Source organism: Canis lupus, chromosome 20, assembly GCF_011100685.1.
Source record: "Canis lupus familiaris isolate Mischka breed German Shepherd chromosome 20, alternate assembly UU_Cfam_GSD_1.0, whole genome shotgun sequence".
Lineage (NCBI taxonomy): Eukaryota > Metazoa > Chordata > Mammalia > Carnivora > Canidae > Canis > Canis lupus.
Window position 1 is genome coordinate 5,872,386 of NC_049241.1, and position 71,793 is coordinate 5,944,178.

Below are 71,793 nucleotides of genomic sequence, written 5' to 3' on the forward strand. Positions count from 1 at the left end.
CTCTGCCTGTGTCTCTGCCTCTCTCTGTGTGTCTCTCATGAATAAATAAATAAAATCTTTAAAAAAATAAGTTAATTAATACCTCTACTCACATCCTGAATAATACAAGTATCTTACAATATCTTAACTCCAATATCTCCAGGCTGCTGTGTATCATTGTTTATTATAAATTTGAATTCTACCTTGTATTTATACATCTCAAGTTATGTGCTATTTCAGAGAACACTTAGATTTACCCATGTTTACCAATTCTTTTTTTTTTTTTTTTTTTTTAAGATTTTATTTATTTATTTATGAGAGACAGGCCCTGGGCTGAAGGCGGCGCTAAACTGCTGAGCCACCCGGGCTGCCCACCAATTTCTTTACAACAATTTCTTCTTTGATTCTTTCCTTCCTTCTGTGTTCAATTTCTTTTTTCTCTTATTTTTTTAAAGATTTTATTTATTTATTCATGAGATACACACAGAGAAAGAGACAGAGAGAGAGGCAGAGGCAGAGGCAGAGGGAGAAGCAGGCTCCATGCAGGGAAAGGAGCCCGTCATCGCAGGACTCCATCCCAGGTCCCCAGGATCACTGTTTGGGCTGAAGGTGGCGCTAAACCACTGAGCCACCCAGGCTGCCTTTCTTTTTTTCTTGATATAGGAAATCATGAAGTTTTTTTTCAGCCAAAATCTGGGAATGATAAATGTATTCATTCTGTCTGACAACATCTTTGCCCTTAAATATTTAGATGGATTTAGAATTCTAAGTTGATAGTTACTTTCTTTCAGCACTTTGAAGATATGATTCATTATTTTTTGGTTTATATTGTCTCAATTTACATGTCTGCTCTCACTGTAACTAACCTTTCCATTAGTACCTCATGGTCAAATGTTGCTACTCTGACTCCTGCCATCACCTCCACATTCTAATTGGAGTATATACTTTCATTTACAATCTATTGGCCACACACAGGTATTAGAGGACTAGAAAATGTAGTCTATTCTGGCAGCCATGTGCCAGGTATTACTCTAGAATAGGGGTCAGAACTGGTTCATTCCTGAACTTTCCACCAACAGGTACCCCATAGGTATCTGAAGATGGGTTTCATCAACCAATCTTCCTCCTCATACGGGCCCATGGTCAGGGCTTAAAGTGTTGCCTGAGGAGAAGACCCAGGCAGCAGAACCAGCCTCTTCCCCCCAGACACAGCCCTCTGCCCAGAGGTTATTTCTCTTGGTCCTGTGAGGAGGTCAGGCTGCTCCCCCTAGGTCCCACTTCTGTTTGGATCTCAGCAGGGCTCTCTGCCCAGCTCCTGGCATTCCATGTTGTAAGATCCCAGGCCATTTCAGAGGGGACCTGGATGAATTCTTTCACCTTCTATTGCAGAATTAAAAAGAAACACTTATTGGAAATGCCTGGGTGGCTCAGTTGGTCAAATGTCTGCCTTTAGCTCAGGTCATGAGCTCAGAGTCCTGGCATTGAGTCTGGGCTCCCTGCTCAGCAGGGGAGTCTGCTTCTCCCTCGGCCTCTGCACCACCACCTCCTGCTTGTACTCCCCCCCTCCCCGCCCCGCAAATAAATAAAATCTTTTTAAAAATAAAATAAAAAACACTTATTGCACACTCCCACACACGTTGTCCTGTGGGTAGGTGACTTCTCCATTTGCCCTCTGAAGAAGATGAGGCTCAGAGAGGTTAAGCAATTTGACTAAAGTCACACAACCAGCACCAGAACTCAAATTGAGGTCTTCTAGCTCTCAGTTCTGGCCTATTTATAAGACTAAACTTCTTTCTGAGATGGAGAAAGGTGTTTGTGGCTTGAAGAAAACAAGATTGAATTCTTGTTCTCTCACATAATTGAGGAGTAAGTGAGGCAGGCAGGTTTCTGGGAAAGGGTGTCAGACTCCCAACCATGGCGGGGAAGCCAAGGACCAAAGGGAGTGTTCCTTGGAGTGTTTGCCAGGTAGTCAGGCCATCTGCAGGGCACAGGAGGTTATAAAGGCAAGCTGATTAGAGATACAGCTTAGAGCAACTACTTTGGGGGAAGAAAGAGCTAAGTTTGAGTACCCTCTAGCTGTGTGAGCTTGGGCAGGTGACTCAATCTCTCTGTGCCTCAGTTTCTACATTTATCAAATGGAAATAATAGCACCCACCTTGGGAGGTAAAGATTTTAGTAGAATACCTGGCGCATGGCAAGCCTGCACTAAATGGTAGCTGTTAGTTTTTGCTGTTTTATTATCATGACACCTAGTAGGGGAGACAGACACTGACGTGTGATGGCTGAGGGAAGTATTATGGGGACACAGGAGAGAGGGGTCGGACGTCTGAATCAGGCCTTAAGGAGCCAAGTACATCCTCCAGGCAGACCACCAGGCTGCCATTCCAGACACACAAGCTTGTATCTCCGCATCCTCAGACTTCATCATTGGCCATCCTGGGCCTACCCCTCAGGCCCACAGGACAGGTGCGTCGTGTGACATCCGAGCTTGAGCTCAGTCCAGACAGTATTTTCAAAAGAGTCAGTTTCCAGAGTTCTTAGAATTCCGTGGCTGAAGGCACTGTCTCCTCCAGCAGACACAAGCTATTTGCAAACTCTTGGTCTTAGATCTCAAGATGCTCTCAAAGCTTCCTTTTTAAAAATCTTCCTCCCATGGGCAGCCTGGGTGGCTCAGCGGCTTAGCACCGCCTTCAGCCCAGGGCCTGATCCTGGAGACCCAGGATCAAGTCCCACATCAGGCTCCCTGCATGGAGCCTGCTTCTCCCTCTGCCTGTGTCTCTGCCTCTCTCTCCCTCTCTGTGCTTCTCATTAATAAATAAATACAATTAAAAAAAAAAAGAACTAAAAATCTTCCTCCCTCCCTTCCTCTCTCCCTCCCTTTTCCTTTTCCTTCCTTTTGTCCTTTCTTCCCTTTCTTTCTCCCTTCTGCCTCTCTTCTTTACATTCTTTCTTTCTGTCATAGGGGTTAACAACTCACACTTCTCTATTTACAGAGATTGTTGAACCCCTCCTCGAGAACATGACTGTACTTGAGGGTCAGACAACACCGGGGTGGGTTCACAGTTCACAGCTGGAGGTTCCAGGATGGTGTCTCTAGCTAGCAGTCTCCCAGTATCTAACTGCTGAATGCCTCCACATGGGTTCAAACAAAGACATGGAAGCACAGTCCAGACACTATTGAAGAGCAGCATAGGGACGCCTGGGTGGCTCAGTGGTTGAGTGTCTGCCTTGGGCTCAGGTTGTAATCCAGAAGTCCTGGGATCAAGTCCTGTATCAGGCTCTCTGCAGGGAGCCTGCTTCTCCCTCTGCCTATGTCTCTGCCTCTCTCTGGGTCTCTCATGAATAAATAAAATCTTTAAAAATAAAATAAAATAAAAGAACAGGATAACCTCTCTGATACTGTGGAATGTGGGCCCAGTGACACACTGTATTCTTAAAGACTTATGATGGTGACTTCAAACACACACAGTAGAAAGGACTGTATAATGAACTCCCACCTACAAGTCACCCAGCTTCCACTCTTATCAATATTAGCTAATGGTGATTCCTCTCTCCCCCTCCCACATTTTACCCATTGCTGGAATGCTTTAAAGCACACCCCAGACACAGTGTCACATCACTGGTAATCATTCTGCATCACCAACAGATCACATTGTTTTTACATAACAGATGTGTTATCATCACACCTAACAAAAATAACAATGAATCTTTTTTTTAAATTTTGTTTATTTATTCATAGAGACACAGAGAGAGAGAGGCAGAGGCACAGGCAGAGACGCAGGCAGAGGGAGAAGCAGGCCCCCTACAGGAAGCCCGACGCGGGATTCGATCCCAGGCCTCCAGGATTACACCCCAGGCTGCAGGCGGCTCTAAACCGCGCGCCACTGGGGCTGCCCAAAATAACAATGAATCTTAAGTAATCGAATATTTAATTTGTATTCAAATTTCCCAGATTGTGTCAAAGATGTCCGTTTGCATTTAGTTTCTTAGAAAAGTATATTATCACTCTGCTGCTACAAATAGGGAAACTGAGGCTGCCCTCCCACAAAGTCACAGAGTTAGTAAATAACAGATCTATTTTATATGGAAGACACTGTCTTAGATTTTTACTCTGTACTGCTGACTCAAAGCTTCAAAAGCCCTAAGAAAGAGAGAGAGAAGGGATCCCTGGGTGGCTCAGCAGTTGAGCATCTGCCTTCAGCCCAGGGCGTGATCCTGGAGTCCTGGGATCGAGTCCCACATCAGGCTCCCTGCATGGAGCCTGCTTCTCCCTCTGCCTATGTCTCTGCCTCTCTCTCTCTCTCTCTGTCTCTCTGTGGCTCTCGTGAATAAATAAATAAATAAATTTAAAAATAATAAAAATAAAGAGAGAGTGAAAGGGAAGAGTGAGGGAGGGAAGGAAGGAGAGAAAAAAAGAAGGAAGGAAGGAGAAAGAGCAGCCACTGCCATCTGGAAGCTGGCCTGGTGCTCACAATTGGGCCATGCTATTCTCTGCCAGGACACAAGCAATTTCATGGAACACCAACCTTGTATAAGATCCCTCTGGGGCCATGATAGAGACAAAGCAAGGCCATTTCACAATTGTGTCTCAACCCAGACAAAACAAGGTCCCTGTGCCACCCACAAAATACTAAGAACCCTTCTGTTGGCTAAAATCACTGTGACTGCTACATCTTTATGGATCATAGCTCCCCTCCCTGTAGATGAGATTTATCAAGATGTCTCATCATGGAATTGCCCCACCTTTCTGGTAGCATTCAATCTAGTGAACCCTTCCTACCTTAGGCCCTCCCCTAAACCATCCAGCCAAAGCACCAATTTTACAATGGGTTCTTTCTAGTACCCTCTATGAGGACACCACATGGTCGCCAAAGGCATGTTCTCCCTTGCCTCCGTGAATAGCAGCAAACCCAACTTGTTTAACTACAGGTGGTTCCAGTAGCCTCTGGCTGGAACCCCAAATGGGGTTCCATTTGGCTCTGAATTCTGCAACTGATATTTCCATAAGTTTTGTCTGCCAGACCACCTGTAAGGCAGAGAGACAGGAAATGCATCATATCCCTTTGTAAAAGCTCCAGCTGATGGGGACTGGGTGGCTGAATGGTTGAGCATCTGCCTTCAACTTAGGACAAGATCCCAGGTCTGGGGATCGAGTCCCGCATCTGGCTCCCTGTGAGGAGCCTACTCCCTCTGCCTGTGTCTCTGCCTCTCTCTGTGTGTCTCTCATGAATAAATAAATAAAATCTTAGAAAAAAATAAAAAAGCTCCAGCTGAGTGCTGGTCAGAAACTAGCTCCCAGTAGGCCCTCAAGATGAGACCAGATTCACCCTAACCTCTGTACTGAATCCTGCCATCTTGGGTGGGGTCAGCCCCAGCTGTCCTGTTTCCCTGGAGGCCAGTTTCTGGGGCCCCTGCTCAGAGCAGCAGAGTTCCATTTTGCTTGTGTCCTTTCTATTCTGCAAATGAAGGGCATTGTTCTTTGGCCAGACCTGTGGGGACCCAGGGCTTGAATAAACCCCCATCTGATGGGAAGCTTTATTCATTTCTCTCGCTCCCCTGATTCTCTGACCTGCAGGAAAAACAAACCCTAAGGACCCCACGGCCCAAACTCAGCCAGAGGACCCAAGGGCCCAAATCACTTCTCTCCCTTCCTCCTCCTCCTCCCTCTCCTCCCCCCTCCTCCTCCTCCTCCTCCTCCTCCTTCTTCTTCTTCTTTCTTTCTTCTTTCTTCTTCTTTTTTTAAAGATTTTATTTATTTATTCATGAGAGATACACACACACACAGAGAGAGAGAGAGAGAGGCAGAGACACAGGCAGAGGGAGAAGCAGGCTCCACGCAGGGAGCCTGATGTGGGACACAGACCCGGGTCTCCAGCATCAGGCCCTGGGCCAAAGGTGGTGCTAAACTGCTGAGCAACCTGGGCTGCCCCTCTCCCTTTCTTCTAATGGCACCACAACCCCCCCAGGAAAGAGGAGTCCCCTACCCCATCCACGATTGTTACTGATCACTTTTCTCCAAAGGAGTGTTGCTTCTTTCCTTACCTGAGGGCGGAATGTTTATTCCTATGGGATCCATTGAATACACTGGATTTCTCTCTTCCTTCCCTACATAAAGCCAGACTCAGGGCTGAAAGGAAGGTGCTGCCAGGAGTTTGGTAACTGCGGTTCAACCCCAAATCTCATCATTTCATCACTGTGTGACCCGAAGCAAGTTACTTAACCCCTCAGGGCCTTAGCTTCTCCCATGAAGCTCACTACGTAGTAGCTGCTCCAGGGTCAGACCCTTCTCTTGCCTGGAGGAAGGAGTACATTTTCTGAACACAGGGTCCTTTTGGGAGACTGGCTCATCTTCAGGAGCAGACATCCCTCTTCTTTGACTGACAACCTCAACTAGGGCACCAGCCCTAGACCGTGCCGTGAGCACCTGAGATGACAGTGGAGGGAAGAGGGGTGTCTCTTTTTCTACAAAGTGGTGTGATCACTGGGCTGAGGGTCAGGAGGTCTAGGTTCTAGTCCCACCTCTGCCCCCAAACTCCCTGTGCATTGGTGGTCAGGTCCTTTTAATCTCTGGATCTCAATTTCCTCATCAGTAAAATGTGTTGGAGAATGCTTGTTCAGGGCGTACCTGGGTGGCTTAGTGGATTAAATGTCTTCCTTTGACTCAGGTCATGATCTCAGTGTCCTGGGATCCAGCCCCATGTTGGGCTTCCTGCTCAGCGGGGAGCTGGCTTCTCCCTTTCCCACTCCCCGAGCTTATGTTCACTCTCTCTCTGTCAAATAAATAAATTAAATCTTAAAAAACAAAACAAAACAAAACAAAAGAATGCTTGTTCAGTCTGCATCCTTGTTCAGCTAGGTCCTGAGAATTAGAAGAAAGACTGTTTGGCACTTTGAAGGGTAGTACTTGAATTGGGAAAAAAATATTTGCAAACACGTATCTGACAAAGGATTTGTATCCAGCATATGTAAAGAACTCTTACCACTCAACAGTAAAAATACAAACAATTGAATTAGAAAATGGGCAAAAGACTTGAATAAAAATTTCACCAAAGAGGGTATACACAGATAGAAAATGAAGCACACGAAAAGCTGTCCAATGTTATTAACCATTAGGGAAAAGCACAATGAGACTCATCAGAAGGATTCAGATAAAACATGGCAAGAGGGGCACATGGGTGGCTCAGTGGTTGAGCATCTGGCTTTGGCTTAGGTTGGGATCCTGGGGTCCTGGAATCGAGCCCCACATCAAGCTCCCTGCAGGGAACCTGCTTCTCCCTCTGCCTGTGTCTCTGCCTCTCTCTGGTCTCTCATGAATAAATAAAATGTTTAAATCTTAAAAAACAAAACAAAACAAAACACAGCAACAGCATCAAATGCTGGCAAGGATCTGGAGAAACTGAATCACTCATACATGACAGATGACAATGCAAAATGGTATGGCCACTCTAAAAAAGATTATGGCAATTTCTTAATATACTAAGTGTGTAATTACCATATAACTTAATAACTGCACTCATGGGCATTTATCCCCAGAGGAATGAAAATTTATTTTCATGCAAAAGCCTGTATATGAATGTTTGTAATAGCTTTCTTCATAATAGAACTGGAAACAACCAAGTGTCCTTCGGTGGGTGAATAACTAATGATCTGTGGCACATCTAAGCCATGGAATAGTTTCAGCAATAAAAAGGAATAAGCTATTGATACACATAATGACCTGAATGAATCTAGCAGAGAAGTATGCAGAATGAAAGAAGCTAATCCCCAAAGGTCACACACTATATGGTTCCCTTTATATAACTTTCTTGAAATAATGAAATTACAGAAATGGAAAAGAGATTAGTGGTTGCCAGGGATCAGAGAGGGGGAAAAGTGAGAAAAGTGGGGTGGTTCTCAAAAGGCAGCTTGAGGGATCCTTGTAGTAATAGAAATGTTCTGTTTTTTAACAGTATCAATTACAATATCCCTGTCGTGAAATTGTCCTGTAGTTTTTCATGTGTTTCCAGTGGGGGAAGCTAGATAAAGGGTAAATGGGATCTCTGTATTATTTCTTAAAACTGTGTGCAATTATCTCAAATAAATAATTATCTCAAGTATATTATAAAAAGTTTAATTAAAAAACAACAACAAAAAACATGGTCAGACCGAGGTAGTTTTTTCTAGAAATCAAAGGGACCATTTTCTGGATCTGTTTGTTCCCCTCAAAGAGATTTCTAGAGACGGTTGGTACTGTCACCCTCCAGTGTTTGTCAGACTGGGTTCCCTGGGGCCCTTGGGTTCTAGTGGGCACTCCAGGGGCTGCCTGCTAGGCCAACAGGGATGCCAAGCAGGTGTTCCCATCAACAGCCCCACAGCCCCTACTTCAACTAGAAAGAAATCCACCCTGGTCTGGTAGTTTGTGTTGAATTTTATTTGTTAAAAGGATATTTCAGCTTAAATGAAAAAAGAGAAAGTTTGAAAGCCACTTAAATTGAGTCCAAATCCTTCATTTTACATTTATCAGAAGGAGCTTGGGTTAACTCCCCATCACCCCCCAATACCACTCTCTCTTTATTAATTTTTAAAATTTAACTTTAGTCCTCATTCTTTAAAGCAGGCATAGGGACCCTGGAATCTGAGAGTTAAGAGTGCTGTCAGGGTCACCAGATCCAACCTCTGCCTTCAGGTGAGGCTGGTTTTCATCCTGCTCATTTTACTGGCGAAACAACTGAGGCCCAGAGGCTAGTGTGAATCATGCTTAATCTGGATTTAGGAATATTTTAAACTCCATCTCAAACAGCATCAGCTTCAGCTGTTTCTCAAAGAATATGGAGTTGCAAAGATTCCAGTCTAGGCCAGAGGCTGACTCTTCAAACATGGATTTCAATGACATATAGAGTGGCTTCTAAACCAGAAGTTTATTTTACTTTAATTTTTATTTATTTATGATAGTCAGAGAGAGAGAGAGAGAGAGAGAGGCAGAGACATAGGCAGAGGGAGAACCAGGCTCCATGCACCGGGAGCCCGACATGGGATTCAATCCCGGGTCTCCAGGATCGCGCCCTGGGCCAAAGGCAGGCGCCAAACCGCTGCGCCACCCAGGGATCCCTAAACCAGAAGTTTAGGTTGAGGTTTGTGCATGGAAGAGTGGGAAAAGTCTCAGCTTTGAAGTCAGGGAAACCTGGCTTTGAATCCTGACCCAGCCACTTTCTGGTTAGTTATGTGACTCAGAATAAACCATTTCAGTTCTCTGACCCTCCATTTTCTCATCTATGAAATGGGGCCAATGCTCCTCAATTTAGAGGATCCATTTAAAATGTTTCAAGGTGATCAAAACAGGCCCGTCCTCACAGACATCCATTTGGTGACTAAGCAAACACTCACGGAGAGAACCAGGTTCCTGAGTATTCCTAGTAGGAGCACATTCCTTCCCCCCTACGCCTGCATGGCATAACTCTCAGACCTAAGAAGTCACTGGGAAGTTGCCATCTGCTTGAGGGATCCCAGTGGCCTCATCATCGGAATGCTGAGGCATCCTGAAGACTGACTGTGTGTAGGCACTGCTCCAAGCACTTTATACAAATAATGTCACCAGTGATGGGGACTGCCATCTCCCCATGTTTATGGATGTGGAGAGGGAGGCTGAGCTTTCTGTTGCTCCCAGAGTCACGTGCTTTGCTGAGTCAGGTGGGCCCCCCAGCTGGCAGTTCTGGAATGTAGGGAAGCCTGATGCCACGCTCATCTGCTGAGCTGGCTTCCCTGGGGCTGTCAGCTGTGCCCACAGGACCGTGGGAGGTTGCCTTCTGAATCACCACCCCTCCCTACACACACATGGGGCAATGAGTTCACCTCAGGAGGGGGCTGAGCTGGGGCCTCCCTTCTGCCTCCAGCTGCCTTGTCTGCAGCCCTGGCGACCTGCCTGTGTCAGAGATAGGAAATGCCCTGAGATTGTGCCTCCATCCTGGGTCAGGTTCATACCACCTGGTGTTACAGGTGAGGCAGGAAGTAAACTCTTCATTTGCTCAGAGAGAAGAATCTTCCTCTGGGATTAGAAAGCAAACAGAAGGTGAAGACCCGGTTTTTTTTGAGCACTTACCATGTGCCAGTCATTGAAAACTTTAAATGATACAAAGTATTCTTCAGTCCAGTGATTCTTTTTTTTTTTAAAGATTTTATTTATTTATTCATGAGAGACACAGAGGGAGGCAGAGACATAGGCAGAGGGAGAAGCAGGCTCCCTCTGGGGAGCTTGATGTAGGATTCAATCCCAGGATCCTGGGATCACACCCTGAGCCAAAGGCACTCAACCACTGAGCTACCCAAGTGCCCCTGGTCCAGTGGTTCTTTTTATTTTTTTAAGATTATTTATTTATTTATTCATGAAAGACAGAGAAAGAGAGAGAGACAGAGACACAGGCCAAGAGAGAAGCAGGCTCCCCATAGGGAGCCCAATGCAGAACTTGATCCCAGGTCCCCGGGATCATGCCCTGAGCCAAAGGCAGACCCTCAACCACTGAGCCACCCAGGTGACCCTTGTTTTTGTTGTTGTTTTTTAAATATTATTTATTGATTGATTGAGAGAGCATGAGCTGGGGGGAGGGGTAGAGGCAGAAGTAGACTCCCCACTCAGCAGGGAGGTTGATGCAGGACTCCATGGCAGGACCCGGGATCATGACCTGAGCCAAAGACAGACACTCAACCGACTGAGCCACCCAGGAGACCAGGGACCCCATTTTGAAAGTAACTAATCAGTTCAACTTCCTTTCCCCTGCTTAATGGTGGTCTTCAACTTTCTTCTTACATACCTCGGGGTATGGAGGATCCATTGTCTATTCTGTCAACCTATTTCATTTCTGGGTAGTTCTTACTGTAAAGACAGGAATTTTTTTGTGTGTGCTTGTGTTGAGATGAAAACTAACTCTAGTCTCTCCCCTGCAGCCCATTCTTTCTGCCTCTGGACTACATGGTCTCATCAGACAGGAGCAGCTGGAAGGGAGAGGAGACCTGTAACTAGACTGAGGGTCTCCCTTACCCTCACAGTCCATCAACCTAGCCCCACCTGTTCTACCTTCTAAATCAGGGCTGTCCAACAGGAATATATTGTGAGTTCTATGTACCTACAAAAATTTTTAAATTTTCCAGTAACTATATCAAAAATAGCAAACAGAAGCAAGTGGAACTATTTTTTTTTTGGAACTAATTTTAATAACATATTTTCTTTAACCTAGTATATCCAAAATATCAACTTGTAACAGGTAACTAATATAAAAATTATTAGTGAACTATTATATATTCTGGTTTTTCATAGCAAGTCTTGGAAATCCAGTGTGTGTGTTACACTTAAAGCACATCTCAATTTTGACCAGCCACATTTCAAGGGCTCCATAGCCATACGTGGCTGGTGGCTACTGTTTGGGACAGTGCAGTGACCCTGTCCCTGGTCCTTATCTCTCCTGTTATGGCTCGTGCTCACCTGGATGCCTGCCCCTCACAGCTTCACCAATCTATAACACAGCAGCCAACTAGTTGCCTAAAATGTAGATTTGATCATATTCCTCTTTTATGGTTCCCCATCACTCTCGGGATAACATCCAGCCTCTTGGTCTAGCTCTCCAGGCCCTGCCTCTAGACGCTTTCCGTTCTCCCCTCCTCCAGCCCCTGACTCTCCTGCTGTTCTGAGTTATTTCCAGATCCTCAATACAAGCAGTGCCTCTTCCCTCTAAGCCTTTGCACATGTGGTTCCCTCTGCTTGGAATGCCCTTGCCTCGCTTCTTGGGCTTCCCTTTCAGATCATTCATTCAACAAAATTTATTGAGCACCTACCATGTGTCAGACACCATCCCTAGGTCCTGAAGCAAACAATACATAATGGGGAAATGCACATAACAAAAAACATATAGTATGTAAGATGGCGATCGATAAAGCAGGATGATGGGGAAAGGTGGTGCCACCCCTACTTTGTACAGGGTGGTCAGGGAAGGCCTCTCAGAGAAGGTGACATTTGAATCGAGACTTGAAGAAGTGAGGAAAGGAGCCAGGTGGCTATTTGGGAAACAGCATTCTAGGCAGAGGGAACAACCAGTGCAAAGGCCCTGAGGGTGGAACCTAACTGGAGTGTTTGGGGCATGTTCCTGGTCGTAGAGGGGCAGAGCGAGAAAGGGAGTCATTGAAATTCAGGCAGGTCATAGAGAACAAAAGGTGGGTCCCAGATGGTAGACTGCTCTGTAAGAACTTGAGTTTTATCCTGAGTGAGGTGGGAGCCCTGGAAGAGTGCTGAGCAGAGGAGGAACATGAGCTGACTTAGGTTTTTTGTTTTTTTTTTTTAAGATTTTATTTATTTATTCATTAGAGACACAGAGAGAGAGAGAGAGAGAGAGGCAGAGACACAGGCAGAGGGAGAAGCAGGCTCCATGCAGGGAGTCTGATGTGGGACTGGATCCTGGGACTCCAGGATCATGTCCTGGGCCAAAGGCAGGTGCTAAACCACTGAGCCCCACTGAGTCAGGGATCCCCACGGACTTAGGTTTTAACTGGATCCCCCTCTGGTTGCCATGCTTAGGACAGTTACTAGGCTGAGGGCAGAAGCAAACAGACTAGTGATCATATTGGCTGGACCAGGGTGGTTGCCATGGAAGTGGAGACAAGAGTTTGGCTTTGGGATGTTGAAGGTGGGGCCAACAGGGTTTTCCAGATATGCCAGATACAGAGTATGAGAGCGCAGAGTCAGGGACGACTCTGAGATTTTGGCCTGAGCTTAAGATGCAAATAACTCTTCCAGGAAGCCCTCCTGGGAACCCACAGCTCCCTGGGCCTTGCCCTCTTGGGGCCTGTCATGGCCTGTCTCTAGCTGGCCTGGGTGCTCCCCAGGACAGTGTAGGACATGTTTACTGTCCTACTTCCAAATTGATCAGTAAGCAGCAGAGGCAGGCGGAGCTGGGGTTATTCTTGGACTCACTGTAGGTCAGTCCCCCCCCACACACACCCCCTTGGGACCTGTGTTTTTCCTGTCTCCACAAGGCAATGGATATTCTAGCCTTTGCCCAGTTTCCTCACCAGGAGAGGGCACCGCCAGTCCCATTCACAGGAGTCCCCCCGGTCCTCTGAGCCCTGGGGCCTCCCGTCCTGCTGCCTGCCCGGCTCACCCCTTGGGAAGGCATTGGGTTGACCCACACGGCTGGGTCCTGAGTCAGACTCACCAACGAGGTGGGAATCTGGAACACACCCCACCTTCTCTGTGCCCAGAGCGTGGCCCAGCGAGGGCGCTGCGACTACCCCCTCCGTCGCTGCCTCCTGAGTCAGCAGTCATGGCCCTGCCCAGGGCGCGGGTCTGAGGGTTTAGCCGCCCCATCTGCGGTGCCTGGGGTGTCAGGAGGAAGACTCCAGTCAGACAGGAAGGCCTGGGGCCGATAGCACCAGCAGGAAGGAATGCCACCCGGGTGAGCGAGCGGGGCCCCGGGCAAGTCCCGCGCCGCCCCTCCCGGTCACGGGGGCGTGGCCTGGCCGCGGCCGCGCTCTTCCCGGCCCGCCGGCGTCTGCACCGCGCACACGGCTCCGCGGGCGGCGCACACCGGCCTCCGGACCGCAGGTAATGGGACACGTGCCGGGTGAGGGGCGAGTGGAGCGCTGGTCTTTAGGAGGACGGGCTCTCCCACCGGCCTGACATTCTGGGGCTCCTCGGTGGGCCTGGATTGGATCCCAGCTCTGCGCCTGCCTAGCTGGCTGAGCACCTGCCTCCTCCTCTAGAAGTATCGGGGGAGGATGACAAATATGCACCTCCCTGGGGTGTCTTGAGGCTGCGGCCAGGCCAGGTCCTGCCACAGCAGGGGACCCTAACTCCTGTTTCTGTCGCTGACCTGCTGCAGGACCTTCAGAAAAAACCTTTGAGGGCTCAGTTTCCCCATTTGTAGAATGAAGAGCCAAACTAGGGCTCTGAAGGCTTCGCCCGCTCTGCCTTTGTGGAACCAAACGCTTGGGAAGACGAAGGTGTTTCCCCTCAAAACGTCCCAGTCTCTGTGCTTGACCAACAAGCGAAGGCGGCTGCCTTCCCGGCCCCTCCGAAGGCGCCCTCCTGCCCGGCCTGCTGGGCTGGAGAGGATGAGGAAGCCAGTCGTCTCCTCAGCTTTGGGCTCAAAGGCACTTTTGGGGAGAAAATGCTGAAGAGGCAGAGCCAGGCCTTGGGGGAGGGGAGCCCCGCCCCTCCCTGTCCCGCTCCCACCCCCCCCCCTCCGCATCAGGAGCCCCCCCACCCCCACCCCGCGCTCCGAGGGAGCATCCCAACCCCTCTCCTCTCAATTGGCCTTCAGGCCTCCAGCCAATCCGATTTCTTTTTAAGGGGGGTAAGAAAGATGATAGGCACGTGCTGGTTATTTTATACTGCTTTGTTTAGAAACTGCCAGAAAAATGTTGAGTCAGGAGTGCGTGTTGGTGGGGAGTTGCGGTGAGGGAAGTGTGCGGTGTTTTGTTTTGGGTCCAAACCAAACAGATCTATAAATAATGGGATCCCTCTTGTCTCTGAAACTCGTCGAACTGGGGCTGGCGTAGCCCTCTAAAACGCCCGGGTACCTGTGCTCTCAAATCCTCTCCAGGCCCCTGTAAAAGAGCGCTCTCTCTCTCTCCAGCATGGGCTCCACCCTGGGGATGTGCTGGGCATCCCGTTGCCAGGGGCCTCACTCCACTTTCATAGCAACTCTAGGGTGGGGGAGGGGGAGGCCTCATTCTTTTTTTTTTTTTTTTCAGTAACAACTTTATTGAGATCTCATTCACATGCCATCAGCTTCACACTTTTAAAGTGTCCAAGTCAGTGTTTTTTGGTAACTCTATATTCACAGAGTGGTGCAACCATTACCACTATCTAATTTAGAATTTTTGTCATCCCCAAATAAACCCCAGACCCTTTAGCAGTCACCCTGCATTTCCTCCTTCCCATGGCAACCACTAACCTACTTTGTGGATTTTATCTGTAAGGATTTGCTTATTCTGGACATTTTATATAAATGGGATTATATCATAATTTTGGCTGGCTTATTTCACTTAACATCATGCTTTCAAGGTTTACCCATGTTGTAGTCTGTTACCAGCGTTTCTTCCCTCTTTCTGGCTGAATGGTGTTGTACGATTGTATCACATTTTGTTTATTCATTCATCAGCTTGGGTTGTTTCCACTTTGTGGCCATTATGAATAAAGCGGCCGAGGACATTGATGTATGAACTTTTTGTGCGGACATAGGTCTTCACTTCTTTTGAGTGTATACCTAGGAGTGTACTTGCAGGGTCATATGGTGAATCTATGTTTGACATTTTGAGAAATCACTAAACTTTTCCAAAGTGGCTGTATCATTCTACAATCCTACCAGTTGTGCATGAAGGCTCGAAATTTTCCACATCCTTGTCTGCCCTTGTTATTATCTGGATTTCTTATTGTAGCCATCCTAGAGGGTATGAAGTGGTATTTCATTGCGGTTTTGTTTTGTTTTTCAAGTTTTATTTAGTTAAGTAATCTCTACACCCAACATAGGGCTCAAACTCATAACCCCAAGATTAAGAGTCATATGCTCTTCCAACTGAGGCAGCCAGGTGCCCTCTCATTGTGGTTTTGATTTGCATTTCTCTTAATAAAAAGATGTTGAACATCATTCCAAGTGCTACTGCCCATTTCTTCAGAGAAATGTCTGTTCAAATTCTTTGACCATTTTAAAAGTAGGTTGTCATTTTATTGTTGAGTTGCAGGCATGCCTTTTTTTCCAGGGGAGGATTCTGAGGCTCTGAGAATGAATGTAGCTGCCATGCAATGATCTCAGTCTGTGGAGGATAGCAGTGGGAACTGAATCCAGGTCTGTCTGACATTAAAGACTGAGCAATCTCCTTCTCTTAAACTGGATGCCTCTTTTCTGGTTTTTGCTGTTGTCAATTGCATATGTGTTGGTGGGGAGGGAGGGAGAGAGAGAGACCAGAGAAAAAGATGGAAAAGAGAGAGGAGACAGAAAGAAACTTAGATGACAGAATGAGAAAGGAGGCTGGACTGGCTCTGGCTGATTAAATAGGCACCCACCTTGGAGAGTCAGAGCTGGGGAAAACCTTTTAAGAGCTTTTGGTTTCAAAAAAAAAAAAAAAGAGCTTTTGGTTTCTTTCCATTAATCTCCAAATGTTGTGGGGGGAGGGGCTCAACAATTTTTATTGGGGGGCACACTCCCCCGCTAGTTTTTCTTAGTTCCTAAATCTGAAACAAATCTGATTCAGCCCCAAACCCAAACAGGGACCAGCATCCCAGCATCCTTTAGTGTCTAACTGGGTCTAAGGATCTGGAGTAATGGTTGTCACACTTTTTAAAAAAAAATTTTGAGAGAGAGGAAGAGAGAGAGAGCTAGAAAACTGGGCAGGGAAGGGAGTGGTGCAGAGGGAAAGGGAGAGAGATAATCCTAAGTGGGTTCCATAACCAGCATGCAGAGCCTGACACAAGGCTCTGCCCCATGACCCTGAGATCACAGCTTGCACCAAAATCAAGAGTCAGACACCCAGGCAACTGAACCACCCAGGTGCTCCTACCACACTTTTTTTTTTTTAATTTTAAAGATTTTATTTATTTATTCATGAGAGACAGAGAAAGAGGCAGGGACCTAGGCAGAGGGAGAGGCAGGCTCCCCGCAGGAAGCCTGAGGCAGACCACACCGATTCTGGGACTCCACGATCCTGACCTGAGTCAAAGGCAGGTGCTCAACCACTGAGCCACCCAGGCACCCCTCCTGCCACACTTTTTGATTGTACATGCTTCTCAAGAAAAATGGTTTAGGGACATCTGGGTGGCTCAGTCAGTTAAGTATCTGCCTTTGGCTCAGGTCATGATCCCAGGGTCCTGGGATCGAGTCCTGCATTGGGCTTCCTGTTCAGTGGGGAATCTGCTTCTCCATTTGCCTCTCCCCACCCCTTGTGTGCTTGTGCTCTCTCTCTCTCTCTCTCTCTCCCTCTCCCACCCCTCTCTCAAATAAATAAATAAAATCTTTTTTAAAAAAGAAAACTGCTTTAGGCACCCCCAACAGATGCATATTTATAGATTTAGAAATGATATACAAATACTGTGATGATTAGCTAATGTCCAAAGGCCCAATATACACTCAGTGTGAATTTAATCACCAACAACAGTGGATGGAAGTCCACCTTGCCAGTAGTTCTATTATTATTTCAGTAAGCCATACCGTGTGTATGAGATCCCATTCATCATTGTTTTCAACATAGTAAGGTGGCTGATGATGGCCTCGAGTGGGGAGCACTTTTGTCTGTCCAGCACTTTTCCTGCTGGTCGCTTGCACTCTCTGGATTAGAGTTATCTACATCCGTGGTTCTTTGCAGGGACTCTTTGAAGCCACTCATACACTCTGCAGGAGCTGATTCAGTTAAAACGCATTGTTCGATGCTCAGATCCACCCAACCTGGCACCAGGGTGCCGCAATACATTGCAGTAGGCTGACCATAAAGAAATGAAAGACAGGACCGCAGCAGACCTGTCTGTTATGGAGCTTCCCCTTGGCCTTGGGAACCCCACTTAGTAGGCATGACATTCAGTGCCTGAGAGGGTGCACATCAGGGTTGAACTAGATACTGTTAGTGATTTTTAGTTAAAAGTTAAGTAGGAATATGGGACGCCTGGGTGGCTCGGTGGTTGAGCGTGTCTGCCTTTGGCTCAGGCGCAGTCCCGGTCCTGGGATTGAGTCTCACATCCCTGCAGGGAGCCCAATGTGGGACTCCATCCCTGCACTCTGAGATCAGGCCCCAAGCCGAAGGCAGACACCCAACCTGCTGAGCCACCCAGGCATCCTGGGGTCCCGGGATCAAGTCCCATATTGGGCTCCTTGCAGGGAGCCTCCTTCTCCCTCTGCCTATGGCTCTGCCTCTCTGTGTGTGTCTGTGTCTCTCATGAATAAATAAATAAAATCTTTTTTTAAAAAGGAATTTTAGAAAATTATTTTATATCTTGAGCTGGAATCTGCCCTGGTGACATCCCAAGGTCCTGACCTCTAGAGCTCAATAGCCCTATCTAGTCCCTCTGTCCTGCAGGAAGCCCTGTGAACACTTGGGGATGGTGACCAGGTCTGTCCATGCAATGCTTATCCCTACCTAGGCTTAGTGCCCTACTCCTCCAGACATTTCTCTTGGGTTTGATCTTAATATCCCACATGTCCCCTGGATTATCTCTGTCCAGACTCTATTCTGTTCAGAACCCAGGATTGAACCTAGGTTGGGAGATGGTGAGATATGGATCATCTTCTTCACTATAGACTATGTCCTTCTGTTGATACGACCTAAAACTGTTAGCTTTGCTCTGTAGCTTTATCACCTTGTTGGCTCATATTACACTTTAACAAACATTGCTTATGCACCTACCATGTGCTAGACACCAAGTTAGATGATTGTGCTGACATTTATTTACCTTTCAGAGGGTCTTTTAGAACTCCTAGGTCTTTCTGTATGAACAGCCTTCAACCAATCCTCTCTCTGCACAGACTAGATTTTGTCCCTTTTTAGTTCAGCCTAGGTGCCACCCTGCACTGCTCAGAGGCAACCTCAGGCCCTGGCTACTTTGTGGAGTGTGCTGTGGCCAAAAGGGTCATATACATTCATAACAGGTCCATCTGGTGTGTGGTCAGCTGGCTAGGCAGCGTGGGTTGTTATCTCACCATTAAACTGCCTGGATGGACTGGGGATAAGATGGTGGAGGAGGTGGGAACTGAAGCATCTTCCTTCTTTCCCTCTGTGAGGTTCCCCTCACACTTGACTTCAGACTCAGATCTGAGTTCATATCTAGATGTCTTGCTATGTGACCCTGGGCAAGTCCCTTTCCCTTTCTGGGCCTCAGTTTTGGTCTCCTGGCTACAACTCTGTGGAACCTGTAGCTTGGAGAAAGGGAGAGGTCGCCAAACCTGGGGAGCTGAGGTGGGGGTGGGGTGGGGTGAGCATGGGGCAGGAAAGGGGAGAGTGTGGAAGAAGAAGGGGTATGAACAAGTAGTATAAAGTGAAGAGGGAGCTGCTAAAGAAACTCTGCTAGGCTAGCATGTCTCTAAGCTCTTAATTTCAGTACTTTATGACTTGTTTTATGACTATGAAGCACTTTGTCTAAGCCAGGGGCTAGAATGTAAGAGAGAGCAAGAAAAACACGATTCCTATTCCCAGGGAGCTCAGAAGTAAAGTCCTTTTAATTTCAATCCTCACAGCAACCCTGCAAGACAATGACACTGATCCCTATTTTACAGACAAGGAAACTGAGTCTCAGAGAAGTGATTTACTCAAAGTCATGAAGCTGAGAAGTAAAGTGATAAAGCATGAATTCAAAAGGCTCTGTCAGCCCCCATTGAAGCAGTGACTTAATCAAGATACCTCTCAGTATGGGGTCCCTGGGTGGCTCAGCGGTTTAGCACCTGCCTTCGGCCCAGAGTGTGATCCTGGAGACCCGGGATCCAGTCCTGCATCAGGCTCCCTGCATGGAGCCTGTTTCTCCCTCTGCCTGTGTCTGCCTCTCTCTGTCTCTCATGAATAAATAAATAAGATCTTTTTTTAATTTTTATTTATTTTTATTTTTTTAATCTTAAAAAAAACAACATACCTCTCAGTATAACGTTCTGGCAAAAGGGAATGGTAATTTTACCATGTACTTTCCTACCCACAACCCCATACATGCATTCTAAGATATAAATAACATAAATGACATTATTCTCTGTCTTGTAGATGAGAATAAGAACCTAGAAGGGAGAGTGCTGCGCCCGAGGGCCCAGGGTGAGTTGGAGACAGGGCCAGGACCATGTTCTTGATCTCATGACAGCTGACTCAGTTTCTTCCCCCACCCCCACCCCGAGCCCTGCCTGGGGTTGTTGGAAGGATTTACCACCCACACCTTGGGATCCCAAAGCTGGTGAAAAGACCATTTCTGTTCCATGCCCCTCATTTCCGAGGGTCTGTTTCTGATTTATTCCCCTCCCCAACTGTCCTGATGGAGGTGGAGGAACTCCGGATGAGGGAATTGGCACTGAAGCAGTGCCCAGGCTGGGACTCTAGGATGGAGAGGCTGACCTAGAGAACGTCAAGGATTGAAGCCGATGGCATTTCCCAAAGCTGCGTCAGACTATACTGAACCACGTTCTGGAGTAAAGGACTGTGTACTTGCATGTTTTGGGGAAAGGTTGGAATTAATAGTGTGAAAGAGCTTTTTCTCCTGCAGCCCTTTTCAGAGTCTTTATTTTTATTATTATTTTTAAGATTTTATTTATTTATCTGACAGAGAAAGGGAGACGGTGAGCACAAGCAGGGGGAGCAGCAGAGGTAGAAAGAAAGCAGGCTCTTCATTGAGCAGGGAGCCTGATGTAGGGCTCAATCCCAGAATCCTGGGATCATCATTCAAGCCAAAGGCAGATGCTCAACCAACTGAGCCACCCAGGTGCTCCTTTTCAGAGCCTTTAATACACAATCATACAATCATACATTTTTTTTAAAGATTTTATTTATTTATTCATGAGAGACACACAGAGAGAGACAGAGACACAGGCAGAGGGAAAAGCAGGCTCCATGCAGGGAGCCCGATGTGGGACTTGATCCCAGGTCTTCAGGATCCCCAGGTCTTCAGGATCACTCCCTGGGCTGAAGGCAGTGCTAAACCACTGAGCCACCCAGGCTGCCCACACAGTCATACATTTTGGAGCTGCAATAAGGTGGGTATGGAAAGCAGTGATGGAAAGCAGTGTTGAACCAACTTCTTTGAATACAAAATCTCCTTTTTTCTTAGAGCACTCCAAGGGCCTCTGTTCCCTACGAGATACCATATACCATATGTATCTTATTATTAGAACATGCTGTTCTGGGCTTTCCTGCAGGTCTCATAAACCCTGAGTTCCAAAGTTCTTTGCTGACCAGATGAATCATGAAAACCAGGGGAGCACTAGTTTCCTAGAATGTCAAAGCTGGAAGAAACTTGTAGAGGGCAGCCCAACTTCTACACACGGGGAAACTAAAGGCCAGGGCATTCCAGCAATGTGTTTGGAAGGGCAAGGCCAGAGGCAGACAGGGAGACTATTTTAACACTTAGGGGAAAAGTTCTGGTGGTCTGAGTGGACCACACTCTGCCTAGCAGATGTTGCCTTTGTTAATAATGCAGACTTCCCCTAGCCATATCCTAACCCTAACTTGGCTCCTAACACCAGCCCCCGAGCAGGAACCTCCAAAGGAAAGAATCCTGGGAATCTACCCTGTCAACTGTGCTCCTAAGGGAAATTGGATCATCAACAAATGAGGAAGACATTGAGCATCAGCAAGGGGAGGGGATACTCTTATTTATTAAGTGCCAGTATTCTAGGCTTGTTATGGGCACAGTATTATTTAATCCCCACAACACTCGTGGGGACATATATTAATACTCCATTTTGTAGAGGAGCCAGGCATCTAAGGGACAGGAATAAGAACACACTTATAACCAACTCCAAAACCCTCAGTCTCCTTATCAGATCTCTTGGGAGGGAGGCAGTAGGAACAGAAAAGCCAGGGCTTCTTGAAGGAAAAATGGGGTAAACTGAGGCTTTGGCTATCTGGGGAGAAAGGAGCCAGGGCATCCTTCTATCTTTGAAGTTTGGGGGGTTCCCAGGAGCATGGTGGAGCCAGAGAGGGAACCTGGTTTAAGAAGGAAGATGTGGGGGCAGCCCGGGTGGCTCAGCTGTTTAGTGCCACCTTCAGCCCAGGGCGTGATCCTGGAGACCCAGGATCAAGTCCCACATCGGGCTCCCTGCATGGAGCCTGCTTCTCTGCCTGCTTCTCTGCCTCTCTCTCTTTCTCTCTTCTGTGTGTGTGTGTGTGTGTGTGTCTCATGAATAAATAAATAAAATCTTAAAAAAAAAAAAGAAAAAGAAGGAAGATGTGGGGCACCCGAGTGGCTTAGTGGTTTAGCATCTGCCTTCAGCTCAGGTCGTGGTCCCAGGGTCCTGGGATTGAGTCCTACATCAGGTTCCCGTCAGGGAGCCTGCCTCTCCCTCCTACTATGTCTCTGCCTCTCTCTGTGTGTCTCTAATGAATAAGAAGGAAGACATTTAGCCCCTGCAGGGCTCCAGGCTGTGGCAGGCACTAGGGTTAGGGACTGTGACAACCTGAGTAACCGCCCCCAAAGATATCTGCATCCTAATCTCTGGAAACTAAGGTTACCTGGCAAAGGAGAATTAACAATTCAGGTGGAAGTAAGGTTGCTCATCAGCTAACCTTAATTTAGGAGGATGGTCCTGGACAACCTGGGAGGGCCCAATGTCACAATGAAAGTGGAAGAGGGGTGGGGCACCTGGATGGCTTAGTCAGTAGAGCATGCGGCTCTTGATCATGGAGTGGTGAATTCGAGCCCCACGTTGGGTGTAAAGATTATTTGAGGGCAGCCCAAGAGGCTTAGCAGTTTGGCGCCGCCTTCGGCCCGGGGCCTGATCCTGGGGACCCGGGATCAAGTCCCATGTCAGGCTTCCTGCATGGAGCCTGCTTCTCCCTCTGCCTGTGTCTCTGCCTCTCTCTCTCTGTGCCACCCAGCTCACTTGCTCCTCATGTAGAGTGGGTACTATCTGAGCTAGGCGGCAAAAGCACTGTTGAGACTGTGACAGCTTGGTGTCCCCGAGTATCCAACCATGGGCCCAGTCCCTTGTGACAGTAGGAGCTTAGAAAATGTAGGCTGAACCAAAGGGGAAATCCAGTTTAGCAAGACCTGTGGGTACAGAGGCCCTGGCACCACCAGTGACTCAGCAGGGCCGGGTCTTTGGGAGAAACATGCTAGGAAGTCAGGCATTCCATTTCCTTGTAGGATGAGCCTCGGACGGGGGAGGGGGAAGCACCTGCAAGAGGGGGCTTTAGGAGCCTCTAACCAGGGTCAAGGAATGGGGTTCTTTGCTGGAGCAGGGTTTTGATTCGAGACCACCTGTCAGCTGGGAGACCTAGAACAAGTCACTTGTCTATATGAAACTCAGCTTCTTGCTGCATAATATAAGCCTTGCACTCATGAAATAAGATCTTGGGGAACATACTGTGTTCTCTTTCCTCTTTCTGCTTTCTTCACTTCTCGTGTCTCAACACCCCACCATCCATCTTGCTCCAGAGGAGGTTGCACATGGTGAACTTGAGCTTTGAAACCCGTCCCAGACATCCCTCTGCCAGTGGCTGATGCTCCACTGTGAGTGCTGTCCTTTTGAGTTATGCATTGCCCTGTGCACTAATTCTTCTTTTTTTTAAGATTTTATTTTTTTATTCATGAGAGACACACACACACAGAGAGGCAGAGACATAGGCAGAGGGAGAAGCAGGCGCCATGCAGAGAGCCCGATGTGGGACTTGATCCTGGGTCTCCAGGATCACACCCTGAACTGAAGGCAGATGCTCAACTGCTAAGCTACCCAGGCGTCCCATGTGCACTGATTCTTGAGCTTTAATTTTTTTAATTCCATTTATACTTTCTTATAATACAAATGTGGGTAGAGGAGGGATGGGGTGAGGACACTAAAAGGAGAAAGAGGGCTCCCTCAGGTCCAATCTTCACAAAAGCTCCATTTTCTTCCCTTCTGCTGGATGAGTTTCCTGAGGAAGTTACCCTGGCCTTAAGGACACTGCTCAGGGCCCCACCAATGGCTGACTACAAGCCAAGTCATCATCATTTGCATAGCACTCCCATGACTTAGTGGCTTCATTCCAGTGCTAATGACAGGGGCCTGAGTAGAGATGACAGCTTCACTCCTTCCACCTCCCAACACGGACAGAGCAACTACCTTTGCTCAACCACTTACTAGCTACAGCCCTAAGAAAGTTCCTTAGTCTCCCCGCGCCATCTCTAAAGTGGGCACCACCACAGCGAGCCGTCCCAGAGTTGTGGTGAGGAGCATATGAGAGGACACCTGTAATGTGCTCAGATGGTTGCTTGGCAGTTGGGAAGTACTTGTTTATATCATTGTCATCATCATCATCATCATCATTTCTGCTTTTTGCCAGGTCCTGTGCAGGCTTCAGGGGACCCAGAAATGAATCAGTCTTAGTCTCTGTCCCCACCCCCCCTGGCTGGGTTCAGGCTCTAGTGGAGGGGATGCATCCTGCTGAGCCCTTAGCAGAGATCTGTGTGTGACTAAGAATAGTGGTCCTTGGAGTTGTGCAACAAGGTGCCCTACCCTAAGAAAGTCAGGTCTGGCACAAGGCAGAATTGACTAGGCTCAGGAGAGCAACATGCCCAGAGACAAGGTGGGGGTGCTCCCTGGGCCTCCCCCCAACCTCCTTCTTCTTCAGAGTTGCTTCCTGCCACTGTTTCCCCTGTGGGACAAGGCCCCTTGCCTCTATGCCTTTGCATATTGTCCCCTCTGGCTCTTCTTCTTCTTCTTTTTTTTTTTTTTTAAGATTTTTATTTATTTACTCATGAAAGACACACACAGAGAGAAGAGAGGCAGAGACATAGGCAGAGGGAGAAGCAGGCTCCATGCAGGGAGCCGGCCATGGGTCTTGATCCTGGGACTCCAGGATCATGCCCTGGGCCAAAGGCAGGCACCAAACCACTGAGCCACCCAGGGATCCCCCCTCTGGCCCTTCTAAACTCACCCCAGCATTCTCTCCTTCAGGAAATTTCCCTGACTGACCCTGGTCTGATTTGGCCCCTGGATTCCCACAGGCTCCTGATCCATCAAGAAATTCCTTGAGGACAAGGATGCAACTTGTTCACCATATATCCCCAGTTCTAGCACACAGTAGGTGCTCAATTAACAGACATAATGTAAGAGAAGGAAAGTTCATATCAAAAATCTTGACTATAAAGTTTTATTTTCCTTAAATAACAAGAAAGCAGGCAGCTGCTGACAAGGGCTTGGCAGCTCAACAACATCTCTGCAATTACTTTGGCTTTTCCTCATGGTCATAAGGATGGCCACTGTTGCTCCTGCCATCACATTTATGTTCAAGGAAGGAAGGAGAGGCAAGACACAGCACCAGCACTGTTGGCTTCTTTTGTCAGGAGAAGCAAAACCCTTCCCAGAACCCCAGCCAACTTCAGCTACAAGGGAGGCTGACAAAACAACTAACTGGAGCTGGAAAAACAAATCTGCAGTTTTGTTAGCAAGAAAGTAGGGCAGGACTGATGGGGGGTGGAGGAGGATTAAGAGGGTGGAGAAGGGAAGATGAGGACTGGTCAGGCAATTAACATAGGGCTTTGTAAAGGAGGTGATATTTTAGCTGTGTCTAAAAGGTCAGATACAATTTTGACAGGGCATGGGCTGGGCTGAGGCTGGACACCGAATGTCTGAGGGTAAGAGGAGGTCTGTAGAAGAAGAAACTTTCATTTACTGAGTACTGCTAAGGGCAGGCACTAGCTACCTTTCCTCCCTAAGGTACTACCATTCCTCGTTCACAATTGAGGTAACCAGAACTAAGAGAAGGTGACTGCTATGCTCAAGGTCATCCTGTGCACAGGTGACAGGAATGTGGTTGGATCCTAGTGTGTCTGACCCCAAAGCACATGCTCTTGCCGCTATACAAATACTGTCTTGTTGCCACTCCTGATGTAATGATGTCCTGATGAACAAAACTACAGTTTTGTTAGCAAGAAAGAAGGGCAGGGGTTCTGGGGGAAGGAGGATTAAGGGAGTGGGGGAAGGAGGGTGGGAATTGGTAAGGCAACTAGCACAGGGCTTCATAAAGAAAATGGCATTTGAGGGCAGCCCGGGTGGCTCAGCGGTTTGGCACCGCCTTTAGCCCAGGGTGTTATCCTGGAGACCCCTGGATCGAGTCCCATGTCGGGCTCCCTGCATGGAGCCTGCTTCTCCCTTTGCCCGTGTCTCTGCCTCACTCTCTCTCTCTCTCTATGTCTCTCATGAATAAATAAATAAAATCTTTCAAAAAAAAAATGGCACTTGAGCTGTGCTTGGAAGGTCAGATACACTTTTGACAATAAGAAAGAATGGCCTAGGTCTGGAGGCCTGAAATCATCTCAGCTGGCATTTATTCCACGCCTGCTCTATACCAAGCATTGGTCTAAGTGCCTTACATGTTTTAATTCATGCCATTTTCACAACAACACTATGAGATAAGCGCTGTTATTGTCCTCATACGACAAAGGAGGAAACTGAGCCAATAAGAGGTTGTCATTTGCTCAAGATCCCACAAACCAATGTGTCAGGATCCAAACCTAGGTGGTCCATCTCTGAGGCACAGGGAAGGCTGTTGTCTTGCCAAGGTCTTGGTAGATTGAGAGTAGATTCTGTACCAAAAACAAACAAATTTACAAAGAACCCAAACTCACAGATACAGAGAATGGATTGGTGGTTGCCAGAGGTGGGGATGGGGAATGGATGAAATGGGCAGTCAAAAGGTATGAACTTCCAGTAATAAAATAAATAAGTCATAGGGATGTAATGTTCAACATAGTGACTATAATTAATAATAATATGGTATTGCAGGGGGCTCCTGGGTGGCTCAGTCATTTAAGGGTCTGCTCATTTGGGCACATGACCAAATGTGCCCTAGACCAACATTTTGGGGTGTATTAGATAGACTATGGGCTCTGGTGCCTCTATAAAACAGGAATAATAAAACATACCTTGCAGGGTTATTGTAATTTGGTTTGGGTCATCATGAGCTCAGGGTGATGGATCAAACCCTCACAGAGCTTGGTGCTCAGTGTGGAGTCTGCTTGAGATTCTCCCTTCTGCCTCTGCCCTCTCCCACTTCTCATGCACTTTCTCTCTCAAATAAATAAATAAATCTTTAAATAATAATAACAATACGGTATTACATATTTGAAAGTTAAAAGAACAGATTTACTTTTTTAAAAGATTTTATTTATTTATTCATGAGAGACACAGAGAGACACAGACATAGAGGGAGAAGCAGGTTCCCTGCAGGGAGCCCGATGTGGGACTGGATCCCAGGACTCTGGGATCATGCCCTGAGCCAAAGGCAGTTGCTCAACCACTGAGCCACCCAGGTGCCTCTTAAAGAATAGATCTTAAAAGTTCTCATTATAAGAAAAAGAATTTGTGGGGCACCACAATAGTTTGGGGCAATAGTTTGCCCCAAACAAATGCCTTAGTTGATTCACTTTTGTCTTGTTAATGTGAAAGAAAACAGCAGCTAACATTCACATGAGAAGTACTCCTGTTCTATCATTGATATTGGCAACTTTTTTGCTGAACCTGGTAGTAATAAAAAATTCATCAATAGTCTGATTCTGGGGGATCCCTGGGTGGCGCAGCGGTTTGGCGCCTGCCTCTGGCCCAGGGCACGATCCTGGAGACCCGGGATCGAATCCCACATCAGGCTCCCGGTGCATGGAGCCTGCTTCTCCCTCTGCCTATGTCTCTGCCTCTCTCTCTCTCTCTCTCTCTGTGACTATCATAAATTAAAAAAAAAAAAAAATAGTCTGATTCTGTGACACTGTTGTTGGCAATGGACTTATAAAAACTGAGAGTGGGTTTTGCAAGAAATTCCAAAGCCCACTGAAATTCCAGGTATGTGGAATTTGCAATAAAGAGTACTGTATATTTTATTATTTGTGAACTGTATGCTATACATTTTTTATATCAGCAAAATATATAACAAATTGTGTGAGTGTGTGTGTGTGTGTGTGCGTGCGCATGTATGTGTACTTTTTTCTTTTTACTGGAGAACCATTAAACAGTTCTGGGCTCACCACCATGCATATCCTATCCACCCATATTCCATTGGCAGGAATGTAGTCAAATGGCCACACTCAGCTTCAAGGTATGCTGGTAGTCTCTAGCTGGCTGGCCATGTGCCCAACTAAAATAAAGACTTTGGAGGGGAGCTCCACTTCATGTATTTTCCCCAGGGGAGAGCATTAGCTGACGGAAGTTGGCCATTTGGATTTTCCAAGGCCACAGTTAGGGCCTTCTTGTAGCCTCACCTGGAGGCCAGCCTCCATAGTTGCCTCTAGCTCCTCTCACAATTTTGGGAAGGTACATACAGAGTGTAGTGTCCTGAAGGGACAGGTTCCCAAATTTTGCTCTTCACCTTCAAGTGCCTGCTTCCTGCCCTTACCTTCACTGCTTGCATCCCTAATCCTGACAGGCATTCCAGCAGGGCTGAACGCCAGGGTGGCCTTTTTTTGTTTTGTTTTGTGCCCTAGACCAACATCTTGGGGTGTATTAGATAGACTATGGGTTCTGGTGCCTCTATAAAACAGGAATAATAAAACATACCTTGCAGAGTTATTGTAATTGTCAAATAAGACAATCTTTGGGGAAATTTCGTTGTCTAGAAATTATAATTCAACTGTGAGGAGCAGGTAATCCCAATTCCTACTTAACTGGCTTATGACCAGGTTCAGATAAATCCTTGGAAAGACCATCAATGATGTAGTTTTGAAACATAGGTGAGGTTTCGTGGGGTGAGGTCCGGAGCCAATGACCAAGAAAGAATTCTTGAGATGTCTTTTGTTCAAAATGGTGGTTTTATTAAAGCCCAAGACAGGACCCTTGGGCAGGAAGAGCTACTGCCCCAAGCTTGTGAGGGGTGGCTGATTATATACTTGGAAGTTGGGGGAGGTAGGGAAAAGAGAGATTTCAGAAGGATTTTCAGATGCTAAGGAAGACTCACAGGATTTGGAGGCCTTGCCATTGTCATGTTGTTTTTCCCTCTTAGCAAGGCATTAACATTAAGACGGTTGGGAACTTCCTGGAGGAATGTCACTCATATCCCACCCAGGAGTGGCCAGGGTGGGAGTGGGGAGGATCTTGCAGGGTATCAGCTGGTGCTTTGTCCCCAGCTGGCCTTCTGCTCCCTCATCAATGAAGTACTACACTGAAACAAGATATTGGCATATTACATTTTTAAGTACATAAGGAAAAATTATTGGCGATTTTATTACAATGAGAACAATACTGTTAAAAATTTAGAAAATGTAAAATGAAAATAAGAAGCTAAAAATACCCATAATACCACCAGTATTGGTATTTATATTTTGATATAGCTCCAGTAACTATTAACTCATGGTATGTGTTTATTTGTATCTCTACCTATGCCCTCAGTCTCCTCAGCAAGATTATGTTGAAGAAAGTGCCAGACATCATGTAATTTCATCATAAAAATCACAGTATCCTTACATTTAAGGACACTTTATTTTTTTTATTTTTTTAAAGATTTCATTTACTTATTTGAGAGACAGAGCACACACACACACACACACACACACACACACATGAGGCAGGGGCAGTGAGGAAGGGCAGAGGGAGAGGGAGAAGCAGACTCCCCACTGAGCAGTGAACCCAATACTGTCTTGCTGTCTGTATCCCAGGACCCTGGGATCATGACCTGAGCAGAAGGCAGATGCTTAACTGAATGAGCCACCCACTTGTCATTTTTTTCTTTCTTTGCCAATCTTTTTCTATGTTAAGGGGATTAACTAAGGTGACATTCATTAATTACTTATTATTGTTATTCCTCCAGAGAAAACCATGGAAACTTCAGGACCTTCCTCCCAGACTCAAGATGACAGTCAAGTCCATGCAGAAACAGAAGACCTAGACTGTATGTTCGCCTTCTCTCACCCTCTGGGCAAAGCCACATGGGAGGTAGAGTCCAGCAGTGGGTGGAACTGAAGATCTGTTCCTCTCATGTGGCATAATGGCTCAAGTCACAGTTGAATCCTCTGGAGAAGTAATGTTTTCCTCACACACGTACACATATGCTTGGTTCAGTCCATCCCCTAGAACTTTATAGCTTTGGGGACCTTCATTTGCTCCCCAAATCTCAAGAGGGCTCTGGAGGTTTGGGTTGGCACTAGTGAGGGTCCTCAGAAGGCAGGAAGGTTCCTGTGCTACTCCAGAATGGTTAATGAGAAGATTCACTTGACCAGATCATCCCTGCCCTATAATTTATACTGCATCCTAAATTGACAACTATTGTACACAATTTAGTGGCCTCTGGGTAGAATAGGGGGCTTAGAAGGCTCTCTGGTCTCTATATTCAGAGAAATTTGTGCCTTGAGGCTTCCTAGAGCCTCTAGGGCCTCTGAGAGCTCTGATCTTCTGTACCTTCCATTGGCCCTACGAGTTTAGGGAAAGTGTCTAGAGAATCTGGTCATTCCTGACCTCCAAGTCCAAGTAGATGCCTGGGGAGCTCTTGGTGGTCACTGGGGTGGGAAGGGAAAGAACATTCATTGTTTTCTATATGTGCTTCCTAGATAAAGAGACGGATTTCTACAAGCCAGACAGGGAGGCTGGACTCCTTTCCCAAGAACAACCTAAGAGACACAAGTCTTCTACCTCTTCCTCCTCCTCATCTTCCTCCTCCTCCTCCTCATCCTCTTCCTCAGGTATAGTAATATTTATATATATGTATATATGTGTGTATATATATATATATATATATATATATGTTCACAGTATTATTCAAGAAAAGCATTTACATGGAAAAACAATGCCCCATAATCTCCCACCTTGATACTTTAATTCTCTTTTTCCGTATCCCCTTCCAGACACCACCTATCAGTACACATGATTTGTACACAGTTATAACTGACCATACAGACAATTTTGTCCTCTGTTTAAAGTTTTTCCTCTTGGGATGCCTGGGTGGCTCATCTGCCTTGAGCTTGGGGTGTGATCCTGGAGTCCCAGGATAGAGTCCCACATCGGGCTCCCCTCAGGGAGCCTGCTTCTCCCTCTGCCTGTGTCTCTGCCTCTCTCTCTCTGTCTCTCATGAATAAATAAATAAAATCTTTTTAAAAAAATGAATAAAATAAAATTTTTTGCTCTCATATCCTGGGCATTCTGACATGTTATTCTGTAATATCTCTGCAGCTAAGATTCATGCTTACCAAAAAGCCTCGAGTGGCTGCATCTCATATAAAGTAACATTCAGGTTTATCAGGAGCACTCTGGTGTTGACCTCAATGCACCTGTCTGCTCAAGCAGCCTACCTGGTCTCAACCCTTTCTTTGCTACTCCCTAGCTATGTGTCCTTGGGTAAATTGCTAAACCCTATATGCCTTGGGGGTCCTCCTCTGTAAATTGAGGATGGTAACAGAAGTTACTACCTCATGGGATTATTGTGAGGATTACATTTACACATGTAAACTTTTAGCATTTAGCACATAGTAAAAGCTCTAAAAAACAACTGTTAGGATTATCCACCAACCTTACCACCAGTTTACCATGCTCATAAGCATCCTTGCTCAAAGGCTTTTGCTTTTTGAATTTTTCACACAAATTGTGTCTTTAGCATCAATTCCCCCATGAGTCCTTCAGGAATGTACATCTTCCATTGGGTCTTGATTACAAATTGCCACATTGTTCTCCAAGAGAAAGAATGTCTTTTCATTTTTATTCTTTTAATTCAAAATGAGAGGCTGAATTGGTAGTAGCAGCAGCAACATCATGGCTAGCATTTACTGAACATGTACTATGTGCCAGGTACTATTCCAAGCACTTTACATGTAATAACTCAGTTAATTCTCATAGAGACCCACTGAGGAAGGTGCTATTATTCCCATTTTACAGGTGAGGAAATTGAGGCATGTGGAGGCTAACCTGCTGTCAGAGGGCTCAGTAACCAATTCAGGGTCCCTGGAGGTCTTCCTAGGACTCAGGGGTTCTAAGGGGTAGGCTCTGGTCTACTCTTCCGTCAGAATGCCTGCACTAAGATCTGCTTTACAGAGTGGGCTTGGGCCTAAGGTTTTATATGAAGAAAGAATTCTCAGGCTAAATCCTAAAAAATGCTTGCCGAGCCCTGGCATCACATCCTCACATTCAAATCATGAGACTGAGGCTCAAGACCATAAAATCTATGCTTATTTCTCTAGACAGAGGAAAGAGAGTGATTGGTGGGCCCAGTGCATTTATCTGTAGCCAACCTCCTCATGGACTGGAAAGGAAGCCACTGCCCTCATTAAAAAGTACAATTGAGGGCAGCCCAGGTGGCTCAGTGGTTTGGCATTGCCTTCAGCCCAGAGCGTGATCCCAGAGACCTGGGATCGAGTCCCATGTCGGGCTCCCTCTATGGAGCCTGTTTCTGTCTCTGCCTCTCTCTCTCTCTCTCTCTGGTCTCTTATGAATAAATAAATAAAATCTTTTAAAAAAATAAATAAAAAGTATAATTGACCCCTGAACAACACAAGGGCTAAGGACCCTGACTCCCCACACAGTTGAAATCTGCCTGTAACTTTGGACTCCTTCAACCCTTAGTTACTAAAGCCTACTGTTCATTGGATGCTTTACTGAAAACATAAACAGTGATTGATACATATTCTGTATCTCGTTTTCTTACAATAAAGTAAGTTAGAGAAAAGAAAATGTTATTAAGAAAAGGAATAGAGGGGTACCTTAGTGGCCCAGTTGGATGAGTGTCTGACTCTTGGTTTTGGCTCAGGTCATGATCTCAGGGTCATAAGATTGAGCCCCGAGATGGGCTCCTTGCTTGGCATAGGGTCTGCTTGAAGATCCTCTCTCTCTCTCTCTCTCCCCTTTGCCCCTTCTCCTGCTTACAGACTTTCTAAAAAAAAACAAAAAACTTTTGATTGTGGAAGATTACACATAAGAATACTGTAGAAAATATGGAGCATATAAGGAAGTAGAAAGAAGAAGAAAATCATCCTTTGCTCTGTCACCCAGAGATAACAACTAAATACATATATTAGTGTATTTCCTTACATTTATTCAATAAGTATTTATTGAGCACCAACTATGTGCCAGGCTTTGGGATGGATACTGGGGGCATGAGCAACAAACTATGACTCTTTCTGCCAAGCTTAATTTTTTATGAAATTGAATTAGAGAGTATATACAAAAGTTGTCCTCTTTTTATACAGCCTATAATTCTGTAATACCTTTCATAAAAAGTAATTTTGATCTCAGCTCAGTCCTTGATCTCAGGGTCATGAGTACAAGTGCCTCATTAGGGTCCATACTGGGCATAGAGCCTACTTAAAAAAAAAATATGTATTATGACTATGTCCTAGAGAAAGCTAAAATAATGTTCATTTGCATGTTGATGGGAGTTGTCCCTGGCAGATAGAATTTGGAGTAATTTTTGCTTTCATTTTCTGTATTGTTTGATATTTTGCAATGCAATGAAAAAGCCTGTTTTTTTTTTTTTTAACATTGATTAATCTAATAAAATACAGAAAAGAAGAAAACAGGAGCAAACCAAAATCCTCTATCTCCTGAGATAAACACTGCTGTTGTAATCTTGATGTACTTCCTGATACTTTTTTCTCTGTATCTAGCCGAGATCACATATGCACAGATTTTAAAGCACAGTTAATCTGGCTTCCTGGAAATTTAAAATTTATCCACAACTGAGCAAGAGCTTCCCAAGTACACTGAGGGACCTAGGCATTGCCAGAGCCATCTTGATCATTCTAAGGAAAAGGGAGTCCTCTGGACCTGAAACCAGGAATTTCTTGCAATGATGACCGGTCCAAGAGTGCAAACAAGACTGTCATTCTTCAAGTCTTGATCAGGCTCCTCCTCCAGGCACTCTTAGAACAGTAAGGACCCAGGCCTTGTCCATCAGGAGCTCAAGATGGTTGGAGAGATGGACACCACCACCACTGGCCCTCATGTCCACAGTATCAAGCACAGTTAATGCTATATAACTCCAGATGAGGGAGGCCAAAGATGAGTGTGACCTGGGGCAGTTGGAAAAGCCTTTCTACCTCTTAAGCTTCAAGATAAAAGAGACAAATGGGAAGAGCCTTCCAGGTGGGAGCAAACAGTCAGCATGATGTTGTGGGAACACTGAGATGACACAGCCCTGTGCTTATAATATGATACCTTGGATGATCTTGTCTTACTTCATGAAAGCAGCAGTGGAAATATTAAATGATTTGTCCAGGATGACACAGAAAGTTTGTGGTAGCTCTCCTATGCCTCCCATCCCCCAAAGAGCTCTCTTTCCTCCAGGTCACACTCCTCACATAAGTTAAATTCTGAGAACCCCAGAACCAATGTATTTCAGGCTTGTTCCAGACCTAGGTTCTCCTATAGCTTCTATTTGTTCCCTGCAGAGAGCAGTGATGAGGATCAGCACCCAGGAGTAACTGGAAAATGTCAGCCAACTCAGGGAGGCTGGACACCCACCCCAGGGACAGCTAGCCCAGTAGACAATAGGCCTCACCATTTCTCCTTTGCCCACTCAGCTCACTGTTGAGTTTCTCAGTGGGATTGAGCATGCCTATGTGTGGATGTTCCTCACAGCATGGTTTATTATTTATTTATTTATTTATTTATTTATTTATTTATTTATTTATCTATCTATCTATCTATTTATTTAAAATTTTTTTTAAAGATTTTGTTTATTTATTCATAGAGACAAGAGAGAGAGGCGCAGAAACACAGGCAGAGACACAGGCAGAGAGAGAAGCAGGCTCCATACAGGAAGCCTGACGTGGGACTCGATCCCAGGTCTCCAGGATCGCACCCCAGGCTGCAGGTGGCGCTAAACTGCTGCGCCACCGGGGCTGCCCCTATTTTTTATTTTTTTAAATATTTTATTTATTCATGAGACACAGAGAGAGAGAGAGAGAGGCAGAGGCATAGGCAGAGGGAGAAGCAAGCTCCCTGTGAGGAACCCAATGCAGAACTCGATCCCAGGACTCCAGGATCACACCCGGAGACACAGACAGACACTGAACCACTGAGCCACCCAGGCGCCCCTAACAGCATGGTTTATAGTGAGGCATCAGTAGCAAGCAGCCTAGTGTCCAACAACAGCAAAGTACACCCTGTCTTGACTACAGCTCTGTTATTCACATATCTCTGAAGTGAAAAAGAAAGATGTCAAATCATATGATTCGTCCGATCTCATGTATACCCTGTAAAAATTCACACATATGTGGTTATAAATAAGCTGGAAGGAAAAATAGCAAAATGTTAGTAGTGGTTATTTCTGGATGGTTAAATTATGGGTGATTTTTATTTTCACTTTTTTGATCTGTCCTATACTATAAATATTATACAATGGGCATGTTCTATTTTTACAACCAGGAGAAAATTTTGGCAAAAATAAAAATTTTAAGTAAATTTTGGCCTAAATGCATTTTAGGAAGAAAAGAGCATGGGGGAAAGAGCCTGGATTAATGCCTAGGACAGAACCTAGCACACATGACATGCTTAATAAATGCTGACCTTGAAGCTGAAGTTGAGTTCTGGGTTCTATTTCTGAAGATAAAAGTGATTAGGGGGCGCCTGGGTGGCTCAGTCAGTTAAGCATCGGATTCTTGGTGTCAGCTCTGGTTATCATCTCATGGATTATGTGATCGAGCCCCTAGTCAGTCTCCTTGCTCAGTGGGGAATAAGCTCAAAGATTATCTCCTTCTGCCCCCCCCCCCCCCCCACTACTCATGCATGTGCTCATGCTCCTGTGGTTTCCCTCAAATAAATAAATAATTTTTTAAAAAGTGATTAGGATTGAAGACTTTGGTGACAGATCTATCTGGGCTTTGGAATTGCTACTTATTGGCTGTGTGACCTTCAGGGAATAATTTAATTTTGTGAGCTTCAGTTTCCTTACCCATAAAATTGGGAGGGAGAGATACTAATAACTTCTGCACAAGATTTCCATAAGGATCTAATGAAATATTAAATATAGTTTAATATATTCTTGGAGTTCTTGGAGTGCCTGGGTGGCTCAGTCAGTTAGGCATCTCCCTTTGGCTCAGGTCATGATTCCCAGGTCCTGGGATGGAGCCCCATGTCAGCCTCCCTGCTGAGCAGGGAGTCTGCTTCTCCCTCTCCTTTACCCTCTCCGTCTGTGCATGCTCTCTCTCTCTAATAAATAAATATTTAAAATAGGGACGCCTAGGTGGCTCAGTGGTTGAGCGTCTGCCTTCAGCTCAGGCCGTGATCCTGCAGTCCTGTGTTGGAGTCCCACATTGGGCACACTCCATGGAGCCTGCTTCCTCCTCTTGTGTCTCTGCCTCTCTCTCTCTGTCTCTCATAAATAAATAAATAATTTAAAAAAAAAATCTTTAAAATAAATAAATAAATAAATAAATAAATAAATAAATAAATAAATAACTTAGTTCTATATAGATACCTAGTAAGTGCTCAATAAATGACAACTCTTACTATTGACTTTGAAGGAGGCCCAGGTCCACTCAGACCCTCAATTATTTGTCAGGAAACCAACCACAGTCACCTTTGGGTGTGTGGGGGGAGTCAGACAAGGTAAAGAGAAAGTACTCATAAGGCTGTCTTGCCTCTTGAAGACTGCCCGGCTCACCTCTAGTGCAAACAAGGACTGTGCTTACTTTTTAAGGCTTTGGCTAGGTGGGAGATGGAAGCTGCCCTGGGGTGCTGTGACGGGATAGCTAACTAAAGGGGGGTTATCTCCACTCAGGTACTGAGCATGAGGAACCTGACCTCTTGAAGGATGAGCTTCAGCTCTACGGAGGTAAGTCATTGTCCAGTGGCTTTGGAGAAAAGAATTACACAAAGGACATGAGGCCTTTGGGCTTTGTTGGACAGAAACAAGTTTATGAGGGTGTTTCATAGCTGAGAAATGCTAGAAAAATATTAGAGTTATGACAAGATGAATGGTTAGAACACTGGTGGATGGTGATGGGGACAAGCATTTTCTACCATGGTGAGGCTGTCCCAGATTCTCTTCCAAACTATAACCTTGACTTGTAGGGTGACTTAGGTCAGTCACCCAATCTTTCTGCGCCTGAACTTCCAGCCAGAAAAATGGAACATGATTAGTACCCAGTGTCTTGGAATAGTGGGCTGTTTACAGGGGTACAGGAAAATTAAGGATCCGATTTCTAAAAAAACTCATGTTATGGAATAATGATCTCCAGGCATCATGATTATTACAGCAAGGAGATACAAACATTATGGCACTTGGCTTGGTAGCACTTTGATGAAATGAGAACAATTTGTAGGAATGAACCAGTTTGCCAAAAAGCCTAAAAACTGCATACTGCAGACAAGAAAACCCATTTAACTTTGTTTAATCCATGGGGCGCCTGCCTGCCTCAGTTAGTACAGTACATGACTTGTGATCTTGGGGTTGTGATTTTAAGCCCCATATTGGGTGTAGAGATTACTTTAAAAAAAAAATCTTGATTTTCTTTAATCCAATATTTCTATGCCCCTACCTATGTAGTCTCCTAACACCTGATAATAACCCAAGAAAACCAACAAGAAACACATACACCTTCTAAGAAATGTAAATGAAATATTTTAATTTCTGCATCAAGATATTACCCATGGCTGCCTCTGGGTGGTAGCATTGTGAGTAATAATTACACTGTTTTATTTGCTTAACTGGATTTTCTAATTTTCTTTCCTTCCTTTTTTTTTTTTTCTCACAAAAACAAGTATTACTTGGTTTAGAAAAATGTTTTTAATTACTCAGGTAGTATAAGAATAGTTTCACTGGGTGTAAAATGAGAGAGAGAAACTGTTACATTTACAAATATTTAAAAATGTTTTTGGGGGTGCCTGGATGACTCAGTCAGTTAAGCATCCAAATCTTGATTAGGACTCAGGTCATGCTCTTAAGGTCGTAAGATCGAGCCCTGCATCAGGTTCCGTGGTCATTGAGGAGCCTGCTTGAGATTCTCTCTCCCTCTACGCCACTCTCAAATAAATAAATAAATATTTTAAGAAAATGTTTCTTGAGTGCCTGGCTCGTTCAGTCAATGGAGCATGTGACTTGATCTCAAGGTGAGTTCAAACTCCACATTGGGTGTAGAGATTACTTAAAAACAAAATCTTTAAAAATATGTTTTTCTCATCATAAAAGTAATTCATATTTACTGTAGAAAACATAGATATCACCACAGAATTGTGAATTACTCCCTCCCCCCCCCCCCCAAGACATTGGAGCTTCTTAGTAAATTACATTCTTGGAGTTGGTCTCATTTCATCTTTTCCTAGTAGGTATGTACTCTCCATACCGTCCACCCTTAAGTAACTTGCAGATAATGTTTTCTATTTGCATAGTAGCCCTAAAACAGTTCAGCATGCTTATTGTCATGTGCTGAGTGCCCCCTTCTGGTACTATGTCCTGGGGCTGACCTGAAGGATGGAAAGTGTGCAGGCATGGTGACTGCTGCTGGTAGTGGCTATACGGGGTCCTGCCTGCCCTTGAGTGGAAGGATTGGACAGGCCAGGAGAGAGGCCACCAGGAACTAGAATAGTCACCAAGAATCAGGATAAATGGGGTGGGTAGGCCACTGTAGACGAGATTAATGGGGAAGCTGCAGCTTGGGACAACTACATAAGGCTCACATCAGCCTCAGCAGCCCAGACAAGGTCAACACTCAGGGTATGGGGCTGGGGTTCCCAGTGTGCAGCCCATCTGGGCTTCCACCAACTCAGAGCCTAGTGGGGCTGGGTCCACGTGCCTGGGTGTCATCACCTGTATCTTGCATAGTCAAGAACAGGCACAGGCTGCAAACTGGTGACCACATGTGTGCAGATGTGTTTTATGTCTCATAGAGTCATCTTATTGTTATTATTATTGTTGTTGTTACATTTCATCAACTCATACTTTTTCACATTTAGACATCAGGATGCATCTTAAAATTACTGGCAACTTATAATTAAAATTGGCAGTGGCTTTTCCTTACATAGTGATATGTGAAATAATGTCATGTCTCACAAACAATGACATCTTGATTCCATGGACTACAAGAGTTGCCAGCCTTTCTTATAATCAAGATGTTGATGTAAAAACCTGGATTTCTGGCTTCTTGTGGGAATTTGAATGACCTGTAAACACTAGACAAGCATTCCTACAGTGGCTGGTGGGTGGTGGCTGCCTTGCTCCAGTCACCCCAGTCACACGTAAAGTCTCTGAGTAAGATCCACCTTCCCCACAGTGTAACTTATCTCCACCCAGAGGATAAGGGATATGTACATGATAACTGATTTTCCTCCCATGTAGGTGCCCCTAGAGAGGTGGTGCCCTCTGGAGAATCAGGTAAGTGTCCACTTAGGGGAAGGGGGTTGTCAGTGCTGATGATGGGCAGTCTGGGCACTGTTAAGGCACTAATTTTGGATTTCTAATTTCCAGGACTCCGAAGAAAAGGCTCTGACCCAGCGAGTGGTAAATACACAAACTCCAAGAGGAGAGGGGGAGGTTGCCTGGATTCCAGGGGGTTAGGACAGGATCAGACAGCCTGAGAGGGCAGGTCAGTCACAGCAGAAATGACAGCACCAGCCAGAGCATCACCTTGATTCTGGAAAGAGATCTCCAAGGAAAGGAAACAGAATGCAGACTCGGGCCTGTGTAGCGAGGAGAGGAGTGAGTGGAGGTCCCAACGACAGATACCCCTACCTTCACAGCTTTGCTCTGACTGGTCCTGTGGTGAGGGCCCTCTGTCCTGGGAAGAAGAACCCAGGAGAGCCAGTCTCAGGGAAGCAGGGAAGAGAAAACCCCACCTGTCCTCCTTCATCAATTTCAACACTCGTCTCTCTCTTGTTCTTAAGGAGAAGTAGAGGCCTCTGAGTTGAGAAGACTGAATATAAAGAAAGATGGTAAGGAAATAAGTTCCCCAAAACTGCTTCTCTTTGGTCAGATTTCTGACAGGGAGAAAGTCCTCTGGTGGCCTAGAGAAACAATGATCATAGCCCACCTCTGTCGTGTGCCCTACTTGCAAACTCCTCCACTTAGAATCACCCCAGGAAGGTGATACAATGCTCACTTTGTGCAGATATGGAAACGAAGGCCCAGGGATGGAGTGTGACCTTTCAACTAGCGACTGGCATAACCTGGCCTCGAACCATGGTCCTGTGTCGCTTCTGCTATACAGTCACAGGGATGATAAAGGCTCCCCTCTAGCCCTCTGGCCATGATGGGGAGTTGGAAGTGGGGTGAGGAAGCCTGGACTCTAGGGAAGGAGCCATGAGAACTGGAAGGAGCTCCATTGCTTTAAGCCTGGAGTCCATGAGGGCTTCACGGGGGAGGATGGGAAAGGGACAGGAGACCAGGGTGTTTTATGAAACAAATGGCAGTTGTCCTAGAAACATCTGGGGTTGTTGCAAAGGTTCACCTTCAGGGAGTGGGAGACCTTGGTGTGAGTCCCTGACTCTGCCTCTGTCCAGCTAAATGAACCAGTTTTTTTATTTTTTAAATATTTTATTTATTGATTTATGACAGACAGAGAGAGAGGCAGAGACACAGGCAGAGGGAGAAGCAGGCTCCTCGCAGGGAGCCCAATGTGGGACTCGATCCCAGGACCCCAGGATCAAGCCCTGGGCGAAAGGCAGGCACTAAACTGTTGAGCCACTCAAGGTTCCATGAACTAGGGTTTTACAACTTTCCTGGGCCTGTTCTTTTTGATGGCTGCATAGTGTTCCATGGTATAAACTTATTTGTCCAGTCACCCACTGATGAACCTAGATGTGTCTGATTTTTTGCTGTTACTGTTGTTGCACCAAATACCACTACATTGGTATAAGATGGAGATTCCCAAAGTACAGGACATGACATTATACTCCAAAGCAAGAAGGTGATTTCCTTTTCTGCTCTCCTTCCTACCGCAAAATCTTAGTCCAGAACCCCTGCATCTTTTTTTTTAAGATTTTATTTATTTATTTATTCATGAGAGACACAGAGGGAGAGAGAGAGAGGCAGAGACACAGGCAGAGGGAGAAGCAGGCTCCACGCAGGGAGCCCGACGTGAGACTTGATCCTGGGTCCCCAGGATCACACCCTGGGCCGAAGGTGGTGCTAAACCACTGAGCCACCCAGGCTGCCCCCAACCCCTGCGTCTTTAATGCTACCCTGACCCTTGCTCATTGCCCTTCAGACAGACAGCATAGCCTTCTGTAATCACAACTCCCTGGCCGAGTCAAGGGCCCTGTGTTCTCTCCGCAGTGACTGGCCCAGTGCCTGGCAAAGTGCAGGAGGGCCTTAGTCACAGAGCACACCTGAACACCTGCCCAAGTCACAGAACCTGCCCTCAGCTCCTCACCATACTTCTGTGAGCGATGAGAACCCACCAAGGCACTTCTGGCCATTGGGCCCACAGAGATATGTGCACAGAGATTCATGTGTAGTGTTATTTGGTGCAGCAACAGTAACAGCAAAAAAATCAGACATCCGTAGGACAAATAAATTAAGTTTATACCATGGAACACTATGCAGCCATCAAAAAAAACAGGGCAGATCTACATATGTTCTGAGATGGAAAAATGGCCCTGATCTATCCATGAGAGGAAGAAAGCAAATGATAGAGCTGCAGCTGAACAAACTGGTCCTGCTTTTCTTAAAAATTCAAGTACAGTTAACAGATAGTGTTATATTAGTTTCAGGTATACAATATAATGATTCAATAATCCCACACATTTCTCAATGCTCATCATAACTTACTCTTTATCCCTTTCACCTGGTTCACCCCCCACCCCACACCTCTCCTCTGGGGACTATCAATGTGTTCTATTTAAGAATCTAGGTTTTTCGTTTGTCTCCTTTTTTTCTTTGTTTGTATGTTTGTTTTGTTCCTTAAATTCTATATGAGTGAAGTCATATGATGTTTATCTTTCTCTGACTGACTTGGTTCACATAGCATTATACCCTCTAAGTCCATCCATGTTGTTGTAAATGGCAAGATCTCATTATTTTTATGGCTGGGTAATATTCCATAATATATACATACCACTTTTTGCTTTATCCATTCATTCATCAATGGACATGTGCGTTGCTTCCATAATCTGAATGTTATAAACAATGCTACAATAGACACAGGGGTGCATATATCTTTTCAAATTAGTGTTTTCTTTTTCTTTGAGTAAACACCCAGTAGTGGAATTACTGGATTGTATGGTAATACTATTTTAAATTTTTTGAGGAACCTCCATAGTTGGTTTGCCACAATGGCTACAACACTTTTCATTCCCACCAACAGTACATGAGGGTTCCTTTTTCTCTACATCCTTGCCAACACTTGTTATTTCTTGTCTTTTTTATTTTAGTCATTCTGACAGGAATGAGGTGATATCTCATTTTGTTTTTCATTTGCGTTTCCCTGATGATGAGTGATGTTGAGTATCTTTTCATGCATCTATTGGCTATCTGTATGTCTTCTTTGGAAAAATGTCTCTTTATGTTTCTGCCCATTTTTATTCGGATTGTTATTATTATTGTTGTTGTTAAGTTATATAAATTCTGGGGCACCTGGGTGGCTCAGTTGTTTAACCATCTGCATTCAGCTCAAGTTGTGATCCCTGGGTCCTGAGATCGAGCCCCCAACCAGGCTCCCTGCTCAGTGGGGGGTCTGGTTCTCTCTCTCCCTCTGCTACTCCCTCTGCTTGAGCCCTCTCTCTCTATTTCTCTGTCAAATGAATAAATAAATAGATAAAAGTTATATAAATTCTTTATATACTTTGGATATTAACCCCTTATCAGATATGTCATTTGCAAATGTCTCCTCCCATTCCAAAGGTTGCCTTTATGGTTTGTTGATGGTTTCCTTCACTGTGCAGAAGCTTTTATTTTGGTGTCGTCCCATTTGTTTAATTTTGCTTTTGTTTCCCTTGCCTCAGGAGACATATCTAGAAAGAATTTGCTATGGCTGATGTCAAAGGAATTGCTGTCTATGTTTTCTGCAAGGAATTGTATGGTTTCCTGTCTCACATATAGGTCTTTCATCCATTTTGAATTTATTTTTGTGTACACTGTAAGAAAGTGGTCCAGTTTCATTCTTTGGCATGTCGCTGTCCCGGTTTCCCAATACTATTTGTTGAAGAGACTCTCTTTTTTCCATTGAATATTCTTGCCTCCTTTGTTGATGATTAATTGACCACAAAAGCATGGCTTTCTTTCTGGATTCTCTATTCTGTTCTATTGACCTATGTGTCTATTTTTATGCCAGTACCATACTGTTTTGATTACTATAGCTTTATAGTATATCTTTAAATCTGGGTTTGTGATACCTCCCTGCTTTTGGTTTTTTAAATGTGCCTATATATGCCTGGAAAGGTTTTGACAATCATTGCTTGCTTTTAAGGAGGGGGATTAGGGAGAGAAAATGGGGCCTTGTAAAACTTGTAGGCTTGACATATTTGCATTTTTTACAATTGCATGTAATATTCATTTGACAAACAAAATACTGGGCAGTCCTGCATGCCTGGCAGTGCTTTAGTCTCTGAGCAAAATCCCTACCCACCAACCTACTGAGGGGAACAGAGAATAAATCTGTTTCACATTTTTTCTTTTCTTTTCTTTCTTTCTTTCTTTTTTTTTTTTTTTTGAGAATAAGTGTAGTAATAATGATATAACAAGTTGAGTTGTGTCAGTGTTAGAAAAATAATAAAATGAGATAAAGCCTGGAAAGGAATGGGGCTGGGGTGCTTTCTTAGTTGGCCACTCAGGAGCGATGTGTCTGAATAAAGTCACATTGGAGCAGAGGCAGGAATACTTTTAGTAACAAAAAAAGAGAGAGAGAGAGAAAGAAGCAAATAGTAATCCCCCACCTCTGCCTTTACAGATGAGTTTTTCCATTTTGTCCTGCTCTGCTTTGCCATTGGGACCTTGCTGGTGTGTTATCACTATTATGCAGGTAAGGGCCATGGGAACAGGTCGGGGGATAGGAGGGTTCAGACTTGCAGGCTGACTGTTCTCTCCCCTGCTGCCCTGGCAGACTGGTTCATGTCCCTTGGGGTCGGCCTACTCACCTTCGCCTCCCTGGAGACTGTGGGCATCTACTTTGGGCTGGGTAAGCTCCCCGCAACCTCCCCCACACAGACTTTTTAGGGGGAGTGGCTGGACTCCCACTGATGCTCACCGGGGGCCAGAAAGCCACAACCTAAACATTTTTTTAAAGCTTTCCTTATGCTCATGTTTTCTTCCTGACCACTTTCGAGGTCATTGTGAGGTCGTTGGCAAAACCCTGTGGAAAAAAATGGGCAGCTCCACAAAAATGCAACAAAAACAGTTTAAAGCGGCAAACAAACAGAATTAGCTACCTATGGAAAACAAGGCAGTTCATAGAGTGGGGTCCTGAATTCACTGAGTTTCCTGGCACTGTTATTGCTGTTCGAGGTCATTGTTTTTAATAATAATAACTCCAGTACTATTATCTAAGCTTAACCTGGCTGCCTGAAATTCCACCATTAATCCTTGTTTGTGTGGGTGAGGCCTTTGTAAGGGGTGGCAAGGGGGGCGGGGCGGAGGTAGAGTAGGTGGGTGGCCCTGGATCCCTTGCTGGGGCAAAAAGCTCAAGCTCCTTTCTCTTTGTTTGTGAGCAGTGTACCGGATCCACAGTGTCCTGCATGGCTTCATCCCCCTCTTTCAGAAGCTTAGGCTGATGGGTAATGTTTGCCTACTTCCTATGTTCACCTTCTTCCTCCCTATCAAAGTCTTCGGTTGCAATCGAGGCTTATTAGCCTATGGGAAACAGCACAGGGCCTGGAGTCAGGGGCCTGGGTTCAAGGTCTACCCCTGCCGATTGACCAGCGCTGGGGCCCAGGATCATCTTTTAGCCTCCATTTCCTCCACTGGATCATGTGTGTAATAATACCCACTGCACAAGTATGTGATGCAAACCATGTGAGGAGGAATGGATGCAGAAGTCCTTAAGTGTGGGACACAGTGGAAAAGTGAAGGGAATCTGGGTGTTCCTCATTCTCTCATAGAACTAACCCAAATGCTATTTTTGCCATAATTTTATTTGCCTACTAGGTGTGCTTCAGTCATGTTGCAGTTGACTGATGAGGGAGCCGAGGCCCAGAGAGGTGGAGTGACTTGCTGAGGGTCACACAGCTAGTGTGGCTGGGCTGTGCTAAAGGAGATCTCTTTGTTTCTGACCAGCAGCTCTGTGCTTACCGTTGCATCTCAAAACTGAGAGGCCAGGGGGCTGTGTGGCTCTGTGCTGGGGATATCTGTCTCCTCTAACCCATTTAATTCATAAAGGGGAAATTAGTTGCAGTGGCTGTGGGTCATGGAGACCCATGGCTTCTAGGGTGACCACATGATCCCAGCTGTGAGGACTATTTGGGCATGTGGGGATAATGGTGGAAAGGAGGCCTGGCTGCCTTCAGAATCCCATGTGGGCTTTATTTTCCAGGGTTCAGGAAGACTGACTGAGGCCAGTGCTGGGCTGGCAGCCACGCTGGGCCCCAGCATGACCACCACTGCATCTCCTGAGTGCACGAGGGCAGAGCCAAATCCTGGGAGACATGCAGGCGGGCCAGTCTAGAGCAATAAAGAGAGCACTTTTCCTTCCATGTAGTCTGAACGTTGGCACCAGCCTGGACCCAGGCATCATTTGGGCAGCACTGGTGTGCAATCCAGCTGTCAGGATGGAAGGCAGAGGCAAGGTGCCAGGCCTATGCCCTTCATGGTTTCCTGGATCAGCAGGAGGATTCTAGGATGTCACTACTGTCGGGAGACAGTACGAGACCCCTGGGCCCCACAAGCCGTAATCCGTGTGGGCTCCTGATTCCTTTCAAATCCCCAGGCCATCCAGGTGAGCTCTAAATCTTGCAGAGTTATTCGAGGAAACAAAGCCCACTGCCCCGAGGCAGGGAGTCATCATGCCAGGCCTCTAGGGTGAACCTGATACAGGCGAGATGTTGAAGACGAAAGCCACAGCATCAAGGCATCTTCTCTAGCCCCATCACCTACTCCCAGCCCTGCTGCCTTGGATTTCATCAAGATTCAAATAAAGGTTTTCTTTCCTGGACTAAGAGTCAGCTAAATGTTCCTTCAGGTTTCTTGAACATGACAACACATTTGGAGTCTCCTTTGACCCCATCTAGGTAGGGAGTGCACCTTGTCTATTGAGTAAAGTATAAAAGAGAATAAAAGTATAACCCCTCACTTTAGGTCCAAGATTCAAATTGTACAGGTTCAGAAACAGGGTTTTGCAAACATTCCTTGAAAAGATCTGGGGCCATTCGGTACTCTAAGCCAAACAAATACCAAAGGGGTGAAATAGGAGCATACATATACAGAAACCCATTGCAAACTTGGGTTGCATAAATGGAGGTATAGCATCTAAAGGAGGTGACAGTAGATCCTACTTTATTTTATTTTTTTAAAAATTTTATTTATTTATGATAGTCACACAGAGAGAGAGAGAGGCAGAGACACAGGCAGAGGGAGAAGCACGCTCCATGCACCGGGAGCCTGACGTGGGACTCGATTCCGGGTCTTCAGGATCGCGCCCTGGGCCAAAGGCAGGCGCCAAACCCCTGCGCCACCCAGGGATCTCCTAGATCCTACTTTATACAGCTAGTCCACATCAACAGCATGTATTCAATTCCAGATCACATATTAAGAGCAATAGTGACACAGTAGAGAACATATAGAAGAGACCAGAGGGGAAATATAAAGAATGATTGAAGGGATGATAACTCTTCAATTTGCAGAAGAGAAAAGTGGGGCCTTTGCTGAGCTCACAGACTCTTGGAGGATACTTTCTTTTTTTTTTTTTTTTTTTTTTTTAAGATTTTATTTATTTATTCATGAGAGAGAGAGAGGAAGAGACACAGGCAGAGGGAGAAGCAGGCTCCATGCAGAAAGCCCAACCTGAGACTCGATCTTGGGGCTCCAGGATCACACCCTGGGCTGCAGGCTGCACTACACTGCTGTACCACCAGGGCTGCTCCCTGGAGGATACTTTCTTAAGTGTAAGATGGTCCAAGTACAGTCACATATGTTATCTGATTTAATTCTCACAGCAGCCTTGAGAGGTGTCAATCATCTTCATTTTGCAGATGGAGAAACAGAGACTCAAAGAGCTTTAGTAACTTGCTCAAGTTCCCACGGTAAGTGGCAGAGCTGCCATTTGAACCCAAGCATGTGCTCTCCTTATGCTAAGCTGCCTTATAGAGCTTGGCTAGTCTAGGCCTCCACCCCAGGCAAAGCAGTCAGGAGGCAGCTGCAGTTTTCCCTAGTGTTTCCAGACTTTGGGATTTCTGAATTAGAGAATATTTTTCTAAAAAATGAGTGGAGGGGGGTGTCTAGCTGGCTCAGTTGGTGGAGCATGCCAGTCTTGATCGTGGGATTTTGAGTTCGAGTCCCATGTTGGATATAGAGATTACTTAAAAATAAAATCTTTAAAAATAAATAAATAAAATTGATTTTATTTATAATAAATAAAGGCACCTCAGTGGCTCAGTCAGATAAGCAGCCAACTCTTGGTTTCGGCTCAGGTCATGATCTCAGGTCCTAAGATCAAGCCCTGCATCCAGTTCCACACTGGGTGTGAAGCCTGCTTGAGATTCTCTCTCCCTCTCCCCTGCTCTTCCCCCACTCCCACTTGCGTAAGTGCTCTCTCTCAAGTAAATAAGTAAATATATTAAAAAGTCAGAGGAGGGTGGCCAACTCTTTCCCTTGCTAATTGAAGACCATAATAACAACAAAGGACATCAACCATCAGCATCATTTTATAAAAGAAAGAATAGTTTTACATCAAAAAAGCAAGCATTAGAAAGAAAAGGTTTTAAATGAATAAACGAAACTTTCTGAAAATTTTGCTGCGTGTCCTTTTTCCTCAAATGACCATGGTCTGGTGAAAAAATCATCTTTCAGAAACCATGAAACTGGAGAGTTTACAAGCACTTTTACATTCTCTTTTTTCTACTCTGGTTCTAAGGCACCTCTCTCAGTGAAGCTTACTTCATTTCAGAAGAATAGTGACCTCCGAGCAGGGAATGTTCTTGATACTCACAACTGTGCTGTCTCAACATCTGGCTCTGAGCCCAGCCTTGACATGGATGTCCAGGGCAAGGTTCACCTTTACTCCCCTTCCTCAAGACTGTTTTGTTGTTCTGGGTCCCTTGCATTTCCACACGAATTTTAGAAGCAGCTCCTCGGGGATCTCTGGGTGGATCAGCGGTTCAGCGCCTGCCTTCGGCCCAGGGTGTGATCCTGGAGACCCGGGATCGAGTCCCACGTCGAGCTCCTGGCATGGAGCCTGCTTCTCCCTCTGCCTTTCTCTCTCTCTCTCTCTCTGTTTATCATGAATAAACAAATAAATATTATATATAAAAAAAAGACGCAGCTCCTCAACTTCACAAAGAAGCCAGTGGGAATTGTAGTAGGATTGTATTACATCTGAAGATAAATTTGAAGAGTACAGTGCTTCCTTTTTAACATTTACATTAGAAAAAAAAAATTGCCCCAAATCCCAGCACCCAAAATCAACTACAATTAATATTTGGGTGTGTTTCCTGTGAGTCTTTAGTGCAGGAGTTATTTATTTTTATTTGGGCCCTTTTCTCTTGCACATAGAATAAGGATTTTTCCACCATATAAGAAGGATTTTTCCATAAGCAGCATTTCCAGCCACTGTGCTTTTCATGCTTTGCATAGTAATCCCTCCAGATCTAGGTAATAATATCAATGGCTAACATCTGTTCAATACTTCTTACTTGCTGGCTGTGGAGCTAAGCTCTTGATAGACATCGTATCATTTCATCTTCATTGAAACCCTGTGAGGTAGCATGTGTCATGATCTCCATTTTAGAGATGAGAAAACGAAGAGACAGGAAGCTAGATCCGGTATTTATCAAACATGAAGAGAATGAAAGTTTTTTTTTTTTTTTTTTTGAGAATGAAAGTTTTCATGATAGAAATATGAACCTACAGAATTGAGGACGATGTGGTTAACCTCATTTTGTGAGATGCTGGGTCCTTGTGGCTGGCTCTGCTGCTGCCCGGCTGGGATTTTGGCCAAGTTCTTCTCTGCCCTGGCCTCACTATCCTCATCTGTACAGCGGGGATCACAGCAGTGCCCACCTCACAGTGTTGCAGCAAGGAGCACATGAGATAATTGCATAAGGTCTTTATTTTTAAAGGATCATCCATACAGATTTTTATTAGATGCCTAGTTTTATGTCTCATATATTATAATAATTAATTTTATTAAAACCCTGTTATGGAGATTTTTTTCAGGTTTATATTCTCATATTTGTTTTTTATTTTATTTATTTATTTATTTATGAAAGTCACATAGAGAGAGAGGCAGTCACACAGGCAGAGGGAGAGGAAGAAGCAGGCTCCATGCACCGGGAGCCCGACGTGGGACTCGATCCTGGGTCTCCAGGATCACGCCCTGGGCCAAAGGCAGGCGTTAAACCGCTGCGCCACCCAGGGATCCCATATTCTCCTATTTGAAGATAATCCTTTTTGTTTGTTTTTGTGTCTGCTTTTATTATTTGAGTATAGTTGATACATAAAGTCTTATGCACAGTCTCTGGCACATAGTAGGTGCTCAATAAAAGCATCTTTATAAAAATTTACTTGTCAGAAAGAGAGAGCACAAGCAGAGTGTGCAGCAGCCTCCTCACTGAGCAGGGAGCCTGAGGCGGGGCTCGATCCCAGGACCCCTGGGATCATCACCTGAGCCAAAGGCAGATGCTTAACCACCTGAGCCTCCCAGGAGTCCCTCAATAAGAGCATCTCATTGGAAGTTACTTGATTAGAGCAGGGGCATACATCTGCTCTCTTAAGTCAGGCAAGCCAAGTCAGCCAGTTGCAGAAAAACAAGGAGCCTGGGAGAGGAGGTCAGGAAAGCTGATAACCTGGCCGAAGGTGTCAGCCAGGAACAACAGCTGAGTGGTATCCAGAGCCAGCAGGAAAATGGGACCACACCAGGTTCAAGAGAGAGAGCTAATATAGGGGATATGTTAATAGGCACAGGAGGATTGAAAAGACAAAAGGGGCCACTGAGGTATCACAGTGCCTAACAGAGCAAAGCAGCTACCACCTAGGGTGAGGAACAAAGGAAAGAGGTTTGAGTAATGACAACCAAGAAGTTCAGGAGAGGGCCCCACAGAGCGACATCCCAGACCTCTGAGGAGGGGGCACTGCCTGGCAGGGCTGCTGTCTCTCCTGGGGGTTCAATGAGGCTGGTTCAGGACCAGTGATGTCAGATCTCTGATCTCAACAGAAGCCAGATTTTTTTTTTTATTGTTGGCAACTAACTTTTTTTTATTTTTTATTTTTAAAGATTTATTTATTTATTTATTTATTTATTTATTTATTTATGAGAGAGAGAGAGGCAGAGACACAGGAGGAGGGAGAAGCAGGTTCCATGCCGGGAGCCGGATGTGGGACTCGATTCTGGGACTCCAGGATCGCGCCCTGGGCCAAAGGCAGGCGCTAAACCACTGAGTCACCCAGGGATCCCCTAACTTTTTTTTATTTTCAAATTCTGCTGTGGAAAATGATTCCTTAAAAAGTTAGAAGAGGTGCCTGGATGGCTCAGTGAGTTAAGCACCTGCTGTCTGCTCAGGTCTGATCCCAGGGCTCCCTGCTTAGTAGGGAGTCTGCTTCTCCCCCTTCCCCTACCCCTCCCCCTGCTTGTGCTCTCTCTCTCTTTCTTTCTCTCTCATAAATAAATAAAATCTCTTTAAAAAATTAAAAGTAGGGCAGCCCGGGTGGTTCAGGGGTTTAGCGCCGCCTTCAGCCCAGGGCGTGATCCTGGAGTCTCTGGATCGAGTCCCGCGTCGGGTTCTCCGCATGGAGCCTGCTTCTCCCTCTGCCTGTGTCTCTGCCTCTCTCTGTGTCTCTCATGAATAAATAAATAAAATCTTTAAAAAAAATTAAAAGTACAATTACTATTTGCTCCAGTAAGTCCACTTTTGGGCATATTGCCCCAAAGAATTTTTAAAAATATTTTATTTATTTATTCATGAGAGACACAGAGAGAGAGGCAGAGACAAAGGCAAAGGGAGAAGCAGGCTCTCTGACAGGAGCCCGATGCAGGACTCAATCCCAGGACCCAAGGATCATGACCTGAGCTGAAGGCAGATGCTCAACCACCCAGCCACCCAGGTGTCCCTATCCCAAAGAACTGAAAGCAGAGATTCAAAGAGATACTTGCACACCCTTGTTCATAGCAACATTATTCACAATTCTAAAAGCTAGAGGGAACCCAAGTGTCCATCAGTGGATGAATGGATAAACAAAATGTGGTCTTTCCATAAATGGAATATTATTCAGCCTTAAAAAGGAAGGAAATTCTGTCATGTGCTACCACATGGATGAACTTTGAGGACATTATCCTCAGTGAAATCAACCAGTTGTAAAAGAACAAATACTATGTGATTCCACCTATATGAGGTCTCTAGAGTAGCCTGATTTATAGAGACAGGAAGTAGAAAGGCCAATGCCAGGGGCTGTCTGGGGGAGGGGAATGGGAAGTTTTTGTTTGGTGGGTATAGTTTCTGTTGGGGAAGATGAGAAAGTTCTGGGGATGGTTGCTGGGGATGGTTGTGCAACATGCAAAAGTATTCAATGTCACTGAACTGTACACTTAAAATGGATAAGATGGTAAATTATATGTAATGTGTATATTACCACAATTTTTTTTAAAAATGCAAATTATCTGTGGCTAAACAAAACTGTATCTGGCCTGCAGGCCATCTGTGCAAGGGGGCTTTCCATAGTGTTAAGCTGGAGGTACACACAAAATGGGAGACAAAGAGCAAGGACACAATCATTGTCCAATTTGGGGGCAGCCTGACTACAGTGTGGGAACAGGATTTGAGGCCCAGGTCTGCCTCTGCTAACCTTGGCTTCTCTGAGCCCCCGTTGTCAAAGGAGGGGCTTGGGTGGGTCAGGTTGTTGGAGCCCCCCCTCAGGTACTGGGAGAAAGCCCCCACTCTCTGGATTTTAGTGTAGGGTACATCTGCCTTAGTATGCTGCCTCCCTGGGGCCCCAGCCCCCAGCACTGCCATTGGCCCTTCTCACTGCTCCTCTGCCCAGCTAGAGCTCAAGGCCAGCACCAGCCCAGGGTCTGGTTACACCTCAGGCGTCAAGCAGATTCCCAGTCCAATGTGTGGTCTAAAAATAAAGTATTAAATCCTAAGACCAGGAAGGCAGGATTGCAAGTGGAGGAGGGAGGGAGAAAGCACTTGGATCAGGATGGGCTTCTATCTCTGGTTGCCCTGGAATCTGTGCAGTGGATTTCTGTTGTAACCACTGGAGAGATGATGGGAATATGAGAATATTTTGAGGCCGTAGACGCCAGCTTGCTCTGGGAAGATAGGAGAGAAGCCCGAGAGGACAGTGGCAGTTGTTTGCCTCCTTCTTCTGACACAGTCACAGGAATCCTCTGTCTATTCCAGAGGATGTGGGCCTAGACCAGAGATAGAGCCAAGGATGCTGCTGACTGAACCTGGGAAGCTGGGGAAAGCACTTGACATTGAGCTAGGTTTTGATGGAGAGGCATAAGGAAAGGTTTCTAGGCAGAGGGTGCAGTGTGGGCAAAGGCATATGGGAATAAAAGAGGATATACATCTAGAAAGCAACAGGTAGTCAGTCTGGTATGGTTGAGGCATATAGGCTGTGCATAAGAGTGAGGATTAGTGGGCCATGGAGCACACAACGTAAACTGTCCCTTTTTTCCCCCAACAGGACTTTAAGAGCCAGGATAAGGATTTAGGGATTTTAAGGATTTAGGCTGAGGACACTGGGGAACCATGGAAGGTGTTTGAGCTAGAAATGGCACAGTGAGATTGTATTTTAGAAAGATCCCTCAGTGGGGGTCATGGGTTCAAGAAAATGAGCTTTACAGACCTTGACTCCAGGGGTTGTAACTGACAAAGGGCTGTTGTCCTCTTCGTTTGCATCAAGGCCATGCTTCCCATGGGCTCCCAGCCGATGACTTAACACAAGGGGTTTGCAGAGACACAGGACCGCCTGATATCTACCAGACCTTCCTTAGACAACCTGGCACACCAGAACCTTCCACCCAACCTTCCTTCTTCACCTGGGGCTCGATGTACATCACAGCCTGACAGCTCTCCCAGCCTTTCACTCCCTCCTCGTGTTCTCTAGCCCGGGTGTTTCGCCTAATAAAACCCTTCCATAGTTTATCCACTCCCGTGCTAGCTTCTCAGAAGGCCAAGATAAACAGGGTGAGACTAGAGGCAGGGGGTATCAGTGGCCACAGGATCAGAGAGGAAGGGTGACTTTGAAGACATTTTAAAGGTCTAAGCCACAGTATGTCTTCAACTCTACACCCACCTCCAGCACCCCTGGGGTTGTGGCTCTTGACACCCAGGATGAGGATTGTCTATGTCCATATTTGTCCCCCCCACTAGCTTCTGAGTTTGTCCAATAAATAAGTGAATGAGTGAATGAATGAATGAAGTAAAGGGAAAAGAATCTAGGATGATCCTCGAGCTCTACTTGGGGCCCCTTAGTGGCAGCTACTCAACCCACTGAGCCACCCAGGTGCCCCTGAGCTTTCCTAGTTTAAACAACACTCTTTTCCAAAGTAGGTTGACTCATTACCCTCTGGCACATCCAGTGGCACTATCAGCTCACCAACACTTGGTACTAACAGTTTTTTATTTTAGCTCATTTCATTTTTTAAAGATTTTTTTAAAGTTTATTTAAGCAATCTCTATACCCAATGTGGGGCTTGAGTTTATGACCCCAGATCAAGGGCCACATGCTCCACCTACTGAGCCAGCCAGTTGCCCCATAGATGGCCTTTTAATTTGAGTCAATATGTTAGGCATACAATGTTATCCAATTGTGTTTAATTTGCATTTCCCATTTGCTAATGAAATTGAGCGGTTTTTTACATATTTAGTATCTTTTGGGGAAGAGCTGGATCAAGTTTTATTTTTTTTTATTTTTTATTTTTTAATTAATTAATTTATTTATTTATGATAGTCACACACAGAGAGAGAGAGGCAGAGACACAGGCAGAGGGAGAAGCAGGCTCCATGCACCGGGAGCCTGACGTGGGATTCGATCCTGGGTCTCCAGGATCGCGCCCTGGGCCAAAGGCAGGCGCCAAACCGCTGCGCCACCCAGGGATCCCAAGTTTTAATCAATTTTTTCTCTTTTGCTTGTCTGCCTTCTTCCTGCTGATTGTAAAAAATTATTTCTTTTCTTTTTTTTTCTTTCTTTCTTTGTTTTGTTTTGTTTTATTTTTGGTGGGCAGCAAAGCAAGGTTTATTGGGCGATAGCAAAGTAATAGTACAAAGCTCCCAGAGAGTGAGGGGACCTGAGGGAGTTGCCCGATAGTAAGAATTCTTGATATATCTTTGATTCTACCCTAGGTTTAATATTTGATGTCTAAATGTGTATGTTTTGGTGATATTTTCTCACTCCATGGCTCATCTTTTCACTTTTTACGATGTTAAAATCCCTAATCTTATATTCAACAGTCTCTTGTCTCTAAAGGAATAAGTGAACAACGTATTAGATTGATTTTGGGATTTAAAACGATGCTTTGGAAAACAACATCACTTCTGTGATATTCCTGCCTAAGTACATAAACTGAATCTCATCATAGGAAATATCTGACAAACCAGATAGAGGGATATCTTACAAAATAACTGATCCACATTCTTCAAAAGTGTCAATGTTTACAAGACAGAGAAAGGAGCTTTCAGAGATTAATCAAAGCTGAAGAGATATAAAAAATGAATAAAAACATGATCTTGAATTTTCTTCAGTTATAAGGGACATGATTGGGACAACTGGCAAAATCTGAATAAGATTTGCAGATAAAACATTATTAATGTGCCACTATTAAGACATTATTAATGTATCATTGTCAGTTTCTTGGCTTTGATCATTGTATTGTGGTTATGTAGGGAAACATCCTTGTTTTCAGTAAACACACACGGAAGGATTTAGGATAAAGAAGCATCACCTCTGCAAGTTGCTCTTAAATTCAGGAAAGAAAAGTACTTACAGAGAGAAAGATGAAATAAATGTGATAATTGTTAACATCTGAGAATCTAATGAAGGGGATATTCTTGCAACTTCTCTTTATGTCTGAAATTATGTCAAAAAAAAAAAAAAAATCTGATCACCACAATGGCTGCTGAAATCAGAGATTAGCCAAGATCAGGAACTAGAGATTTCTGCTACAAACACAAACAACTCAAAAGTAAATGGACAAAAATAAAATTTGTTTTAAGATTTCATTTTGCATTCATCTGACAGCACAAGCAGGGGGAAGGGCAGGCAGAGGGAGAAGTAAGCATCCTCTTGAGCAAGGACCCCTATGGGGGGCCCTGGGATCATGACCTGAGCTGAAGGCTGACGCTTAACCATTTAACTGACTGAGCCACCCAGGGTGCCCCCAACAAAAAAACTTTAGTAGACACGTTGAGTAAGAGGAAATGCACCTGGCCAATAAAAATATGAAAACATGCTTTATCTCATTAATTATCAGGAAATAAATTAAACAAATTAAATTAAACTAAATATAAATGAAGAAAAAAATAAATTAAACAAAATAACAATGAGATACCACTCCACACCCACCAGATTGGTAAAAATGAATTATCTGATGATACTAACTGTAGCCCCACAAGCATTGGGAATGAACATTTATTGGTTCACTCCCTTTGGGAAGTCGTTTGGCATTGTCTAATAAAGCCAGATATACACATTCTGTAGTCCAACAACTTCACTCTTAGATATGTAACCAGAGAAATGCTGGCGTGTTTGTGGCAAGACACATGTACAAGAATGGACACAGCAGCAGCACTATCTAAGCTGGAATCTAAGCACTATCTAAGCTATCCAGGCTGGAAACAGCCCAAATATCCATGAACAGGAGAACGGACCAAGTGTAGTAATAGTCATATCCTGGAATGTTATACACCAATGAAAATGAACACACTACATCTGCATGAAACAACATAGATGGCCCTCAGAAATACAAAAATAATATATTTTTACAAATATAACATTGAATAAAGTCATATGGTTTTGCTTACATCAAGTTTCCAAGTAGACAAAACTAAAGCTATATTGATTACAGATACACAAACAGTAATAGAACTATGAACAGATCCCTAAGCGTGGAGAGTGTTTAATCTATAGGAGGAGTGTGATTGAGCAGGGGAGTGGGGGGCGTGTAGAGGTCTGAGGTGTTGGCAGTGTTCTATTTTTTTTTTTTTTTTTTTAGTGTTCTATTTTTTAACCTGGGTCGTGGTTGTTACACGAGAGCTTACTTTGTAACTACTTTTCAACCTGTGTGTCTATCTTGGATACTTTTCTCTGTGTTACATTCCACAATAACAACGCTCTAGATCGAGTACTGTACTAGGAACAAAAGCAACCTTTGCTCCTTGCTCCACTGCAGGTGCTATTGCAGCATGTGGACACAAGAGGGAGCGCTAACCAGCGGGCCGCGGCGACAAGAGGTTTCCTAGCAACGGGAAAAACATCGCGGAGGAAAACTTGCTGAGAGTCGTTAACTGATGTGTTCTGGCTCCTGCACCTGCCAGGCCGGCCCTGGGTCGGCTTCTGGTACCTGAAGCGTCTCTGCTGGGTCTAAGAGCGCCTCTGACCTTTCCGAACGGGCTCTTCTCCCAAACGCGAGGTTGAGCCTGGGGAGGCTGCACTCTCTCGTCCGCCAACTTGGGTTTCTCGCCAGTGTCAGATAAGGACACCCTCAGGCCCTGACCAAGGGCCCTTCTGCTAAGGCTGCAAACGCATCCCAGTGTTCTTCTCGAAAAAAGAAAGAAATTAAGAGGGGAATTTGCCCACAGCCTTCTAAGGCACCAGGCCCCAAAGGAAGAAGGCTTTCAAGATTTGGGTTGTGGTGAAGGTTTTCTGGATTGCTGACAAAACGTAAGGTTTTATAATGAATACGTAAATCTCATGCTAAGTAGGGTAATGGTGACACGCATATGCAGAATACATTGTGGGAGCTTTCCCATACCTCATCTTACTTAATTTCAAAATCATTCTGGTATCATTCCATGTAGCACATGAAGAAACTTGAGACTCAAGGATGTTACTGGGATGAAGTTCAGAGCTTTCCTCCCCAACCCAATTTACGAAAGGATAAATATGAGTTTATTCTGAAAGAGGAGAAACTGTTGTCTCAAACAAAGACATGAAAATTTAAACAAGTAACTTATTTTCTCCATTAATTATCCATACTACTTCAAATCATATAAATCATATGTCTCACTGTTGGGAAACGGGCAGTCTTGCACAACGGGAGTCTTTAAAATGCTTCTATCTGGGGATCCCTGGGTGGCTCAGTGGTTTAGCGCCTGCCTGTGGCCCAGGGCGTGATCCTGGAGTCCTGGGATCTAGTCCCGCATCGGGCTCCCTGCATGGAGCCTGCTTCTCCCTCCTCCTGTGTCTCTGCTTCTCTCTCTCTCTCTATCATAAATAAATAAATCTTTAAAAAATAAAATAAAAAAAATAAAATAAAATGCTTCTATCCTTCCCTTGATCCACCATCCTCACCTCTTTTCTTTTTCTTAAAGATTTCCTTATTCATGAGAGACACAGAGAGAGGCAAAGACACAGGCAGAGGGAGAAGCAGGCTCCATGCAGGGAGCCGGATGTGGGACTCGATCTATGGGGGTCTCCAGGATCACCCCCTGAGTGGAAGGCAGGCATTAAACCACTGAGCCACCCAGAGATCCCCCAACCTCACTTCTAAGAACCTATCCTAAGGACATAATTTGGAAATCTGGGAAGAGGTGTATGTGCCTATATTGGTGACAGCATTATTTATGATGGCAAAAACTGAAAACAACACAGGGAGGGGCACCTCAGTGGCTTGGTCAATTAAGTGTCTGCTTTTGGCTCAGGTCATAATCTCAGAGTCCTGGGATCTATCCCAAGATCCTGGGATGGAGCCCAGAGATGTACTCCCTTCTTGTTGGGAAGTCTTCCTCTCCCTCTGCCCATGCTCGCTCGCTCGCTCTCTCTCAAATAAATAAATAAAAATCTTAAAACACACACACACACACAGGGAAACAGATGACCAGGGGAACAAAGTAAAATTAATGCCTCCATTTTAAAAAATGATACCAATGCCTATGACATCATCAGAAAGCTCCTGTGACATATTAAATGAGAAAAAAAAAAAAGCAGCTGCAAAATGTCCTGGACACTAATCAAGTCTGTAAATAAATACCATCCCATTGGTGTAGGGGTAAAAATAAAGGGGGGAGGGAGAAGAAAAAACATTGGAGAGGTAGGAGTGCTTTTTTTTCTGTTCCATTTTTTTGTTCCATTTTTTAATTTTTTCCCTCCCTTTTCACTTATTAGTTTACTTTTCTTCTTTTATTTTTTTTTTCTTGTTTTGGGTATCTTTCTTCTATTAGTTGGCAGTGTAATGCTTACTTCAGAGAATATAAGAACATTAAAATACTCCCACTCACAAAGAAACAATTTCTAGTAACAACTTAGAGCAGTGATTCTTAAACTTGAACATGTAAACAGCATCACCCGGAATACTTGTTAAAACCCAGATTGCTGGGCCCCACTCCAGAATTTCTGTAAGTGTGAGATGGGGCTCAAGAATTTACATTTTAAATAAGTTCCAGGTAGGATGCCTGGGTGGCTTAGTGGTTGAACGTCTGCCTTTGGCTCAGGTTGTGATCCTGAGGTCCTGGGATTGAGTCCTGGATCGGGCTCCCTTCAGGGAGCCTGCTTCTCCCTCTGCCTATGTCTCTGCCTCTTTGTCTCTCATGAATAAATGAATAAAATCTGTAAAAAATTAAAAAATAAGTAGGTTTTCCCAGGTGATACTGATTCTGCTGGCCCACAAGCCACACTTAGAGGACCACTGCTCTAGTGTATAACCTTATAAAGTCTGTCTATGTGTCACACATAGAGAATCCTTGCCAAAATATGATGGACATTTAGGTGGTTTTTCCAGGAGCAATCTCATATGCTAAATCTCTGGTGTATCTTTAATTACTATCTAAGTAAGATTGCCACTATTATTTATCAATTATCTTAATTATTAAAATTATTCAGATTAAGTATCCAATTCTAGAAGCAGAATCATTGAGTCAAAAAACCTGTGTGTTTTAAGGTTTAAAAAAATGTATTTATTTGAGGGGATCCCTGGGTGGCGCAGCGGTTTGGCGCCTGCCTTTGGCTCAGGGCGCGATCCTGGAGACCCGGGATCGAATCCCACGTCGGGCTCCCGGTGCATGGAGCCTGCTTCTTCCTCTGCCTGTGTCTCTGCCTCATTCTCTGTGTGTGTGTGTGTGTGTGACTATCATAAAATAATTTTTAAAAAATGTATTTATTTGAGAGAGAAAGAACTGGAGAAGGGGGAGGGGCAGAGGGAGAAGCAGACTCCCCACCAAGCAGAGAGCCAGGCATGGGGCTAGATTCCAGGACCCTGAGATCATGACCTGAACTGAAGGCAGACACTTAACCTACTGAGCCACCCAGGAGACCCTTAAGGTTTTAATATACATTGTCAAATTACCACTATAGAATCTAATGTTTGCCATGTGCTGTGCAAATGTGTTATCGCATTTAGTCTTCACAATTTACTCATTGATTCTGCATATATTCATTGAATGCTACTTAAAAAAAAAAAAAAAAAAGCATGGAGCCCAAAGTGGGGCTTGAACTCATGACCCTGAGACCAAGACCTGAGATTAAAAGCCAAATGCCTAACTGGCTGAGCCAGCCAGGCAGCCTTCATTGAATGCTACTTTGTGTCAGGTACTTTAGGGACTCATGATTGAGCAAGACCCTGCAATCTTTTGAGGTAGAAACTATTATTATTACCATTGTAGAGCTGAGGAATTTGAGATCCATGTGATGACTTGCCTAAGAAGACACAGCAAGTAGCGTATTCTGGGGCTGGCTGTTTCAGTCATTTGCACAAAGAAAATTACTGCCTGCTCCAGGAAGCCTCATGCTGCATTGTTCCATAGCGAAGGGAATAGTTTAATTTTGGGTGGCAACTCTTTTCCCTCTTTTTTTTTTTTTTTTTCCATCACGATCCTGGAAAAGTCAAATGAGGAAACATCCTGGCATACAGCATTTGGAAATAAAGCTCATGTGTAAAGCTGCCAGGAATAAAAACTAACAAAACTTTCTCAACTAAGTTTGATTTCCCACTCTTAAGAAATTAGGCGGAATTGGCCCCATCTGATTCCAAAGTTAGGCTTGTTAGAAAAACCTCTTACAAAAAGCATGGTAGATGTGCATGGACATTTAGCAATCCAGTCAGATCTTGTTTTTTACTTTCCTAAATTAACTAATTACAACCGTGGGCTGGGTCTCTCATAGGGTTAAGTGCAAAAGCTTGTGAGCCAAACAGATTTGACAAAGCAGGAGGTTCTATTTATTTATTTTTATTTTAAAAAATATTTATTTATTTATTCATGAGAGACCCAGAGAGAGAGAGGGGCAGAGACACAGGCAGAGGTTGAAGCAGGCTCCATGCAGGGAGCCTGACATGGGACCCGATCCTGGGACTCCAGGATCACAGCCTGGGCCGAAGGCGGCACTAAACCGCTGAGCCACCCAGGGATCCCCAGCAGGGGGTTTTACAATAAATTATTATAACCCTGGAAGCTTCATTTCTTAATTTAAAAATGGGCCTGAGAATACTCTCTTGGTAAGTCCCTATATAAGATCTAAATGATTCAGGGGTAGTGGTCACCATCTATCCCCCTTTTAATCCACTAATCTACCCCACGCAAAAACCAAACAGTAACCCAAAGTGTAGTTGCTGTGTTGGGTGAGGCAGCTTTGCTAGACAGAGTAATATCGCTTTAAGTTCATGGTATCCAACTGTTGATCTAGCTTATACATACATTTCCATTTCTAACGTGAAAAAGGCCAGAAACAGTTCACTCTTATGTAGGGCAGACTACGATACACATTTATGATCTGCCTGAGGGCTGTGTTCTCTCTCGTGCTCTCTGTCATAATAAAGGCTGAAGGGACTGGACCATCGGACATCCTGCAAAACATCACATTGGTTCACTCTATTAGTGAAACAGTGTTTATAGGACTGGAAGAATATGCATGTCTCTGGAGAGTAGGAGATAAACTCTACATGAATTCAAGGAATCTAGAGGATAGGCAATTCACCCTATTAAGTTTTAGGGGCTCACCACATCAGTGTAGTTTTTGGAGAGCGGTCTGGGGCATGCTGGGACAGCCCCTTCAAAGTACAGAACATGTGATTGCATCTTGTTACCTCCCACCATTCAGAAGGAAGCATAATACCGGGTAGGCTTCTGCAGGCTGGAGTCAGTGTATTTTATACTTGAGAATAGGAATCCAATCTATTTTTTGAATGACATGGAAGACTGTCATCTTTTGAGCAGGTCTGGCCCAGAAAATAGTTTTGCAATAGATCCAGGCTGGACTGCAGGCTTTTCTGTCTCCAGGGTTATATGGCCCAGAAGACCTTACGGTATTCGATGTATCTGTGGTGGGAAAAGGTACCATGTGTTTACAGCAAGCCCAGTGAAATAAACACAATCTAGACCCATAGCATTCTGGAGCAAAGCCATTCAATCTGCAACAGAGAATTATTGCCATTTGAGAAACACCTCCTGGGGTGGGCACTGGTAGAGATGAAGCACCTGACCATGGAGCATTGAGGGATCTTATAGCTGGAACAACTATAAGGCTGCATGGGGCTCCCTATGACCACCTGATAAGGAGGGAGAACATGAAGGGAACATGAAGGGAACAACATGAAGGCTGCATGGGGCTCCCTATGACCACCTGATAAGGAGGGAGAAGGCTAAGCCTGATTCACAGATAGATCTATTTGGTAGGTGGGCATAAGCTGAAAGTGGAGGACAGCTACATTTCAGTGTCACCCGGAGGTGACCTTTAAAGACAATAAATGAGGTGGAATCTTACCAATGGGTAGGGCTTTGGGCACCCACTCTGTGGACAGGAGAAGTAGCCTGAGGTAAGAATAAATACAGACTATGGGCAGTGGCAAAAACAGGAAGGATAAATATTGAAAGACTGGGGACAAGGCGGTCTGGGAAAGAAGGTTATGTGTGGACTCATGGGAATGGGCACAAAGTGTGAAGATCTTGCATCATATGTTGACATCCAACAGAGAGCATCCATCATGAAAGAGGTGCTAAATAACCAAGCAGGCAGAGTGACTCAGCCAGGTCAGCAGTCTGCCACCCCAGTTTTGGCTTAAAAGACTCATAATGAAGAATCTATGTAGCAGGAATAAAGGTCCTGCATTCACTAAGAATGATCTACGTATTACTGCTGCTGGATGTCCACTTTTCCAGCAACAAAGATCAACATGGAGCCATCAGTTTGGCACTATCCTTCAGAGAGCCCCACCAGCCACTTATGGCAAGTTAATTAAGTTAGACCTCTTCGACCTGGAAGAAGAAGCAATTCATCTTGACTGGGACAACTCTTCCTAGTATGAGTTTACCTTTCCTGGGTACTGGGTCTCAGCCAATCTGAAGACTTGCAGAGGGGAACCTGGGTTCCTCAGTTAAGTGTCTACCTTCAGCTCGGGTCATGATCTTGGGGTCCTGGGATCGAGCCCCGCATTGGACTCCCCACTCAGCGAGGATTAAGCTTCTCCCTTTCCTGCTCCCATTCCTGCTCCCCCTTCTTGTGTTCAATCTCTCTCTCTCTCTGTGTGAAATAAAATCTTAAAAAAAAAAAAAAAGACTTGCAGAGTGATCTATTAACATTTGGTCTTAGATAACATCACAATGGACCAAAGGACTAACTTTATAGAAAAAGAGATGCAAAAAAAAAAAAGGAGGTGCAGTAATGGCCATATGATCACAAGATCCCCCAAACTTAATGACAGACCACATTGCCCAGAAGTTGCTGGCCTTTGGAGGACTTTGGGGCTGCAATCTACATCCAAGCCAGTCAAACTGGAGCTCAAGGAGAGAACAGGTTTGGGGTCGGTCCCAGTACCAGCCCAGGAGTATCTCATTTCTATCCCACAGACCTCTAAGAAGCAGGTTCTTTAGTTCTTAATTCTTTCTGACTTCTGTTCTTTCTCTCTTGCACATTTGCAATAAATTCTGCCTAAAAGCCATTGTACCATCATACTCTTTTGAGTACCACTGCCATAAACTGTTTCCCACAGACCTCCCTGGCCTGCCTGGAGGCTTTCTTGGTCAACAGCTGGCAAGGCTTCACTTGTGTTGGTCCAAAGACTCTGTCATCCCTTCCCTTTCCCAAACATCTAAGCAGATCCACAATTCCAGCTTTCTAGAGTCATAGGCAAGGAATCTTGGTAGGAGGTAGGCTCAGATTCAATTTCTGTTCTTTTCCCAGATGCGTTTAGCTCTTGCCAATCTAACAATCTCTAGAAAACTCTATTTTATGCCCAAAATTTGTGATAAACAGAATCCTGAAGAATGATATGGTTTTTTTCTGTAAAACCACCTTCCTATTGTCTTCCAACTGGATCCAGCAATGGATCTACAGGTGGTGATGATATTATGTTAGAGGGACCTTCTGAACTGAAGCCACATTAGAGTGGGCTCTAAGGCCTCTGTGCTTTTGGCTGCCCTGACTTGTCCTCTGCTAAGACTGTGTTCTCACAGGCAACATGGGGGATTGTGGGTGAGGGGAGCAATTAGGAACCTGAAAACCTACTCTCCCTCCCCTTCAGCCAGCTCTCACTGTCCTGTGAATGCTGTTGCAATCACTGTTTGTATATTAAAGAATTCTAGGGGATGCCTGGGTGGCTCAGTGGTTTGAGCACCTGCCTTCGGCTCAGGTCATGATTCCGAGGTCCCAGGATCGAGCTCCACATTGGGCTCTCTGCTCAGTGGGGAGTTGGCTTCTCCTTCTCCCTCTATGCTCTCCCTTACTCTCTCTCAAGTAAATAAATCTTTTTTAAAAAAGAATTTTATATTTAAAATGTTTGGTAGGCCTAAAAATAAAACGTATTTTAGCTCCAAAAAAAAAAAAAAAAAAAAAGAGAGAGAGAGAGAGATGCAACTGAGGCACCAATTTGGAAATGATACTCTGCAAGGAAAGATACTCTGCAAGGAGGCAGCATTCACTCTCGACCAATACCATGGATGGTTGCTATCTATAAGCAGAATAAACAGATTTGGGGATCAGGGGGTAGAAATAAGAGTGACTCCTCTCACTGTACTCCCAGTGAGCCAATGGGAGAATTTGGGCTTCCCATTCTCACAACTCTGGGCTCTGTAAGTCTAGAGGTCCTGATTCCCAGGGGTGGGGATAACAGATGCTTCCACCAGGAGAGAGAATTCCATTGAACTTCAAGGTATAGCTGTTACCTGATCATTTCAGGTGCCTCCTGGTGTTAAGAGACCAGCAGGCAAGAAGAGGAATCACCCTCCTGGCAAGTGAATTGACTACAACATCAGGAGGAAGCAGAGCTATTGTTACACAAAGGACAGAGAAATGCACTTGACACTCCACTTGTGTGTTTCTTAATGGTAAATAGACAGATGGTACACACAAAATCAGGAACCATGACTAAGATAAGCATGGTGACAAAGGCCTCAAACCCCTTAGAGATGAAGATCTGGACCATCTGGCTGGGTAATCCCCTTAGACCAGTAGAGGTATGAGCTGAGGTTTAGGGACCCTAGAACAGGAGGGAGCTAACCACTATACTAGCTGCAGCACGAGAGCTGTAGCTTATTCTACTAACATTTCCCCGGGGGGGGGAAAAAAAGAAGAATCAGAATCCTGGAAGAATCATTCTCAGATGGTGTTAACTTATTTTTACAAAGCAAGGGATCCAAACGATACAGAAGTGTAGTGAATGCTGTGGTCTGTGCCCACATCTCCTCCTTCAGAACCCACATGCCCACTCTCCAGCTGCCAGGAGTCTTGCCCTTTTATGGACGGGGCTACCTCATCCAAGGTTATGACCCCTCTTTGGAGATAGTTCCCACCAGTGACTGGCCAATGTAGGAGTACAAAGGTCTGCCCTTCTTCCAGGAATTCGGGACACTTATAAAAAGCCATCCCATTTTCTGAGCTCCCAGTGCCTGAGATCTCTGTTATAATTCCCTGCAGTTCATCTCCTGTGTGAAATTCTGCTGTCCTCACCCCCTCTCAAGTGTTGATCCCGAGAGCACTCCCTTAAATCTCCTGCAGGCAAACCTCCTCCTCCGAGTCTGTTTCCCAGGGAACCTGGCCCAGCAAGCTATGCACATCCTCAACCACACTAGTTAATGTCAAACCATTCCCAAGATGGTTGTACCAACTTACATTCCTACCAACAATGCATGAGAGCTCTGTTTGTTCAACATCCTCTCCAAATCCTGGTATTGTTAGGCTTTTTATTTTTAGCAGATCTGGTGGGTGTGAAATGGAATCTCATTGTGGTTTGAATTTACATTTCCCTGATGACTAATGAGGTTGGGTACCTCATGGGTTTACTGGCCACTTGGGTTCACTCTTTGGGAACAACCACAACTCCCTTGCCATTTCCAGGTCCACAGACCCGCTCAGGTAATGCTGTCTAATAGGGGAGTGAGGCCACCAATCTCAGTGAAGCCTTCTGCCCTCTTCTGACTTGACATCTGAGTAGTGTGACTTTTGGTGGACCACTTCATCCACCCATCACTCTCTCTTCTTGGCTTCTTTCACATTGCACTGCCCTCATTTTCCTCTCTGTCACTGGTTGCCCCTTGTCTGCCTCCTTGGCAGGCAAAGGAATGACTGTTGCATTTTGGGGGTCCTCAGGGTATAGTCTGTGCTGTCTTCTCATCTCACTCTGACCCCCTCGGAGGCACACTCACAGGCACCCTCAGCTGCTGTTACCATCATCATACACCAAGGATTCCCACATTCCTCTCCATTGACACTTCCACATGAATGTCTCAAAGCCCTTCCATCTACATCTACACAAAATAGAAATCGTTGACTTTCCCCCCCAAACCTTGTTGTTGGCCAGCATTTCCTGCTTCAGTAAAGGTGAAGAATCTTCCTGATTCCAAACACCCAGAAATCTCTCTCTCTCTCTCTCACTCCATTCAAGCCATCATGTTCAAATTGGTTATCTTCGGTTTACCCCTCCAGATCTACTCTCCATCCTTCTTCATTCTACTCTCTGCTTCAGGAAGTTGATTATATGGCCACCAAGAATGAGCTTCTTTGATCTTTAGTTTCTTTTTTTTTTTAAAAGATTTTATTTATTTATTCATGAGACACACAGAGAGAGAGAGGCAGAGACACAGGCAAAGGAGAAGCAGACTCTATGCAGGGAGCCTGATGTGGAATTCGATCCCAGGACTCCAGGGTCACGCCCTGGGCTGAAGGCGGTGCTAAACCGCTGAGCCACCCAGGCTGCCTTCATTTCAACAATCTTCACAGCATCTCCACCAGGAGTAGTTTCCATCTCAAGGAACCACTTTCTTTGCTCATTCCTGAGCCACTCATGGATCCCCTGATCTTTAGTTTCTGATTGGGTTGGGCCAATGGTGTTTTAGTCATTGTGGTATAACAAGCTATCTCGCAACTTGGTGGCTTAAAAATACAACTACTTTATTGTCTCTCATGAATCTATGGGTTGACTGGGGTCATCTGGGGTTAGTTCTACTCCACCTGATGTCAGCAGTGGTGGCAGTCTGTTGGGGACTCAATTCTGCTGGAACATCCACGATGGAGCTCTCACGTCTGGCCACTTGGTGGGAATGGCTAGAAGTCTGGACTCAGCAGGAAAGAGAAGCTTGAAGCTCTTTCCAAATCATTTCAGGCCTCTTCCTCTCCCTATTGCCTTTCCCTGTGGTCTCTCCAGCACAAGGTAGACAGACTTCTAATAAGGCAGCTCAGGTTCCCCTGACTGCAAAAGCTGAAACTGCCAGGCCCTCTTAATCCACAGACCCAGAGCTGACACAGTATCACTTCTGCTGCCTTCTGTTGGTTAAAGTAGGTCACAGGACCAGCCCCGATACAACATGGGAAGGGAATACACAAAGGTATGAACATCAGGAGGCATGATTCATCAGGGGCCATCCTTAGAGACTAGCCATCCTAGTCTATTATCTGGTCCCCCAAGGTCCCCTAATGTGCAAAATAAAATTGCCCCTCTTCCCATAATCCCCCAAATCTTATCCATTACAGCCTCAGACTTAGGCCCAAAGTCCAGTTTTTCATCAACTAAATCTCATCATTGTTGAGGAGGCACCTGGGCATGGTTTCTCTTGATCGGAAGACCTGTGGACCAAAGGGAAAAGTTATCTGGTCCCACATACTCAATTTACAATGAGACAGGAACTGAGTATCACAATATTCACTCCCATTCTAAAAGGGGAAACAAGAGGTGTCACAGATCCATCGCAATTATGAAATTCCTCCCTTTCCTCCTCTCCTCGACAATTCCTTCTGTCCAGGGTTAAGAAATATATGCTGTTTAAGGCTCAGGCCTGCTTCCTGGGATTAGTTCTATAGACACATCTCATTTTATTGCACTTTATTCCATTTAGCAGATACCGCATTTTTTACAAATTGAAGGCTCAAAACTTCCGTGGTGGGAGTCACTGCAGATGTGGTGAAAATAGTGAGAGAACCAGGATCAGAAGTGGGGCCTAAAGGTGTGACTGAATTGCTGTGATCTCACCATCAAACTTGAGCGGGTGAGTTGCTTCTTATGGATGAGCAAAGAAAGTGGCTCCTTGAGATGGAACCTACTCCTGGTGGAGATGCTGTGAAGATTGTTGAAATGAGGGCAGCCTGGGTGGCTCAGCGGTTTAGTGCCACCTTCACCTTCAGCCCAGGGCATGATCCTGGAGACCCTGGATCGAGTCCCACATCGGGCTCCCTGCATGGAGCCTGCTCCTCCCTCTGCCTGTGTCTCTGCTTCTCTCTGTGTGTGTCTCTCGTGAATAAATAAATAAAAGCCTTAAAAAAAAGATTATTGAAATGACAACAGAGGATTTAGAACATGACTTAAACTCGGTTTGATAAAGCAGTTGAGGAGTTTGAGAGGATAGGGTCCACTTTTGAAAGAAGTTCTGCTGTGGGTAGAAAGCTATCAAACAGCATCACATGCTACAGAGAAATTATGAAAGAGAGTATCGTACTATTTTGAGAAACTACTGCAGCCACCCCAGTCTTCAGCAACCAGCACCCCAGCAGTCAGCAGCCAAAAACATGGAGGCAACACTCTCTACCAGCAAAAAGATTACGACTTTGCTGAAAGCACAGGTGATGGTTGGCATTTTTTAGCAATAAAGCATTTTTTAATTAATGTACATCTTTTTTACACATAGTGCTATTGCATACTCAATACTATAGTATAGGATAAACATAACTTATATGTTCACTGGGAAACCAAAAAATGCACTTGAGTCGTGTTATTGAGATACTCCCTTTATTGCGGTGGTCGGAAACAGAATCCGCATTACCTCTGAAGATGAATGCTTACCTGTGGCTCTGGGCTCCACCCTCTGAGTCATACCTTCTTTTCCATAAGAAACGCCCCATGTTGGCCTCTTTCCTGCCCTTAGGATGTTGGGGTCTTGAAGGCTGCTTTTTTTTTTATAGTCTCTGTTCTTTTCGGTCCAAATTGGTAAAATAAAAAAATGTGTGAATTTCCTATGTAGCAAATCACCTGCTCCATTAGACAGAAGCCAGACTTACATTTCTTCCCAAAACAGGTCCTTTTCTACTTTGGGGCCCTAGGAAAGCTGCTAAGCTAATTCAGGGATTCTCAGAAGCCTTTTGTCTAGCTGAGACGATCTACCTGATAGACCCTTAAATCCAGCGGAAGTCCCAACACAGGGTTGTGTGGCCGGCACACTTGATCTAACCTTCACCCTGAGGCCACATTTTACTGGCAGCACCCTAGATTTGATTTGTTTTTAAGATTTTATTTATTTAATGGGGCACCTGGGTGGCTCAGTGCTTGAGCATCTGCTTTTGGCCGAGGTTGTGATCCCAGGGTCCTGGGATGGAGTCCCGCATCATCTCCCTGCAGGGAGCCTGCTTCTCCCTCTGCCTATGCCTCTGCCTCTGCCTCTCTCTCTCTATCTCTCATGAATAAATAAATAACATCTTTTCTTAAAAAATATATTTTTTTAAAATTAATTAATTAGGGAGAGAGAGAGAGCATCTGAGCCAGCACACAACCAAGGGTAGGAATAGAGGGAGAGGAACAGAGGAGGGAGGAGAAAGAAAGGGAGATGATCTCTAATAGATTCAGCGCTGAGCGCAGAGCCCAACTTGGGGCATGCTCCAACGACCCTGAGATCATGACCTGAGCCTAAACCGAGAGCCACTCAGGGGCCCCCATAGATTTGATTTTTGTCACCAGGTTCCCTCCTTCCCCCTAGGTTTTTCTTTTCTTTGAGAATCTTTACTGGGCTACACAAGGTGGGAATGAGATGATTTTCCAACCCAGCAAGCTTGAAGTGAGAAGCTTTTCCTTTAGATTTGCTTGAATAGCAAAGAGTTCTTAGCCCCTTCTCTCTCTGTCCATACCTCAGCTACAATGAACCATTGGCTCTTTCAACATTCTGCCTTGAAATCTTCTTAGCCAAATCAACAAGTTCATGAACTAAATTTTCTATTTTCCACATTATGAAAAGGAACAGTTTAACTAAATTGTTCTGTCAATACGTAAGTTGGGTTCCCTTTCCTCAGCCTTTTATAACAATTTCCTCACAGCCCGTCCAGGTTCCAATAACAACCTCATCAAGACTCTCTGAGCCTCTGCCCACTGCCCTTCCTTCAGCCAATGTCTCATGCTCTTGGTGGTGGTTATTGGAACTCTCCACTTCTCAACAGCAATTCCTGTTTTGGCTAAAGTTTAAAACAACAAACATTTATGATCTTTCACGATTCTGTGGATTTACTGGGCTCAGCTCCAGCAGTCATCTGGAAGCCCAGCTGGGCTGGACCATCCAAAATGGCTCACCCTTAATGGCTGTACCCTGTGGGGACAGCTTGAAAGCTGGGCTCAGCTGGGGCACTGGGACCCTGGGCCTCTCTCTTTTCATGTCTCTCTCTTGTTCTCTTATCTTGGCTTCTCTATGTGGTCTGTCCTGGTGGTCTCAACAGGGCAGGAAGACCTAGGACAAGTTTCATAAAGTCTCTAGCTGTTAGCTATGCTTATTCCTCAACTGTCCCTGGTCCCCCAGGAAGGCTCTGACTCTACCTTTCTGACAGAGCAGAAGTCTTATTTGAGCCTTCATTTGCTGATCACTTGGGATTGTTTGCTCTTTTGCTGAGCTCTGTGCTAGGGATTTGACATGTATTGTTTCCATGAAGTGTCAAGTCAACCCCTGTGAGGTAAACATTGCTTTCTCATTTAATAAATCAGAAATGTTCTGTAGGGCACCTCGGGTGGCTCAGCGTTTAGCGCCGCCTTCAGCGCAGGGTGTGATCCTGGAGACCTGGGATGGAATCCCGCGTTGGACTCCCTGCATGGAGCCTGCTTCTCCCTCTGCCTGTGTCTCTGCTTCTCTCTCTGTGTGTGTCTCTCATGAATAAATAAATAAATAATATCTTTAAAAAAAAAAAGAAAAGAAAGAAATGTTCTGTGACTTTCCCAAGACCATAGGACTAGATAAGGGACAAAGCTGGAGTGGAATCCAGGTCCATCTAACTGCACAGTCTGACCTCTTCAGCTCACTGCCAGGGTCCAGGGTCAGTCATTGAACCCTAGGACTAGGCCACTGTTAGCCGAGGAGCTTCTGGATTGTTTTTTAGGTATAATGTACACATGGTGAAGTACATAAAGTTCACTAACCCTCCATGTACAGTTCAGTGATCTTTACATATGTACACACCCATGCAACAACTATCAAGATCAAGATATATACATAATACCTCTGGCAACTTAACAGGCTCCCTCATGCCTCTTCCCACTCTATATTCTTCTGACTTCTATCATCATCAATTAGTTTCGCATGCTTTTGAACCTCATAGAAATGGCATCATAGACTATGGGGTCTTTTTTTTTTTTTTGAGTATGGGGTCTTTTCTCTGGCTTCTTTTACTCAACATAGTATCAGCATATCAGATTCATTCTTGATAGGCAGGAAACAGCAGCTCCTCTTCATCACTGTGTCTATTCTGTTGTTTGGGTAAACTATAATTTTGTTATCCGGTCTTCTATTGATGGACAGTTGGGTTGTCTTCAGTTGGGGGATATTATGCATAAAACTGCTATGAACATCCACGTACATGTGTTTGCAAGGACTTAAGCACTCGTTTATTTGTGGAATATAGGCAGGAATGGAGCAGCTGTTTCATAGGGTAAGTATGGAAAGTACCAGTTTTCTAAACCAATTGCTCCCTTTTATGCTCCCATCAGAAATGTATGAGCACACCAGACATGTATGAACACTCCAGCTAGCAGATTAAGATATAATTCACATACCCTAGAATTCACCCTTTTTTAAAAAAGATTTTATTTATTTTTTCATGAGAGACACAGAGAGAGAGAGAGAGAGAGGCAGAGGGAGAAGCAGGCTCCATGCAGGGAGCCTGACGTGGGACTCGAACCCAGGTCTCTAGGATCATGCCCTGGGCCAAAGATGGCCCTAAACCACTGAGCCATCCAGGCTGCCCAGAATTCACCTTTTAAGATATACAATTCAATAGTTTTAGTATACTTACACAGTGGTATGACTGTCTTTGCTAATTCCATTATGTATCATCACTCCAAAAGAAGCCCCATGTTCATTAGTAATCACTCCCCATTCCTCTCTTCTGCTTCCAGCTTCGCCTGCACAGGCAACCACCAATCCCCTTTTTCTCTACATAGATTTGGCTGTTCTAGACATTTCATGCAAAGGGAATCATATAAGGGCACCTGGGTGGCTTACTCGGTTAAGTGTCTGACTCTTGATTTTGGCTCAGGTCATGGTCTTAGGGTTGTGAGATGGAGCCCTGCACTGGGCTCCATGCTCAGCGTGGAGTCTGCTTGAAATTCTCTCCTTCTCTCTCTGCCCTTCCCTTGACTTGCGTGTGTGCGCATGTGCATATGTGCTCTCTCTCAAATAAATATTTGTTCAAAAGGGGAATCAGACAATCTGTGGCCTTTCGTGTCTGACTTCTCTCACTTTGCATAATGTTTTCAAGGTTCATCCATGTTGTGGCATGTGTCACTACTTCATTCTTTTTGATTGCCAAATGATATTCTATTATATGCCAATACCACATTTTGTTTATCCACTTATCTGTTGATGGATATTTGAGTTGTTTCCACATCGTGGCTCT

The 71,793-nt window shown here is 45.0% G+C and overlaps 1 protein-coding gene across 2 annotated transcripts; it reads left to right on the plus strand.

The window, feature by feature from the left end:
* The first annotated feature begins 13,145 nt into the window (after nt 1–13,145).
* Nucleotides 13,146–45,581, plus strand: TMEM40 (transmembrane protein 40). Of its 2 annotated transcripts, none has more exons than XM_038565604.1 (11): nt 13,146–13,543; nt 29,386–29,466; nt 30,122–30,253; nt 36,280–36,333; nt 38,836–38,871; nt 38,965–38,997; nt 39,381–39,428; nt 43,382–43,453; nt 43,535–43,609; nt 44,142–44,204; nt 44,960–45,581. In XM_038565604.1, the coding sequence occupies exons 2-11, from the start codon at nt 29,394–29,396 to the stop codon at nt 44,977–44,979; spliced, it is 606 nt and encodes a 201-aa protein (XP_038421532.1). In that variant the 5' UTR covers nt 13,146–13,543; nt 29,386–29,393; the 3' UTR covers nt 44,980–45,581. The 2 variants fall into 2 exon arrangements, with proteins under 2 accessions (XP_038421532.1, XP_038421533.1); XM_038565605.1 differs by lacking the exon at nt 13,146–13,543 and adding an exon at nt 15,703–15,788.
* Nucleotides 45,582–71,793: the final 26,212 nt, after the last annotated feature.

What these genes read in the sequence shown, in the direction of transcription:
- TMEM40 (XM_038565604.1), top strand. Translation starts at nt 29,394, where the DNA reads ATGGAAACTTCAGGACCTTCCTCCCAGACTCAAGATGACAGTCAAGTC. An exon ending in CTCCTCATCCTCTTCCTCAG is followed by an intron (nt 30,254 to 36,279) that starts GTATAGTAATAT and finishes ATCTCCACTCAG; the next exon opens with GTACTGAGCATGAGGAACCT. An exon ending in GGTGCCCTCTGGAGAATCAG is followed by an intron (nt 38,872 to 38,964) that starts GTAAGTGTCCAC and finishes TCTAATTTCCAG; the next exon opens with GACTCCGAAGAAAAGGCTCT.